At 43.7% G+C, this 72089-nt stretch overlaps 1 protein-coding gene across 1 annotated transcript; it reads left to right on the top strand.

Annotated features, from left to right (window-relative positions):
* The first annotated feature begins 27432 nt into the window (after positions 1-27432).
* Positions 27433-61896, top strand: LOC124550793 (glycine-rich cell wall structural protein 1.8-like). Its single transcript, XM_047125517.1, has 4 exons — positions 27433-27479; positions 41526-41849; positions 41898-42355; positions 61887-61896. The coding sequence occupies exons 1-4, from the start codon at positions 27465-27467 to the stop codon at positions 61894-61896; spliced, it is 807 nt and encodes a 268-aa protein (XP_046981473.1). The 5' UTR covers positions 27433-27464.
* The last annotated feature ends 10193 nt before the right edge of the window (positions 61897-72089 follow it).

The following is a 72089-nucleotide window of genomic DNA, read 5'->3' as shown; positions in this document are numbered from 1 at the left end:
AGGCCCTTACTATAACTTTGCACTCGGCACAGGTGGATATGGCGAACAATCGATTGTGACGTGTTGAGAGAGCGAGTGTGGAGATGCGCCAGTGTGGTTGGCGGGAATGGTGTGTGTGTGAAGGCCATTGTTGGAATACAGGGTTTTTAACGGAGAAGGGTGTCACCATCGCCGAGGTTAGACCCCTAAATAATAAATTAATACCGGGAAAGTGATGAAGTATCATTATGAAAGTGATCAGTGACGTCACAAGTGCCGATATTTGGTTTCGCGTCTACCGCGCCGGCCTAACCTTGGATTGCAGTGTTGGATGCAGTGATGGATTAGCGTGTGATGATAATGGAAAATGAAGAAAGCCTGTGCTGAGATTAGCCGTAATTAGATATGTATGACGAAGGCAGTGGCTGTCCCCCTTTTTGTGCTTTGAGAAGAATATAAGTTCGTAATTAGTAAAACTGTGTTGGTGTTCCTCATTACGAGACATTCAGTATTATAGTATTGAACAGGACGAACTGGAAAGTAACAACTTCCGTAGCAGTCAATTTCGATTACCAGCTCCATTAGGTTCACGGTCATGTTAATAATAATAAGTATTGGACTGCTATTCGATCAGATCAGGTCGGGATAAAACCGGAGGTGTTACAACTTGTGTGTGCAGATGTGGTGCCAGCTCCACCAGCGATCTAGCAAGGCCTCATTCAATGCCACACCGCGTCGCTGCTGCTATCCGTGGCAAAGGTGGACATACCGGGTATTAGGCGGATGGTCATAATGTTATGGCTGATCAGTCTATATAACGATTAGGAGTGGAACCAAAATTGATCCTTATCACCCTATTCACTAAAATTTTCTCTTCTTCCTATATTGTTTGAATTTTGCAATGTAAGTCTTCATGGCCGATATTTTCAATGTTGCTGATACTTGATTATTAGGTATAGGGTCGTGGTCCAAGGCTTAATATTCTCTGTGTAGCTTTTCGTCTTCCACTTCTGGAGACGTCATCAGAGACTTCAATGACTCAGAAAGCTCTTACAAATGAAGCTCAGAAAGCTGAACATTTTGGTATCAATTGCATCGAAGTTTTCATGAGAGGGTCACAAGATCTGCCCAACCAAACGCCAATGAAACGGCTGGTTAAGTAAGCAGGACAAGTCAGGTAGTCGGAATTGTGGAAAGGGGCCAGAAATGAGCGGCTGTCAGTTACACTCGAACACATCAGTTTATTTAGTTGCCCAAACATCACAGCGCAAATTTCCGAGCTTAACTATCGACTGAGTATGTCACACAATCTTTTGCCTTAAGGGCATTTTTAAAACAGCAGAAGGCCCATGATTTAAAAACACAACTACAATAAATTTTCAAAGACAGAAGGCCCAAAGCTTTATCCAAAATATTTTAAATGAGGCTGAAGGCCTAAACAATGTAAGACTTAACAAGTAAGGAATTTTAACTTTAAGACGGCTGAAAGCCTATGATTGAAAAACACAACTACAATGAATTTTGAAAAGGCAGAAAGCCCAAATCTTTATCCAAAAGAAATATTTTAAAAGCGGCTGAAGGCTCATTATTTAAAACCCAACTAAAAGCACCCAAATTCAAACCATCGGCTGTGAGCCATTAAAATACACAATCAAACACCGATAAGGAAAGGCGGTGCACCTGAAATGTTAACGTTCGCTCAGGGAGACAGGTAGTCGGCCCAGCTATATCCGATCCACCGGCAAGAGGCAGCCAACGGACCCACCGACAAGACGACTTGCTTTCCACCCGACAATACACAAGGAACTCCATAGCCAAAACTTTAAACGCGTAGCGACCCACAACCAAGTATGCATAAGCTGTCAAAACTACAGACACGTGTTGGACAGTGACAACACGGTGAGCAAAGGACACTTCCTGAAGTTTACATGAGTGGCCAGGGAAGGTAACCCGAACGGTAACGGCGACAAGGCAGAAAATTCCGCTGGTGCACTTGGACTTCAAATAATCAAAATACAGTTAAACTCCACCGGATGGTGGCCAAACTTTCGCCAACTCGAACACTCGCTGTTGCTGACGGGAATACCCCCAACAGTCAACCATGAAAACCAGCGGCACAATGTGAACAGACTGGCTTCGGTAATTAAATCAGCAATCAACAGTACACGTAGTGAACATCGATACACACCGCTGCTGCTACACGTAGAAAGAGGAAGAACCAAGGCATAACCGCAATAACCGCGGGAAACCAAACGCAGAGTAACAGTCAAGGTTTAAACCAACGCATAGCCCGGGGCCAGCACGGCTCAGCCAAAGAAAGAAAGTTAGTCGAAGATAAACCTTCGAGCTTCTAACAATGAAACACAGCAACCGCTCGGTCAGCAAACCCACAGTGTTTACGAATTATTTGGTTAATTATTAGAAGGGATGGCGTGTGTTGGAATGCCAGACGGCTGACACTTAGAGCACTCGTAGCGGTGATACGAGGTGGAAGTGCTAGGGGTTCCGAAAAGCGTGGGAGTGTTGTTGTTACACGTTGGCAAGCAGTTCAAAAATGGTTCAAATGGCTCTGAGCACTATGGGGCTTCACTTCTGAGGTCATCAGTCCCCTAGAACTTAGAACTAGTTAAACCTAACTAACCTAAGACATCACACACATCGATTCCCGAGGCAGGATTCGAACCTGCGACCGTAGCTGTAGCTCGGTTCGAGACTGTAGCGCCTAGAACCGCTCGGCCACCCCGTGGCAAGCAGTGCTACGTCGCTATATCAACACACGTTCTGTCCTGCAATGGCGTTACCTTACATCCATCAGGGTCTGAAGATCATTTTTCAAGCGGAACATGCAGGACCTCGGGCGGACGAAGTGGACCCTTAAGATGTTGTAGGAATTCACTTCCCCATCTCGAGCAGCGTCGTCTGCATCAAACTTTCGACACAAGAAATTTGCACTGATGTTGTGCGACGTTTCATCTAGGAACTAAAATTTAAACACCCTTGCGGCCACGTCGGAGCTCTTTCGGTTGACTATGCAGGTTTCACCCTCAACAGCCTGCGTGTTTTCGAACCTCCTTTTGAAGCACTGCAAGAGGTGGTCGCAATTGCCTCAAGGAAAAGTCATCAGTCACACCGCAGGAAAGTGGCGGACCTTCGAGAGTTACCACGTCTTAAATGGCGTGAGTCAGGTCAAACTGACAGAGCACGTGCCATGTATTTGATGATTGACGGCGTGAGGGCGATCGTTTAATATGACAGTCAGCTGCCAACTTTAACGGCCTCTGGATAGGATAGCATATCCACTCGGGTAGGCTCCGTAGACGCCTAATTCAGACGCCGCTAGGAGATGCGATTGCGAAGGTGTCAAGTGCACCGGCCCAGATTCCCTCCAATCTCCCATCGTTGCCGGACGCTGACAAGGTCCGGCAGAAACGACGCCCTCGGATGCCTGTCGGAACTCGAGAAGGGCTGTTACAATAGCGATAGACCTCGATTCGGGCGTCGTACCAACTTCTGCCTGCCTTCCGGTTGGGGCGATGTCCGATGACGGCCGATCCCACATTCTGAAATAGAAATCACTGAGGAAACGCAAGAGACATAGTCGTACGCCATCTGACGATCTTCTACCGGCATCTGAATTGGAAGTCTACGGAGGCTACCCGACCGGACATGGTATCCTAGCCACAGCCGGCTTAAGTTGGCAGCGGACTGTCGTACATAACGATCTCCCGCACGCCGTCAATCATCAGATGGATGGCACGTGCTGTGTCAGTTCAAGTTTGATCTGACGCACGCCATTCTTTAGGTAGGCCGCACCGGATGGGGAACCGGAGTCAGACGACGCATCAACCTCTGAAGGCCTGCTGCTCAGCTTGCCTCTTCACCCACCTACATCAGCCTGTTACAACTTCTCTTCCGCCGTCTGCGCCTACTGTTAGCATGCCGACTCTGCAAAACCCCAACATTCACCGGCGATCCGACGATTCTACTTCTGGACGACGCAGACGTGCTGCTTATGTTTCTTGGGCGGACGACGTAGCGGAGGAATCCAAAAGACCTATCAATACCGTGGGTTGGTGCGTTCCACTTGTTATGACCCCCGCCACCTCTTCATAGTGAACGCCGCGGCTTCGACCGCCTTGTGCGGTCCATCCCGGCCGGATGCCACTGGCGGGACCCCATGTTTTGACAGCAGAAATGCGAGAACAGACGTATCGCCTAGCTACGATTACTGTCAACACTATCAGTCCGCCACATAAACTGCGGAGGCTCCACGATACACTTCGCAAGGCGGACTTAGACATGGCTCTCGTACAAGAAGCGCAAGTTGATGGTTTTCTTAATTCATCTGGATATCGTCTCCCGGACGTTGGATAGCGATATCGGTGTGGCAATCCTCGTCTGTGAAGGGTTACCTGTTGACGACGTCCAATATCTAGGGGTATGGCTCTCACATTCTTCGGCGTCCTAATTATTAACGTCTACGCTCCTTCACAATCAGGGAGGCGAAGGGGCCACTTTGCCTCCTTTTCAGAGACGGTCTTACCCTTTTTCGTGGGCAGACGAGGTGCATTGGTCCTGGGTGGTGATTTTCTACATCTACATCTACATCTACATCCGTACTCCGCAAGGCACCTGACGGTGTGTGGCGGAGGGTACCTTGAGTACCTCTATCGGTTCTCCCTTCTATTCCAGTCTCGTATTGTTCGTGGAAAGAAGGATTGTCGGTATGCTTCTGTGTGGGCTCTAATCTCTCTGATTTTATCCTCATGGTCTCTTCGCGAGATATACGTAGGAGGGAGCAATATACTGCTTGACTCCTCGGTGAAGCTATGTTCTCGAAACTTTAACAAAAGCCCGTACCGAGCTACTGAGCGTCTCTCCTGCATAGTCTTCCACTGGAGTTTATCTATCATCTCCGTAACGCTTTCGCGATTACTAAATGATCCTGTAACGAAGCGCGCTGCTCTCCGTTGGATCTTCTCTATCTCTTCTGTCAACCCTATCTGGTACCGATACCACACTGCTGAGCAGTATTCAAGCAGTGGGCGAATATGCGTACTGTAACCTACTTCCTTTGTTTTCGGAATTTCATTTCCTTAGGATTCTTCCAATGAATCTCAGTCTGGCATCTGCTTTACCGACGATCAACTTTATATGATCATTCCATTTTAAATCATTCCTAAAGCGTACTCCCAGATAACTTATGGAATTAACTGCTTCCAGTTGCTGATCTGCTATATTGTAGCTAAATGATAAGGGATCTATCTTTCTATGTATTCTCAGCATATTACACTTGTCTACATTGAGATTCAATTGCCATTCCCTCCACCATGCGTCAATTCGCTGCAGATCTTCCTGCATTTCAGTACAATTTTCCATTCTTGCAATCTCTCGATATACCACAGCATCATCCGCAAAAAACCTCAGTGAATTTACGATGTCATCCACAAGGTCATTTATGTATATTGTGAATAGCAACGGTCCTACGACACTCCCCTGCGGAACACCTGAAATCACTCTTACTTCGGAAGACTTCTCTCCATTGAGAATGACATGCTGCGTTCTGTCATCTAGGAACTCTTCAATCCAATCAGACAATTGGTCTGATAGTCCATATGCTCTTACTTTGTTCATTAAACGACTGTGGGGAACTGTATCGAACGCCTTGCGGAAGTCAAGAAACACGGGATCTACCTTGGAACCCGTGTCTATGGCCCTCTGAGTCTCGTGGACGAATAGCGCGAGCTGGGATTCACACGATCGTCTTTTTCGAAACCCATGCTGATTCCTACAGAGTAGATTTCTTGTCTCCAGAAAAGTCATTATACTCGAACATAATACGCGTTCCAAAATTCTACAACTGATCGACGTTAGAGATACAGGTCTATAGTTCTGCACATCTGTTCGACGTCCCTTCTTGAAAACGGGGATTACCTGTGCCCTTTTCCAATCCTTTGGAACGCTACGCTCTTCTAGAGACCTACTGTACACCGATGCAAGAAGGGGGGCAGGTTCCTTCGCGTACTCTGTGTAAAATGGAACTGGTATCCCATTAGGTCCAGCGGTCTTCCCTCTTTTGAGCGATTTTAATTGTTTCTCTATCCCTCTGTCGTCTATTTCGATATCTACCATTCTGTCATCTGTGCGACAATCTAGAGAAGGAACTACAGTGCAGTCTTCCTCTGTGAAACAGCTTTGGAAAAAGACATTTAGTATTTCGGTCTTTAGTCTGTCATCCTCTGTTTCAGTACCATTTTGGTCACAGGGTGTCTGGACATTTTGTTTTGATCCACCTACCGCTTTGACATAAGACCAAAATTTCTTAGGATTTTCTGCCAAGTCAGTACATAGAACTTTACTTTTAATTCCACCGTCCACTAGAAAGGTCAGCTGCCGCGTCAATGTGGAGAGCTTGCCATGATGGGATAGTCTCCACCTTGTGGACACGTGGGAACACATTCACGGTGACTGCCCTGGTTTCACGTACTACAAGTCGCCTTGATCGCTTTTATATCTCGAGTTTACTGGTGGACATAACCTGACTGTCAGAGATTTGGCCTGCCGCTTTTTCCAACCACTCAGCGTACGTCTGCGCGGTCACCCGCGATCGCCAGAGGGTGTAGCATGGAAGGGATGTTTGGGGGCTGAAGGCGCCGCTACTGGAGTCTCCAAACTGTCGGCACCTTATCGAGATGGCTTGGGATGTATGTCGCACCGCCATGCTGCTTACCTATGAACTTTGTCATGGTCACTGTCTTGCGCAAAACGTACCCTCCGCATATAGATGAGACTCGGCAGTTTGAAGGAGGCACCACTCCTGAGACTTACTACAGAATATTGAGTGACTGCTCTACGATGCCTTTATCGCTTGATAAATAAGGCAGAAGGGATAGATAACATTCCATCAGAATTTCTAAAATCATTGGGGGAAGTGGCAACAAAACGACTATTCACGTTGGTGTGTAGAATATATGAGTCTGGCGATATACCATCTGACTTTCGGAAAAGCATCATCCACACAATTCCGAAGACGGCAAGAGCTGACAAGTGCGAGAATTATCGCACAATCAGCTTAACAGCTCATGCATCGAAGCTGCTTACGAGAATAATATACAGAAGAATGGAAAAGGAAATTGAGAATGCGCTAGGTGACGATAAGTTTGGCTTTAGGAAAAGTAAAGGGACGAAAGAGGCAATTCTGACGTTACGGCTAATAATGGAAGCAAGGCTAAAGAAAAATCAAGACACTTTCATAGGATTTGTAGACCTGGAAAAAGCGTTCGACAATATAAAATGGTGCAAGCTGTTCGAGATTCTGAAAAAAAGTAGGGGTAGGCTATAGGGAGAGACGGGTCATATACAATATGTACAACAACCAAGAGGGAATAATAAGAGTGGACGATCAAGAACGAAGTGCTCGTATTAAGAAGGGTGTAAGACAAGGCTGTAGCCTTTCGCCCCTACTCTTCAATCTGTACATCGAGGAAGCAATGATGGAAATAAAAGAAAGGTTCAGGATGGAATTAAAATACAAGGTGAAAGGATATCAATGATACGATTCGCTGATGACATTGCTATCCTGGGTGAAAGTGAAGAAAAATTAAATGATCTGCTGAACGGAATGAACAGTCTAATGAGTACACAGTATGGTTAGAGATTAAATCGGAGAAAGACGAAGGAAGTAGTAGAAATGAGAACAGCGAGATTGATGGTAACGAAGTCAATGAAGTTAAGGAATTCTGCTACCTAGGCAGTAAAATAACCAATGACGGACGGAGCAAGGAGGACATCAAAAGCAGACTCGCTATGGCAAAAAGGCATTTCTGGCCAAGAGAAGTCTACTAATATCAAATACCGGCCTTAATTTGAGGAAGAAATTTCTGAGGATGTACGTCTGGAGTACAGCATTGTATGGTAGTGAAACATGGACTGTGGGAAAACCGGAACAAAAGAGAATCGAAGCATTTGAGATGTGGTGCTATAGACGAATGTTGAAAATTAGGTGGACTGATAAGGTAAGGAATGAGGAGGTTCTACGCAGAATCGGAGAGGAAAGGAATATGTGGAAAAACTGATAAGGAGAAGGGACAGGATGATAGGACATCTGCTAAGACATGAGGGAATGACTTCTATGGTACTAGAGGGAGCTGTAGAGGGCAAAAACTGTAGAGGAAGACAGAGATTGGAATACGTCAAGCAAATAGTTGAGGACGTATGTTGCAAGTGCTACTCTGAGATGAAGAGGTTAGCACAGGAAAGGAATTCGTGGCGGGCCGCATCAAACCAGCCAGTAGACTGATGACCAAAAAAAAGAAGCGCCAAAGCACATATCACTGCGCTCAAGAGCGGTGGAGCCCGCACTTGTGACTCTATGGCTTTGGAAGCTCAGTCGATGTACTATTTTCTAGGCAACAGACGACGATAGCGCCGGGTCCTGATTCGTACTATCACTGCTGATGAAGGCAGACAACACGACACCCAGTGAGGCACTGGACGCGCCTTTCCCGCTCATCATATTACGCTGTACACTTACCACGCTCATTCACTAGGCTGTTGTTGGGGAAGTCTCCCAGCTCACGTTCGGCACGATACCAGAGGACTTGGCAGTGGGAAGCACCAGTCACAGAAGACGAAGCAGGAGCTGCTAGCAAGTCACCTGGTCCTGACAGCATCACCGTACAATCTTATGGTGCTTCCTGAGGTCTCTTAGCGCCCATGTGGAATATTGCCTGTGATGTCCGCTGCAGTGGGGGTCCGGGATGTCTTTCAGCAGGGCCCCATTGTACCCCATGAGGATCCACACGTTAGCGATTATCGCTCCTTGACCGTACCAAATAGCGACATGACGGTCTACACTAGACTTTTGGCAACGCGACTTAAGAATATGGCGCATCATGGCGTGCCATATGATCAGGCGTACAACTTTGGGACAGCGCTCTGCTGCTACAGAGGTCTGACAGCCCTTGCTCGAGCTCAATATTTGCCCACGGCCAGACATTTGATCAGGTTGATCATTCTTTTCTTTCGGCTGTCATACATCATGTGGGATACCCCAAACGTATTGTCGATGTGGTCATATATCTCGTGCGTGGAGCGACATCCAAGGTGCTGTATAATGGGGTAGGTTCACACAGCCAATCCTGATCCGGTAGTCAGTGGGCAGGGGTTTCCATTGGTTTAAATGATCTAACACACCGTCAATTTTCTTTTCCATTACTCTATATATTTTTCCGGTCAGGAATTGGGTGCATGAGCTGTTAAGCTGATTGTGCACTAATTCTCGCACTTTTCGGCTCTTGCAGTCTTCAGAAGTCAGATGGTATATTGCCAGACTCATACACTCTGTAAACCAACATGATTAGTCGTTTTGTTGCCATTTCCCCCAATAATTTTAGACATTGTGATCGAATGTTGTCTATCACCTGTGCCTTATTCGACTGTGTGTCTTGCAAGAAATTCTGTTTCTAATACTGCGTCCCCTATCTCTCTTATATGAACTGTTTCTTCTCCTCTTATATCAGATGTCTTCCCTCTCATAGAGGCCTTCAGTGTACTCCTTCCACCAATATGCACTCTCCTCTGCGTTTATCAGTGGAATTCCCATGCTCTCCTAATGTTACCACCTTTGCTTTTAATCTCCCGAAGGTTCATTTGACTTTTGATATTCTGAGTCGGTCCTTCAGGCAGTCATTTCATTTTCGATTTTTTCACATTTTTCCTGCAGGCATTTCGCCTTCGCTACCCTGCACTCCCTGATAATTTCATTTCTAAGTGACTTGTATTTCTGTATTACTGAAGTTCCGTGAATATTTTTTGTAATGCCTTCTTACATCAGTCCACTGAAGTATTACTTGTCTTTCTTCACAGTTACGTTCTTTGCACCTATGTTTTTCTCTCCTACTTCTGTGATGGCCCTATTTAGAGTCGTCCATTCATCTTGAAGTGAATCGCGTACTGAGCTGCTCCTTATCGCAGTATCTGTAGCCTCAGAGAACTTCAAGCTTAGCTCCTCATTCCTTAGTACGTCCGTATCCACTTCTTTCCACATTGATTTCTCCTGACTAATCTCTTCAGTTTCAGGCTACTTTTCGTCCCCACTACATCATGATCTGAGTCTATATCTGCGATCTTCACTGAAGTGCAACTAGCCCGCACTCCTAATGTGAAAGAGCAGAAATACCCGCATTTCAGGTTGCGCCATATATTGCGGGCAGTGAATGTCCCTTTTCTTGACACTACTGCATGGTACAAGTGAGCCTTTTTGGTCAGCTTACAGCCGACGATGTGGCGGCGTTGCGTCACGAGTTTTACAAGATTACTGCGTGAGGCATATGCTCTGGCCTCGTTGGCCACTCCAGTGACAATGTAGGACATCTCCGCGCCCCTCTGTCACATCGGACTCTATTTTTCTCGAGTAATCTTTCTGCTTCTTTGCTACCTGTGTACTTGTTGTCGACGAAGGCGATCTACACTGAAACGCAACCAGCCCGCGCCCTCAGTGTGTCTGCAGGTGGCGCCACACATGGCGGGATGTGAACGTACCTTTTCTTGACACTGATGGACGCTGTGTGTGGTACGTCACCACCAGCGTGAAACAGATCAATCCTTGTTGTCTCCATCATGTTCACCTCGGCAACTCTCCGCCTTGCGTCTCATGTGGGGTGCCCGACACAGACGATTATCGCTCTTTTTGTGGCCCTCTGGCCTTCCTCAGATGTGCCACTCCTGACTGAATTACACCACACATGACGTTGTTCCTGGATGATGTGTACTACCCACACACGAAGACTGAGAGAATTGGTTCCGTGGCCTTGCAGTTCGAAGCCTTTTGAAGCTGGCGAGAAGAGTATTCTCTGTTTTTGGGCTTACGCGAACAAACGACATTCAAAATACAGCTCATACTGCCCCATATTCCTTTTGAGTGTTTTCTACGACCTGCCACTAGTTGGAAGTGTCGCTGGAATGAGCAGTTGATGTGATCTGATGCACTATTTTTGGATTTTTAATACTATGACCCCAACGGTATTCCCCTTTATTTTCAAGAAGACGTGCATGGATTTTTCCATGGCAACGGGTAGATTCAAGGACTCCACTCTACAGGTAAAAAAAAAAGTAAAGCACAACATGATCACTCGAAGTAAAAGAACGAGAATAAAGAACTTCTTCTGTGTTACATAAGTATGATACCCTCACCCACTATCCATTCCACCTTCGTTTAGGTAGAACTACTGAGACAGGCGTAGTTAGGGGCCAATTCCTGAAGTGGCATTGATATTTTTTTTAGTGTCAAAGTGACGGTGGTAAATAAACAGTTTTTGTGTAGCTTCCTCTATCAATAGGAAAGTGAGGAAGAAAAAAAAAAAGGGGTATTATCTTTGACTAGTAATCAAAACGGTCTCGGTGCCGAGTTCGAATGTCTATCGAGCTCTGGTTCAACCCGTATACAGGGTGTTAACAATGGATGTTTACATCGTACCATAGTCGTGTAGGGTAAATTTGATGTAGGCATTTGCAGTCAACAAAGCTGGGAAACAGCGTCAGATTGGCTTACAAAAATCACCTAAGTTAAAACGCATGAGCACCGTGGAAGATTTTAAGTATTCTTATACTATTATCCTCTTACGATACCTACTTAGACGCACAAATTTTTGAAATTTTTTAGTTCGTTAACATTAGCAATGTCAACTGTCCTATGATGGTAATGAAAAAAAATGTTATGCCAAAACTAATTACGTTTACAATGGGATGTAAGGTTTACAGTTTGTAAGAGCACGAGTAATGTGTGTTTAATATTCAAGGACTGTTATACATATAAACAGAAATGAGCTTCGAAAGGCTAAGACCGACAAAGCCAGTGGCGTAAGAGGGTGGGAGGTTTTTCAAAAGCTCAGGTAGCATTCACGGTGCACTGCAGCTTAGGTGGGTTTTGTAGGCCAGTTTGAGGCTGATTCCCAATTGTATGGACCACAAGAGTGCTGCATCAACCTGCTCGTCTTGATTTAATCTCAACAGCTGTGGTACGTTTTAAATAATTACTGTCTGTTACACCATAAAGACCATCCCTCCACCCATGAACCATGGACCTTGCCATTGGTAGGTGCAACCACAACGGAGGGGTATCTGTTGAGAGACCAGACAAACGTGTGGTTCCTGAAGAGAGGCAGCAGCCTTTTCAGTAGTTGCAGGCGAAACAGTCTGGATGATTGACTGATCTGGCCTTGTAACATTAACCAAAACCGCCTTGCTGTGCTGGTACTGCGACCGTCTGAAACCAACGGGAAACTACAGCCGCAATTCTTCCCGAGGGCATCCAGCTTTACTGTATGGTTAAATGATGATGGCGTCCTCGTGGGTAAAATATTCTGGAGGTAAAATAGTCCCCCATTCGGATCTCCGGGCGGGGACTACTCAAGAGGACGTCGTTATCAGGAGAAAGAAAACTGGCGTTCTACGGATCGGAGCGTGGAATATCAGATCCCTTAATCGGGCAGGTAGGTTGGAAAATTTAAAAAAGGAAATGGATACATTAAGGTTAGATATACTGGGAATTAGTAAAGTTCGGTGGCAGGAGGAACAAGACTTCTGGTCAGGTGAATACAGGATTATAAATACAAAATCAAATAGGGGTAATGCAGGAGTAGGTTTAGTAATGAATAAAAAATAGGAGCAGGGGTAAACTACTACGAACAGCATAGTGAACGCATTGTTGTAGCCAAGACAGGCACGAAGCCCACGCCTACTACAGTAGTACCAGATTATATGCCAACTAGCTCTGCAGATGATAAAGAAATTGAAGAAATGTAGGATGAAATAAAAGAAATTATTCAGATAGTGAAGGGAGACGAAAATTTAATAGTTAAGGGTGACTGGAATTCGGTAGTAGGAAAGGAAGAGAAGAAAACGTAGTAGGTGAATATGGAATGGGGAAAAGAAATGAAAGAGAAAACCGCCTGGTAGAATTTTGGACAGAGCATAACTTAATCATAGCTGACACTTGGTTCAAGAATCATGAAAGAAGGTTGTATACATGGAAGAAGCCTGGAGACACTGGACTGGTTCAGATACGTTATATAATGGTAAGACAGAGATTTAGGAGCCATGTTTTAAATTGTAATACGTTTCCAGTGGCAGTGTGGACTCTGACCACAATCTATTGGTTACGAACTGTAGATTAAAACTGAAGAAACTGCAAAAAGTTGGGGATTTAAGGAGATGGTATCTGCATAAATTGAAAGAAACAGACGTTGAAGAGGGTTTCAGAGAGAGTATTAGGGAACGATTGACAAGACCGGGGGATAAAATACAGTAGAAGAAGAATGGGTAGCTTTGAGAGATGAAATAGTGAAGGCAGCAGAGCATCAAGTAGGTAAAAGGCGAGGGCTAGTAGAAATCCTTGGGTAACAGAAGAGGTATTAAATTTAATTGATGAAAGGAGAAAATAAAAAAATGCAGTAAATGAAGCAGGCAAAAAGGAATACAAACGTCTCAAAAATGAGATCGACAAGAAGTGCAAAATGGCTAAGCAGCGATGGGTAGAGGACAAATGTAAGGATGTAGAGGCGCAGATCACTCGGGGTAAGATAGATACTGCCTACAGGAAAATTAAAGAGACCTCTGGAGAAAAGAGAACCACCTGACGGAAACCCAGTTCTAAGCAAAGAAGAGAAAGCAGAAAGGTGGCAGGGGTATACAGAGAGTCTATACAAGGGCGATGTACTTGAGGACAATATTATGGAAATAGAAGAGGACGTAGATGAAGACGAAATGGGAGGTATGATACTGCGAGAAGAATTTGACAGAGCACTGAGAGACCTAACTCGAAACAAGGCCCCGGGAGTAGACAACATTCCATTGGAACTACTGACGGCCTTGGGAGAGCCAGTTCTGACAAAACTCTATCATCTAGTGAGCACGACGTTTGAGATAGGTGAAATACCCTCAGACTTCAAGAAGGATATAATAATTTCAACCCTAAAGAACGCAGGTGTTGACAGATGTGAGACTTACCTAACTATCAGTTTAATAAGTCACGGCTGCAAAATATTAACATGAACTCTTTATAGACGAATGGAAAAATTGGTAGAAGCCGACATCAGGGAAGATCTGTTTGGATTCGGTAGAAATGTTGAAACACGTGAGGCAATACTGACCCTATGAATTATCTGAGAAGATAGATTAAGGAAACGCAAAGCTAAGTTTCTAGCATTTGTAGACTTAGAGCAAGCTTTTGACAATGTTGACTGGAATACTCTCTTTCAAATTCTGAAAGTGGCAGGGGTAAAACATAGGGACGAAAGGCTATTTACAATTTGTACAGAAACCAGATGGCAGTTATAAGAGTCGAAGGGCATGAAAGGGAAGCAGTGGTTGAGGAGGATGTTATTCAATCTGTATATTGAGCAAACAGTAAGAAAAATTTGGAGTAGGAATTAAAATCCACAGAGAAGAAATAAAAAGTTCGAGATTTGCTGATGACATTCTAATTCTATGGGAGACAAGAAAGGACCTGGAAGAACACTTGAACGGAATGGGCAGTGTCTTGAAAGGAGGATATAAGGTGAATATCAACAAAAGTAAAACGAGGATAATGGAATGTAGTCAAATGAAATCAGGTGATGCCGAGGGAATTAGATTAGGAAATGAGACACTTGCAGTAGTAAATGAGTTTTGCTATTGGAGAAGCAAAATAACTGATGATGGTCGAAGTAGAGAGGATATAAAATGTAGACTGGCAATGGAAATTAAAGCGTTTCTGAAGAAGAGAAATTTGTTAACATCGAGTATAGATTGAAGTGTCAGGAAGTTGTTTCTGAAAGTATTTGTTTGGAGTGTAGCCATGTATGGGAGTGAAACATGGGTAATAAATAGTTTAGAGAAGAAGGGAATAGGAGCTTTCGAAATGTGGTGCTACGGAAGAATGCTGAAGATTAGATGGGTAGCTCACATAACTAATGAGGAGGTACTGAACCGAATTGGAGAGAAGAGGAATTTCTGGCATAACTAGACTAGAAGAAGGGATCGGTGGGTGAGGCACCAAGGGGTCACCAATTTAGTACTGGAGGGCAGCGTGGAGGGTAAAAATCGTAGAGGGAGACCAAGAGATGAATACACTGAGGAGATTCAGAAGGATGTAGGTTGCTGTAGTTAATTGGAGATCAAGAAGCTTGGACAGGATAAAGTAGCATGGGGAGCTGCATCAAGCCAGTCTTTGGGCTGAAGACCACAACAAGAACAACAACACCATGAAGACGTACAGAATGATGTAGTGTGGAAGTGTGAGTTGCAAATGGATTCGCAAAGCGGACAGAAGTAGACTATTATAAGAATAGCACTACCTGGCTACCATATTTCATGTAGAAACAGTTGCTTTATTGTTAAGTAACAAACAGTATGATAACTGTGCAGAACAAAAATGTTCCATAGGTTATGTGGCCCTTTATATATCTTCACTCAGTTTCTGGTGGGTTCACTGCTTCATTTTCTAGGAGAATCAAGTAAGACACTGATCCCATACGTGAAGAAAGCGATCGAAATGAGGTAACGCCTGATACGTAGGTATGCTAGACTCCTGATGTATAGGTAACGTGGTTTCGAACTGACGAAGACTATTAGGAAAACTACCGTAGTTTCCGATTACTTGCTATAGTCTACAGTAGCCTACAGTAGTTTTAGAACAAGGCCTTTATCAGTTTACTGTTCTCAAATTCAGCTCAGCTACAGTGGTGCGTTGTAATCAATTACTGGTTACGCCCTGTAGATGTACAGGAAGACGTGTGTAAGCGTGCATTGAAACAGGGTTAGGAAAGCGGACAGAAGTAGCACTTTCTGGCTACCAAATTTTATATTGCAACGAGTAGGATTTCTGCATTGACAGCGCATTGAACAAAGACCTAACTTTTGAAACATGGTGCTGATTTTGTGAACAGTTCTTCACATGTGTTTAGCTGCATGTAGCATGCGCATCTACACTTTTGCAAGTAACTAAATTGTATATTGCACGGCGAGAAAGCTTCCAGTTCTACCGCATGTTAGGTCTCTTCCTATTTCCATTAGCTTTAGAATCGTAGCAAGATTATGGGAGCGACATATATATATTCCTGACTTGCTCGCTTGATACATCTTCTTACGGTGTAAGTAGACTTTTGCAAGATAGTTGACATCTGTCTTCAACTTTCATCCAGTTGTAGTTTTTCCTGTATCTTGGGGACGCTCACCGGTGAGTCGAGTAAAAGTTTAACTATTAGCAACAAATGATCCTGAGTAAATAGGAAGCATCATGGCGGATACAAGGATTAGAGACAAAAAAGTCGTTGTAGGGAGACTGAGTACCGTAACAGCCAAACCCACCAAAAATAAACGCAAAATACATCTATTTAAAAATGCAAAAAAAAGACAGCTCTACACTTTCCAATCTGGCTATGTAAGCGTAGACCAGATGTGGTTTAAATTCGAAGAAATAGTATCGACGGCAATTGAGAGATATATACCAAACAAATTAATAATTGATTGTACTGATCCCGCATGGTACGCAAAACATGTCAGAACTCTGTTGCAGAAGCAACGAGGAAACCACGCTAAATTTGAAAGGACGCAAAATCCCAAGATTGGCGAAGTCTGACAGAAGCTCGAAATTTAGTGTGGTCTTCAGTGCGAGATCATTTTAATAGTTTTCGCGTCACCACTGATGGAAGTGCCACTAAAGCAGAGTTACTAAATACAGTTTTCCGGAATTCCTCCTGTAAATGTTACAGTAGTTAAGCAAGAACAGCTGCCACATGAATAACTTAGAAGTAAATATGCTCGGTGTAGTGAAGCACCTTAAATCACTTAACAAAGACACTGCTTCTGGTCCATATTGTACACCAGTCAGGTTCGTTTCAGTATGCTGATAGAATAGCTCTATACTTACCAATCATATACAACTGCTCGCTTGTTGAGAGATCAGTACCTAAAGACTAGCAAGTTTCACAAGCCACACCAACACCCAGAAAAGGAAATAGGAGTAATGCACTGAATTAGCCATATAACTAACGTCGACTTGGAGTAGGATTTTGGTACATATATGGTGTTCGAACATTATGAATTACCTCGAACAAAACGGTTTATTGACAAAAAGCCAACAGGAATTGAGAAAATCTCGCCCTTGTCAAACAAAGGCTGTAAATTCAACCAAATAGTAAGGGGTTACAATTACGAATAACTTAAACAGATTGCATGGGGAAAGCAAAAAGGCAAACCAAAGACTGCGATCTGCTGGAAGGACATTTAGAAAACGCAACAGGTCTACTAAACAGACCGCTTAAACTAAGCTTTCCTGCCTTCTTCTGGAGTATTGCAGCACAGTATGGGATCCGCATCAGATAGGACTGACGGAGGACAATGAAAAACTTTGAAGAGAGGTAGCTCGTTTCGTATTGTTGCGAGACAGGGGAGTGAGTGTCACGGGTATAATACGCGAATTGAGGTGGCAATCATGAAAACAAAGGCGTTTTTCGTAGCGGTGTGATCTTGCACGTAATTCCAATTACTAGCTTTCTCCTCAGAGTGTTTAAGTATTTTGTTGGCGCCCAACTACATAGGGAGAAACGATCATTGTAATAAAATAAGAGAAATCAGAGCTTTCACGGAAAGATTTAAGTGGTTGTTTTTCTCGTGCGCTGTTCGAGAGTGGAACGGTAGAGCAATAGCTTGAAGTTGGTTAGATGAACTCTCTGCCAGGCACTTAATCGAGAATTGCAGAGTAATGAAGTAGGTGTAGATGTAGATAGAAGGTGTCCTACTTCGTAGGATGTACGTTCAAAATCTGTTAGTTCCATTTGGTATGGGTCCTTTACAATTGTGCAGTATCTTACTCTTTTGGAAGGAACCGTCCGCAGCTCGTGGTCGTGCGGTAGCGTTCTCGCCTCCCGCGCCCGGGTTCCCGGGTTCGATTCCCGGCGGGGTCAGGGATTTTCTCTGCCTCGTGATGACTCGGTGTTTTGTGATGTCCTTAGGTTGGTTAGGTTTAAGTAGTTCTAAGTTCTAGGGGACTGATGACCATAGATGTTAAGTCCCATAGTGCTCAGAGCCATTTGAACCATTTTTGTAAGGAATTGGCTTTGTAGCCTGATCAGATTTTCCTACTATCCTCCGAATGAACAGCAGTCTGCCACCTGCTTTACCTACGATTGAATGTGTGTGATCTTGCGTTTTTATACGTGTACAAATTGTTGCACACAGGCAGTTCTATGAGTTATGCGGATCCCATTGTGACACGCTGAAATCGAAGTCACAGGATTCTTCGTTTTGTGAATCACACAATTTAAATTACTGCTGATTTCTCATGGGTGTTCCCATATTGTCCGTAGCTGCGAAGGTATTATTTTAATTCTTTTTTCGCCTCTACAAGGCAATGCTTTTTTTTACGTCACCAAATGCGTTTCGTTCCATTGAAATAAAACATCATCATCTGTCTGTAATGAGAGAGATTTTTAAACTGGCTTTCTTCCTAGATCGGAAAACAGTTAATTACAAAAGCTCTTGAGTTAACTTGCGATATTTCATGACTGAATTTCGCTCACGTCAGGAAACGCCGTCTGATTGCACGTTTATGAGCTATTCCTGTTTTTGGCATTGCTGATTCTCGCCTAATGCCTTGCTGTCTTGCGGAACTATGCAGTATAGCATACAAGTGAAACGCACCAGAATATAGCTAACTAGTGTTTTTTTCATATCTTTCCGGCTACGTGGGCCTCGTGTGACGTGCATACTAGTATCAAATTTACGGCTAATTTTTTCTTTGATCTTGTTCTCTTTCTCTGTTATGCGTCGTACGTGTGTTGCTGTGTTTAATTAAAGGATTTAAATGGTGAGTAGGTGACGGGGCGGGAGAGGTGGAGAGGAAGAGGTGAGTGACTGAGCTGTGAATTTAAGGGGAGGTTTAGTATCATTTGGTTCAAAAACTCGATTTATTAAAAACTGAACTTTTGGATCATTAAAGTGTTTAGAATCCACCCCTGAAACGGTTTTTCCGAATACGAAACGGAGATGTTTGATGTTCGCGGTCGAACAAAAAAAAAAAAACAGCTACTTGCCTGAAATCGGCTTTTTTCAGGGACCAGTTTTTTTCTTCCGGAGGACGAGTTATTGTACCAATGCTTGGGAGGAAACACACAAAATTCAAATGAAATTTTGAACGCATGTGCTTGGAAGTTAGCCCCGAAGCATTTGCATTCTGGTGCGAAGACTGTGGAGATTGCGACTTTCCTGGCAGTGAGCAGCTTCAACGAAGGGTATTCAGCAATTCTGAAGACCATGAGAACGATGGACGTCACCATGGGACTCTATTCGACGCAGTTCGCCAAGCATTCGGACGACCACCGGATTCTGGCGGCCGAAAACCGCTTGTTACCGGCCGTACGAGCGGCTCTGGAGCAGCGCAGGATGGCCCAGATCGAGCAGGACTCCCTCTATGAGGAAGAGGAAGGACTAGTTTGTAGACCCGGAATAGCAGATTGAACGTGTTGCATAATATTGCATTTATATGTAGTCAAAACGCTTTTTTCTCGAAATGACATTTTTTATTCGCGCGGTGTGGTACCTTCAAATTGAATGAACCGATTGGCATGATTCTGTGTTTCCGAAGAATTTAACTAAATTGTCTAGGATTTGTACCACTTTTATTCCAATCCATCAACTGTAAATATTTTTACTTGGCCGACGAAGTCGAAAAATCGATGAAAAAACCCTATTTTTTTCAATTGCCCGCCATTTTGTTTCCTATGGTCCAAATAACATAAGCTAGGTACAACTCCTAAAGAATCTTATATACTTCGCTAACGTCAATTTTGATTTCAGACAAGCCGGCTGACCTGTGACAAACCGCACGTGTAGGTCTACATCGAAATTTTGTTTCGTTCCGACGACTCTTCCGCCTTTGCTCTTCGACATTTCCGGTCGAAAAAAATCCAGTTTCTAGGGGAAATATCAGTAAACATTTTTACCAAATTTGACATTGATATGTGTAACACATCCCGAGAAAAAAATTCTCAAAGAACTTGCTTTTTTCGGGCCAAAGATAGTAAACCCCTTAAAGCAGTGGAATGAGAAATGTGTTGGACGAGGGTTAGGAGCACATTTTTTTCAATTGTGTGTGTATGCAGACTGAAGCGACGAATGAAACTTTGTACCAACGCCGGGACTGGAACCCAGGTCTTCTGCTTACTAGGTAAATGCGCTAACCACTATGCCACCCTGGCAAAGTGGCTTTGCATAACTGCTTCGACTACCCTAGCACGCTTCCCACCTCCATCCAGATTCCCATTCATGCCTCAGACCACTTGATATTTCACCTAAACTCGAACAGCATTTTGGGGAATATCAAGTGGTTTGAGGCATCGATGGCAATTCGGATTGAGGAGGGAGGCATACTAATGTAGTCCCCACCTGTGCAAAGCCACTTTCCCAGGGTGGCGTAGTGCTTAGCGCATTTACTTAGTAAGCAGAAGACCTAGGTTCCAGTCTCGGGCCGGCCGGGACGGTTCTAGGCGCTACACTCTGGAACCGCGCGATCGCTACGGTCGAAGTTTCGAATCCTGCATAGGGCATGGATGTGTGTGATGTCCTTACGTTAGTTACGTTTAAGTAGTTCTTTTGTGGCGGCGTTCGTAGCGACAAGCAATTCGCTGTAGAAACGGCTTACGAAGTCACCGCCACACTTTTAATAGCGGGCCGACCGGTCCGCTGGAACAGTGAACAGAAAGATGAAAACCCAAACACTCTGATTAAATAAAAGTCGGTACTTATCTTTATTAACGAAGATACAGAAACACAGTAGTGAACTCCGTGTCTACAGAGATCTGTCTAGTTCGAGTCGGAACGGCTAGGTCAGCGTCGGCTGACGACAAACAACAACTCTGCTGCGATGAACACACAACTGACTAGCAAGTACACAATTCGGTGCCGAGTATTCAACTGAGCGGCGAATACAGAACTGTCCTAGCGCTCGCGACTCCAGCGCTTAAGAAACCAGAAGCCAGCGGTGGCGCGCGCAGACTTGCGGCGATTTCCTGTCTCGCTGGCGCTGCTTATGCGGACGGCGTCCGGACTTTGATGCTGCCAACCTTTTGGCAGCGGGCTCGGGTGGCATTACTGGCTAGGATATAACAAGTTCTAAGTTCTAGGGGCTGATGACCTCAGAAGTTAAGTCCCATAGTGCTCAGAGCTATTTGAACCATTCCAGTCCCGGCGTTGGTACAAAGTTTCATTCATCACTTCACTCTGCATATAAACATAGCAGATGTTTGAGACATGGAAATGTCCCTGGAACCATATAGCTTCATATGAGTGATTTGTAGTTTATTTCCAGGCTCTGAAATGCTGTTTACGTCTTGTGTGAAATGTCCTACTAGTCACCCCTGCGTAGATTTTTTCACAGTCCCTGAAATCGAGCTGGTAGGTTCAGGTTGTAGATACCAGCTAAATACATAATATCATTAAACGAAATAAGACATGAATGACGAATAACAAAGGCAGTGAACAAATTTAGATCAAAGAAACAACTAGCGGTAAAGTTAGTAACACTAAACTCAACATACGAAGCCCATATACCGAGAAACATACAAAGAATAGTGACGCTATGTTGTTGTGTGTTATGTTGTTGTGTGTTATGTTACACATAAGGAAGTGCACAGTTGCGCAAAGCAATACGGACTAGTCCAGACTCAATAGCGCCAAAAGAAAGACTAATTCAAAAACGTTCAAACAGACGACGTTACTCGATGTGAGCAAAAGCCGGACATGAAATGCCACAAGTAAAATCAACATCTTTTACAACGAACTGTTTTTAGATCTAGAAATAAAGGCAATTTGTAGATATCTTTCATTGCATACCTTCATTAAATTTCGGTACATTTATAGGAATAAATCTTTGCATCACTTTGAAACATTGGCGAACAGTACTTCGTTACAGTAAGTTCACCGCCTGCGAGAAGTCTGAGGTTGCTGCTACTATTGTCTCCGAGGTCATTTATATATTATTTGCTACGTGCGAGTAGGAGTCCCGCACTGAGGATTCCGTACAAACCTAGGTATGTACCGGATGATCAAAAAGTCAGTATAAATTTGAAAACTTAATAAACCACGGAATAATGTAGATAGAGAGGTAAAAATTGACATACATGCTTGGAATGACATGGGGTTTTATTAGAACCAAAAAGAAGTATTGCTGGATGCGTGAAAGATCTCTTGCTCGCGTCGTTTGGTGATGATCGTATGCTCAGCCGCCACTTTCGTCATGCTTGGCCTCCCAGGTCCCCAGACCTCAGTCCGTGCGATTATTGGCTTTGGGGTTACCTGACGTCGCAAGTGTATCGTGATCGATCGACATCTCTACGGATGCTGAAAGACAACATCCGACCCCAATGCCTCACCATAACTCCGGACATGCTTTACAGTGCTGTTCACAATATTATTCCTCGACTACAGCTATTGTTGAGGAATGATGATGGACATATTGAGCATTTCATGTAAAGAAGATCATCTTTGTTTTGTCTTACTTCGTTATGCTAATTATTGCTATTCAGATAAAGCGCCATCTGTCGGACATTTTTTGAACGTTAGTATTTTTTTGGTTCTAATGAAACCCCATGTCATTCCAAGCATGTATGTCAATTTGTACCTCTCTATCTGCATTATTCTGTGATTTATTCAGTTTTCAAATTCATACTGACTTTTTGATCACCCGGTATGTTGACCATCCATCCTGAAAATTGAGAATCTCGACAATTTTTGTCCCGATATCAAAAAATGGTTCAAATGGCTCTAAGCACTGCGGGACTAAACATCTCAGGTCATCAGTCGCCTAGACTTAGAACTACTTAAACCTAACTAACCTAAGGACATCACACACATCCATGCCCGAGGCAGGATTCGAACCTGCGACCGTAGCAGCAGCGCGGTTCCGGACTGCAGTGCCTAGAACCGGTCGACCACAGCGGCCGGTGTCCCGGCGTCTACATTGATATTTTAAAGATATCGGTTCCAGGGGTACCAAGATTCTCAATATTTAATTTCAACGAGAAAGTCATCCCGGAGGCAGGCGACGATTATTATAATTGTCTGTAGTTCTGCATTCAGCCTAACTGCGACGCAATGGTAAAAGTCAGACATCAGACAAGGAATTACTTTATTGCTCAGACAACGTATTTCGATAATGTATACATGATCAGAATCTATCTGCAGCAGTCGCTACTGGGTATCTGATGATGGATAAATTCTAAATCGCGTCTTGTGAGCAATGAGGTCATCTCTTGCCTAATGTTTGACTTTTACCATTGCACCCCATCAGCCTGAATGCACAACTATTGGAAGTTTTAATTTCAAGTTCGACATATGATAACTAATGCCGAAAGAAATATTTTTTTCCTGTGCTATAATAACGAATTAACAATTTTCGGACTTTTTCCTTTCTCGTACTTTGGGACCTTGCTTCTTGCCACATTTCATTTTTCTAGGTCAACAGGAAGTACCTTGATGAGTGAGGTCAAAAAAATGGTTCAAATGGCTCTGAGCACTATCGGACAGCTTCCGAGGTCATCAGTCCCCTAGAACTTAGAACTACTTAAACCTAACTAACCTAAGGACATCACACACATCCATGCCCGAGGCAGGATTCGAACCTGCGTCCGTAGCGCTCGTGTGATTCCAGACTGTAGCGCCTAGAACCGCTCGGCCACTATGGCCGGCGGTGAGTGAGTTAGCGAATATTAAAATATGGGGCATAAATGGCCGTACCCTTTAACTGCATTGACCTCGAAGCCTGAGTTTCTCACACCGCCAAGGGACCGTAGGCTTTAGTATGCGAAATAAATTTCAAATTGATATGTCTACCCGTTCCTGAGAAAAAAGGTTTTTAACAGTCGGACATACAGACACTTAGATAGACGACTGTGTGGTCACATAACGCTGGCGTTTTTACCGATTGATGTACAGAACCTTAACAATAGCAACAGTAATGTGCGATATTACAGTGCCTGTGTTATTCCGAATTACGATTCAATGTTCCTTCGTTCATGCATACATCTCCGAAGGAACATTGACTCGTACTAGGAATAACAAAGGCACTCCTATATGGTATTTATCCGGCGACACCGGGCAAGCTATTTCAAGTTAAATGTCTCCCCTGTACCGAAATATATACAGGTTGGTCCATTGATCGTGACCGGGCCAAATATCTCACGAAGCGTCAAACGAAAAAACTACAAAGAACGAAACTTGTCTAGCTTGAAGGGGAAATCAGATAGCGCTATGGTTTGCTCACTAGATGGCGCTGCCATAGGTCAAACGGATATCAACTGCGTTTTTAAAAATGGAAACCCCCATTTTTTATTACATATTCGCGTAGTATGTAAAGAAATATGAATGTTTTAGTTGGACCACTTTTTTCGCTTTGTCATAGATGGCGCTGTAATTTTCACAAACACATGGCTCACATATTTAGACGAACAGTTGGTAACAGGTAGGTTTTCTAATTAAAATACAGAACGTAGGTACGTTTGAACATTTTATTTGGGTTGTGCCAATGTGATACATGTACCTTTGTGAACTTATCATTTCTGAGAACGCTTGCTCTTACAACGTGATTACCTGTAAGTACCACATTAATGCAATAAATGCTGAAAATGATGTCCGTCAACCTCAATGCGTGTAACGACATTCCGGCTAGTAGTTCCCCTTCCGTAATGTTCGCACATGTACTGACAATGCGCTGACGCATGTTGTCAGGCGTTGTCGGTGGATCACGATAGCAGATATCCTTCAACATTCCCCACAGAAAGAAATATGGGTACGCCAGATCCGTTGAACGTGCGGGCCGCGGTATGGTGCTTCGACGACCAATCCACCTGTCATGAAATATGCTGTTCAATACCGCTTCACCCACACGCGAGCTATGCGCCGGACGTCCGTCATATTCGAAGTACATCGCCATTCTGTCATGCAGTGAAACATCTTGTAGTAACATCGGTAGAACATTACGTAGGAAATCAGCATACATTGCACCATTTAGATTGCCAATTATCCTTCCTCCCATAATGCCGCAACATACATTCATCCGCCATGGTCGCTGATGTTCCACTTGTCGCAGCCATCGTGGATTTTCCATTACCGAATAGTGCATATTATGCCGGTTTACGTTACCGCTGTTGGTGAATAACGCTTCGTCGCTAAATAGAACGCTTGCTAAAAAATCTGTCACCGTCCCGTAATTTCTCTTGAGCCCAGTGGCAGAACTGTACACGACGTTCGAAGTCGTCGCCATGCAATTCCTGGTGCATAGAAATATGGTACGGGTGCAATCGATGTTGCGGTAACATTCTCAACAGCGACGTTTTTGAGATTCCCGATTCTCGCGCAATTTGTCTGCTACTGATGTGCGGATTAGCCGCGACAGCAGCTAAAACACCTACTTGGGCATCATCATTTGTTGCAGGTCGTGGTTGACGTTTCACATGTGGCTGAACACTTCCTGTTTCCTTAAATAACGTAACTATCCGGCGAACGGTCCAGACACTTGGATGATGTCGTCCAGGATACCGAGCAGCATACATAGCACACGCCCGTTGGGCATTTTGATCACAATAGCCATACATCAACACGATACCGACCTTTTCCGCAATTGGTAAACGGTCCATTTTAACACGGGTGATATATTACGAAGCAAATACCGTCCGCACTGGCGGAATGTTAGTTGATACCACGTACTTATACGTTTGTGACTATTACAGCGCCCTCTATCACAAAGCGAAAAAAGTGGTCCAACGAAAACATCCATATTTCTTTACGTACTACACGAATATGTGATAAAAATGGGGGCTTCTATTTAAGAAAACGCAGTTGATATCCGTTTGACCTATGGCTGGTGTGGCCGAGCGGTTCTAGGCGCTACAGTCTGGAACTGCGCGACCGTTACGGTGGCAGGTTCGAATCCTGCATCGGGCATGGATGTGTGTGATGTCCTTAGGTTAGTTAGGTTTAAGTAGTTGTAGAGGACCACAGAAGTTAAGTCCCATAGTGCTCAGAGGCATTTGAACCATTTTTGAACCTATGACAGCGCCATCTAGCGGTCCAACAGTAGCGCCATGTGGTTTCCCCCTTCAAGCTAGACAAGTTTCGTTCTTTGTAGTTTTCTCGTTTGACGCTTATTTCGTGAGATATTTGGCCCGGTCACTATCAATGGACCACCCTGTATACAATGGATGTAGTAGTGAAGGTTGTGGACACGTGTTTGACGACATATGGAAGTTTGGGACGACCACTCGCGAATAGCGGCGTACCAGGGTTCAAGTCCTGGTCCGACACAAATGTTCATTCTCGTCACTCCATTAGATTTTTTATACTAGTCCACATTCACAACGAATACATTTAATGTGAACAGCAAAGGCATCGGCGCACTCCGCCAGAGCACGCCACAAGTGATGTCAAAATCCATCCAAGATAACGTTTTGCGTCTTCGTCTGTAATGAGCCATTGGTCTGTCGTAGCTACACAAGAGGCAGTGACCAGCAGAACACCTCGTCTCGCCGCTGCCTCGCGACCCATCCCCACGTCTCGGCTCAAAATCCCCTCGTCACGCCAGCTAAAGCGGCTAACATAACTTCACTGTGGCACGTCTGAAGTTAACTTCTACACCCGCCTTTAAATCTCCTCCTAAGACAAGTCCCAAGGGCAAAATGTAGACTATAACTCTCTCGCAGCAGAACATCGAACACGTAGCAGCCCAGCACTGCTCGGCGAAACACCTTGTGTGGCAGCAGCTGCCGCGCGACTGATTCGCAAGTTTCGACACAGAATCTCGCCGTCAGGCCACCGAAATCGGCGAATGTAGTCCGGAGTGGGACGGGCCAGTATCCGGTGTCCGGCGTCTGGACACCAGTGAAAGTGGTCCCACCGGAGGCGCGACACCACACACACACACACACACACACACACATACACACACATCAGGACGGCAACCAGGCTGGACGCCCGCCTGACAGACTTGCCGACAAAGAGAAAGTCCACTGCGACCAAAGGACGGCCGATCGCTAACACACGTACATACAGGTGGTCAGCGGATGTATAGTGGGGTAGTCGCCGGCAGGAAGAGATTCGGTGGACAGCCCCACCACCAATCAAATTACCCACACACACACACACACACACACACACACACTCACACACGTCACCTGTCTATCTTATTTTCACCGCGAGGACGAGTTTTGTCGCGCGCGTGGTAACTAGTTTCCAGCTGCAGGGAAAGGGATGGTGTGACTGAGGACTTGGGCAAGGGACTGGTGTTAGGTGAAGGGGAGAGGGGGGGAAAGGGGGGCGGGTGGAGTAGCCAGGGGCGAAGGGAAGTGTGTGGCTGTTCCCTTGTCGCAGCTGGGAGTATAAAAGGCTGAGTGCCACGGCATAGAGGCATCAGTGAACCGACAGTTCTCGTGGGATCAACCAGCTTAAGCGCCAACATGAGGACTGTCTTGGTGAGTGTTACGGACACGCTACACGAAGCATCAGTCACCATCCGAGTCATCAAACTAATTATCCTACATAGTCGTATCGGTAGTACAGCAGAGCAATACGGACAATTCTGACAGGCATATTGTAGGGCCACAATACTGAGCAGTTTATTAGTACAGTCTAAAAACTAAATAAGAAATTACATTATTGACAGATATTTCGTCAATAGGTTGTCGATGGCTGTAACTTACAGGCGATCTACAGGTTTAAAACATTAATAATAATGTTCTTATACGTTTCTTCACAAGTTAGTCCCGGTAACGATGTTTTAACATGGAAAGCAGACAACGTGTACACATTTGGGATTAGGACAACAACAAAAATACTGAAAATTAAAATCGCATGTTCCGCAAATGTAATGATGTGGAATCTTACAAAATTATACCTGATCGTTATTTTTTTTGCTGTTAATATGTCACTCTCAGTCACAATGTAGGGTGTAAATGGTGCCCAGTTGGAATATGCTACAGTTGTGTAGGGCAAAGTCGATTTGATATGAGACTTGTGGCCTTTCAAACCGCGAAACAAGCACAGAATGGTTTCTGTTGATCCGGGACAGCGGCCGGTCAGATGTTTACCAAGGAAACTATCACCAAGCAGCCGCACGTTCTCAGAAGTTGTTAATTTATTGCCACGACCAGTTTCGACATCTAATTAATAGCATCCTTAGGCCCCTGTAGAGAGTCAGATACATCGACGTATGCATAACCGGAGCCATCAATACCTGGATACCGGCAGTTTCTTGTGGAGCGTGTCTTTCGAAGATTCAGTTGTTGTCATGTTTTCGAAGTACACACGGCACAAAAAAATTCACAGTACGCAGGTATCGATGGCTGCAGTTATGCTTGTATCGATGTACCTGATTCGCTATAGATGGAGCGCATAAGAATCCGAAAATGACGTTAATAAGCTGCCGAAACGGGGTTGGTAATTAAGAAACAACTTCTGAAAACATAGGGCTGTTCGGTCATTTTTATTTGGTAAACAAAGTGACATTTCCTTCGTTGGGAACCACAGCCATGCAGATTTTTCAAAATGAAATTTCCACCATTTGACTGTAAAATACTATAGACTTATTTTACACAATCGTGGTTTCGGATTTCAGAGCCATTTTAAAGGGCAAGGTCAAATATATTTTATGACATTTCACCTCGCGCTTGAAAATGGCGGAAAATCCGTTTATAAACCTTAAATTGGCCTACAAAAGCCCCCTATATCATAGCGCATGCGCGAGGCGTGAGATTTTGTAATATCCTTTTGTCCTTTTGTGCCACAGGCTTCGTGGAGCACCTACAAACTGTAAAAGCGGAATTTGTATAAATTTTACTTCACAGTTTTTTGGATTTTTACAGCATAAAATTAACAATAATATCAGTTTGTTTCTCTGCCCTTCTTTCTGCTAGACTACTGTGCTTGTAAGGGTTAGACTTACATCGGATCTTAAATATAATTTGTTATGTGTAATATGTTCGCAAGTACTTTGAAATGAATTACAAACAGTATCGACCGCAAAAACATTTCGATGGTAACACCGCCCGCTTCATTCACCGCCACCGTCTACCATAGTGGTATGAGCGTCTGAGGATGGTCAAATACTGACCGGAACAGATTATCAGCGAAATAAATGTTTTTGCGGTCGAGACTGTTTGTAATCCATTTTTAAAATACTTTTAGCCAGACCGCTGTTCCTCCACGAAAAGGATTTTGTCTTCCGTTACTCCCATGTCAAAGGTTAAATTGGTAATGTTAACGAAAGTTGGACACATACGAGGTAATCAATATTTTCCGCAGTGCGCGTGCGCCGTAGCTTTAAATAGCTTTTTTTTGGCCGATGTTATACTGTTTCCCGTCTTGATAGACAGCATGTGTGCTGATCTAACTGTTCGTCTCCATTTGCCCTACACCGTTGTGGTACTTTGGAAACAGTAAAAGTTAACACTCTGTATTTTTCTGTTTAAGTCCGAAGGGGTTTCTAGAACTGTACAGACGTTTACGAACAATTTTGGTGCATATATTTTGTGACAGCACAATATTAAGGATTTCTTAAATTTAATTTTTTTAATTTTTTGATTCACGAGTCTTCAGAATGGTTTGATGCTAGCCACCATGACTCTGTCAACCTCATCATATTAGCACATCCATCCTACGTCTTCAATTACCTGTTGAACATGTTCCAATCGGTCTCTTTCCCTACAGTGTTTCCCCTCAAGAGCTCCGTCCAACACCACGGAAGTTTTTCACTGAACAGATGCTCTATCATTCTGTAACATCTTCTTGTCAGTGTAATGCACATATTCCTTTCCTAGTCGATTCTCCGGAGATCTTTCTCAATTCTTGTCGAATCAATCCACCTGATTATCAACATGGTTTCATAGCACTACATCTTTCTATTCTTTACCGGTTTTTCCACAGTCCATGATTTTATTACTACAGTCTAGGAGCAGAAAATCAGACATTTCGTCATGGACTGACCGAGATTGTAGCTTACAAATTGGGGATATTTTTCCTAGTAATACTTGCACTTTCTGTGTAAGCGATGCGTGGTTTCGGACATACAATTCCGTTTCCAAGGACTAGAGGGACTTTTTGAGCCTTTCATCCGACATAATATTCATTGTATCATCTTCGTTTGGCCGAAAAACTCTCATCTTCTGCACTGATGAGATGCTTTCACATGTGGATTGGTACTTTGTATTTATTAGAAGTATAAGGATTACCTTGTGGTGGCCACAGATCTGAAGATGCCTGTGTAGGTGGAAGCCGATTAGCTTTTAATTTACAAGCAACCGTGATGAGGAATAAACTGTTATGGAACAGACGAAGTGGACAATCCCTCTGGACGTCTGTTCTGCAATTAAAATTCTGACGTCCCACATGATCTGCCAGAGTTTCATGAAACTTATTTTTTCTTGATTATCCATGCGATTCCCGCACTCTCAGTTATTCATCAAATACTTGTGTCATGTATGTAAATGTAAAAGTGAAAGATTTTCACCAATACAGCAGATCCACGTTTCGTGAGGAAACGAAGCAGAGGTAATGCTCAATGCAGTCTGTTCATTCAGAGGAAACGCTCCTGCCATTCGCTTTAGTAAGTTAATGAAAACCGAGACGACTCCTAAATCTGGATGGCCAGAAGGGTGTTTGAATCCAGGTTCTCTAAAACGGGAATCCAGTTTTTCAAAACCACTGCTCTCTCTCCCTTCGGTACTGTTCAGTTATTGCATTCATTTTATTTAGATCTGTAATTCACCTCTGAACCTATAGATTAGCAGTTCTGCACTTTCCCGCTTAGTCGCCAGCGATATCATTCCAGCAAAGACAATTTATTTGCCAAGATATCTCGACAGAAGAATCGTGTATCTATGCGATGGCCTCACGTTTGATACAAAGTGAATAACTACTAACCGTTATTGTCATCATTGTGAAATTTTCGGTCCTGGTGGTGCAGTGTGTTAAAGCGCGTACCTGAAAACGAAAGGTCGCGGAATCGAATCCGGGTCGTATCACGGAAGTTCTCAGACTGCCTTTAGTATAGCCTTCACCTCTCAACGATATAAGGAGTAAACCGGAACGAGACTTCGTTCAGCTTCCATGTTAAACTACAGGTCCCCTGTCCCGGTTGGATAACTGGGATGGACTAGGAACACGCAAGTCGCCGATGTGGATTCCAATTGAAAGACTTGCGCTATCGCTCACTGAGCCATACGCTGTTTCTTGAGAAATTCGTCACCATCCAATGGCGGCTTTTGCAGTGCGGGGAACCAAACCTAGAGTGAAATCTGACACCGTGAGCTAGTACTGTCTGTGTCAGATAAGTTGCTACTCATGAACGGAGCGTAGTTCCGTTTTATATCTCGTACGAGTAACACAGCTAAGACAACGCAGATGTGGACATTGTTTTTGCTAAACCCTGTTGGGTTGGTTGGCACAAATAGAAAAGCCCATTGGGTAAATTTCGTGACCACATATTCGAGGAAGGGCGGGCGATAATTTTTGTTGCTATCATTTTATGTTTCACGTAGAGATCATGAAAACAAGAAAGACTGGAGTGCGTACAGGGGATTATACACAAGCATTTTACTGTCGCTCCCTATGCGAACGAAATAGCCCAATAAGTGGCTCGTATTGGTACGAAATACTCTCTGCCACGCAGTGATCTGAAGGCTTCATATTTGAATGTAGACGCAGAAACGGTACTGCGATAACAGACACGTTCCATTGAATTACAGAGTTCTGCTAAACCAGGTCTCTGTCTACGAAAATATCCTTCGTGTAATCTACATGTGTAGCTATAAAGCGCTGCAATTTTTCGTGTTCACGGATCCGACGAAACAATCGATATTCCGCATCTACATCTATATTCCACAAGCCACCTTATAGTGTGTGGTGGTGGGTACTTCGTGCACCACTGTTACTCCCCCATTTACTGATTCGCGAGAAGATCGGTTGTTGGTAAGCCTGAGTGTGAACTTCAATCTCTCTAATTTTACCTTGACGGTCCTTCCGGGAGATATACGTTGGACCAAGCAATAATATTGGTTGACTCCTCCAGAAAAGCAAAGTCTCGAAACTTTAACAGGAAACCACACCGTGCTGCAGAACGACTCTCCTACGTCGTCGGCAACTGGGGTTTGCTGGGTACTTCCATGACGCTTTCGCGCTTGCTAAATGGACCTGTAACGGAATGCGCTGCTCTTCTTTGTATCTTCTCTGTTTATTGATCCTAAGCCGCGCGGGATTAGCCGAGCGGTCTCAGGCGCTGCAGTCATGGACTGTGCGGCTGGTCCCAGAGGAGGTTCGAGTCCTCACTCGGGCATGGGTGTGTGTGTGTTTGTCCTTAGGATAATTTAGGTTAAGTATTGTGTAAGGTTAGGGACTGATGACCTTAGCAGTTAAGTCCCGTAAGATTTCACACACATTTGAAAATTTTGATTCTATCTGATAGCCCAGATCGTTCCTGAAGACACAATAGTACAGATCACTCGCTTCACAGCTTAACGAACGAAGTTGATTCACATGTTTATCTTCGATCATGTAAATCAAAATTGTATAAACTTTGTGAATGAACGCTTCACTTCTGTCGTTTAGGTCAGATACGGTCATCAATTCGTATTCATAGAACCGTCAATTTTACTTCTCTTCCAAGAACATTGGATTTTAAAAATTGCAAATACATACACCAGCTAATAAGCAAACCTAGAAATAAGGAGATGCGGAGTTTATGACTCACCGCGTTAACACGTCAAACTGACTAAGGAAAAAAAAAAAAAATACTTCGTCTACTTTCTTCATTTACTTAAGGATTTGAGTCAAGAAATATTGTGACTCTTATATGGACCACTTACTACGCGAATCGAATTTTAAGTAAATATTCAGCAATATAATAAAATATATGCGCCTCCTTAGCTGAGTGGTCATAGTAGATGACTGCCATGTGTAGGGTTTCTCCTTCAGTGAGATGGCTGGAAAGGAGTTCACTCAGACTCGTTATGTCGATTAAACATATAGTTGAATGAGAAGTAGCGGTACCAAGAGTCAGATAGCCGACAATGGGCGGGAGAGCGTAGAGCGTTTTGCTAACGGCACTTCCATCCAAACGAAACCATTCGCCAAGGGTGACACGGCGCTCTGTCGGTCCTGATCAAGCTACTGCTGTGCAGGGCGACAGACCTTAAGAATAATATGTGGGTAGATTATAATCAGAATAAGTCTTTGACGCTGCGGTGGGGTGTGTGAATTGTTTTGAATCTTGCTTGCACCTTTAAAGCTGTGAGAGCAGATTGTAAATTGTGCCCCGATAGCTCAGTTGGTAAGAGAATAGTCCGTGAAAAGCTGGCTATAGCCAGTTCCAGTACAACATCCGTTACTTCCGTGCTGCGGTTGCGAAGTGGGGCCGAGGCTGTTTCCCAGATAAGTTATTGCGATATGACGATGTATTACTGTATTATAGTTTTTAGTTTTCGACGTTGTCCATTATGGACAAACCGTTGCTCCTTTTATTCTGAAGAAGGTTTGGGCTATCCCAACTGAAACCTAGCTAAATCTAAATATATATATATATATATATATATATATATATATATATATATATATTGCATTTACAGCGCCAGATTTGGGCTGGTGGCCAAATTTAGAACTAATTTGTTGTAGTGTAAATTCATTCCGCACTAACGCATTAGAATCAGTTTCGGTGCCATACTATAATTACAGTCCACACTGGATCTCTGTGAATAGTCCCACACCGTAACCACCCGGTATATATACAGGGCGTCCAATGAAGAATTGTCAGTATTCACAGAAATGAGAAATGGAAATGAGCGTACAGCATTGTGAGCCGGTAGTCCCCCATTCGGGAAAGTTCGGCCGACGAGGACAAGTACTTGATGCATTCGACGCCACATTGGGTGACTTGCGCGTCCGAGATGGGGATGAAACGATGCTGAGGACAACAGAACACCCAGTCCCTGAGCGGAGAAAAATCTCCTGCCCCAGCCGGGAATCGAACACGGGCCCCTTGGTGTGGCATCCCGCCGCGCTGACCTCTCAGCTAACGGGGACGGACACAGAAATGGGAGGTATACTCACTTCAAGCCAAAACTCCAAATTCCGAATGGTTTCTGAGCTAGGATAGAGTTAATATACGTTGTTGAAACTTCCTGGCAGATTAAAACTGTGTGCCGGATCGAAACTCGAACTCGGGACCTTTGCCTTTCGCGGGTAAGTGCTCTACCAACTGAGCTACCTAAGCACGACACACGCCCCGTCCTCACAGCTTTACTTCCGTCAGTACGTCGTCTCACATCTTCCAAACTTTACAGAAGCTCTCCTACGAGCCGGCCGCTGTGGCCGAGCGGTTCTAGACGCTTCAGTCTGGAACCGCGCGACCGCTACGGTCGCAGGTTCGAATCCTGCCTCGGGCATGGATATGTGTATGTCCTTAGGTTAGTTAGGTTAAGTAGTTTTAAGTTCTAGGGGACTGATGACCTCAGATGTTGAGTCCCATAGTGCTCAGAGCCGTTTTTGCCTCTCCTGCGAACCTCGCACGACTAGCACTCCTGAAAGAAAGGATATTGCGGAGACAAGGCTTAGCCACAGCCTGGGGTATGTTTCCAGAATGAGATTTTCACTCTGCAGCGCAGTGTACGCTGATATGAAACTTCCTGGCAGATTAAAATGGAGTGCCAGACTAAGATTCAAACTCGGGAGCTTTGACTTTCGCGGGCAAGTGCTCTACCAAGTTCGAGTCTCGGTCCGGCACACAGTTTGAATCTGCCAGGAAGTTTCATATCAGCGCACACTCCGCTGCAGAGTGAAAATCTCATTCTGGAATATACGTTGTTATTTATGGAACAGATGACTTTGCACCCAACTGATTTGAGTTATACTTAACGAACAGCATGTAAAAATTTGTGCAGAATTATTCAAAAAAAGTTGGGAGGGTAGAAAAAGTGAGTGAGGAGAAATCAGAAAGGTAGTTCCACAGGGTTTAGTGCTGTGTCCACTCCTATACCTATGGCAGAAAGACATTCCAAGCAAAGAGGTTTAAAGCAACGAGGTGGGTCGGACTAGAATAAAATATCAAAGAGGTTGAGTCGGTAAGACATGTAGGACACATAGAGCATGCGACTATCCTTAAAACAATGTACATTAAATGTACTCTACCTCCTAAACCACTAAGATTAGGAATTTTATTCGTATAAACACATGAAAGACAGAGAGAGGTACGTAACAGACACGGCTGTAGCTCCGGTGGAAGGTTCAAGGAAGTGCCCGCACCCAGGCACTAGAGAAGAATCTGAGAGGAAGGAGGTTAGCGGCGCGTGTTCCGTGTTCCGAGCTGCCCCGGAACCTGTTTGAGCGGCCGGCGCGGCTCGTAGAATGCAGACAGCAGGCGGCTTACACCGGCCGCCGCCTTCCTGTGATTAACACGCTCTGAGCTGGTCCCCAGACCCGCATCTGGTGCGGAACGCAGGGCCGCTTTCGCTGCGACCACGCCCGCTCCGGAGAAAGCTCTCTACCCTGCTCCGTATTATTCTCTTTGTCTTCTCCCAAGTTTCGTTCGTTTCAACTATACTCGGCGCGCCGCTAGTTTCAGGAAACACCCCCCATATAACTGTCACACACATACCGTCCACCTTTCACCTTCCGGTCTTTTCCTTACCCGTCAACACGCCGTCCATGAACGCGTTTCTGTCTTTTCAGTTCAAGATATTTGCTAGCTGCTACTCTGCAACTTAGTTCCACCCGCGAGAGTCAGAAGGTAGTGTACCAAAAAATGGCTCTGAACACTATGGGACTTAACTTCTGAGGTCATGAGTCCCCTAGAACTACTTAAACCTAACTAACCTAAGGACATCACACACATCCATGCCCGAGGCAGGATTCGAACCTACGACCGTAGCGGTGTCGCGGTTCCAGACTGTAGCGCCTAGGACCGCTCGGTCACTCCGGCTGGCAGGTAGCGTGTATCAGAAGGTGTGGCGTGGCGGTTGGCAGATGGCTACCGTGAGAGTGTACTGTGCCAACAAACGTATGAAAATGCGTGTCCAGGTACTCAGCTTCAGACCCTGTCAACATCAAACAAATCGTAGGATAGTAAGGTTCCAATGTAAGTGGTATACAAATAAGGGAACCACTGATGACAGGTTTGTTGGACGGATGTGAGAGCGATAGGGAAATTGTGAAGAAACTGAACAGATCGACATTTGGAGACAGATTATCCCCCGTAAGTTTGCTTACGAAATTTCAAGAACAATTAGTAAGTGAGAAATCTTGGAGTACTGTGCTGTCTCCAGATTACCGCAAAGACAATGCTGGACTAAGTAGGACGCACGCAGCATCATTTCAGCACTCATTCTGCAATAGTTCCATACGCATCGTTTCTTCACAAGGAACATCGTCCACACAGACATTGAGAGTGCTGTTTCATTAGCATCGTTGCACGTGTGCATACTTCGTATCGTGCAGACCTTCTGTTTGTGGACCTATGTTCCTTAGGGTTATTTGCTTTCTGTAGGGCTAGTAGTTTGCATGTAACGAGTTAGAGAATATGAAAGTTTTGCGCGTGGTATTTGAAGACGTTGCGGGTCGCATAAAACCAATTGACAGGGGCAGCTGAACCACCTATATATATATAGTGAACAAGAGAATTCATCCAAAATTCACGAAAGTCGTATAAGTAAAAACGGTTTCTATATAGACTGTGTAGCTTCACCTACGGTAGACACTGGAGCTTTATACGCTTGGTTTCCGACAGAAGTCAGTCAGAAAACCGAAAACTTTCCAGATATTCAAAAAGAAAGTATCACTTTATTAGGCACTCTTTCTAGAACGAATAATTTTTTGGACCAGCGATTTCAATTCTGCACAGCTCAACTTTTGTACTGAACGTATCTCGATGTTGCCATCATATATAGATTTCTGACTGCTTTGTTTGAAGTTTTAGATAAAAAAAACAACAGCTGAGTAGCATATGAGAAGGAGGAGTGGCATTTTTCAATGCAACTGAAAATAATGAAATGATGTATGCCATTGTTAGCCGGGAGGCCCCATTAGGGGAAGTTCGGTCGCCGTATTGCAAGTCCTTCTTAGTAGACGCCACTTCGGCGACTTGCGAGTCAATGATGATGAAATGATGATGAAGAACACACAACACCCAGTCATCAATGCAACTATTTCCCCCTAACATGCACACACATGAAATAAAAATCTTGTATTAATTCCTGTAACTAGCAGTCTAAGTGAATTAGCACCAGTCTTAATTTGTTGTTAGTATTTTAGGCAGAGGTATAACCCGACGACGATATTATGGCACTTGGTCTCCCGTGGCAGTTATCGGTAACACACAGTGATGTAACAGCAACCATGTACAGTGGTGACGAGGAAAAATGCATCGCAACTTGAATGCTTTCAGGTCAGTTGTGCATATACTATCAATTGGTTCGGCACGTCGTCGTACAATATGACGACAATAAGTCGACCAAAGCGCCCTTACTCACAGGCTCATTAAGACTGTGGTCGACTAATAGCTAGTGGGGTTTCTTCTGCCTGTTGATGCATAACTCGACTTCTTCCACATCCCCGACGGCTCTCCTTGATGATGGGATTTACAGAACGCAGTGTGCGAATGATTAACGAATGAATGAATGGACAGGTTATCAGGCTGCTGTAGTTGGATACATTAAAATAACACATTATTTTGTTTTCATTACTGCGTAATTTCGCCAGTGGAGCCACGCTCTAGTTATTGTGTATTATAACTCACTGAAATGGACGTACTTGAGTTAGAGTACAAGCATTCATGAAATTCGCACTGCCAAATGCGTAGATCGGGACCAGTTCTCAATTGTAAATGTGTATCTACAACGCTTAGGACTGTACGATTGTGCTGGACTACGGTCATCGACATTTCGGTGCCACTGTGGTAGATCGTTATGGTGCCATTGGACACTGCTGCAACAAAAATTTCGTACTGAGTTCCTTCCAGAAATTGTGGAGATCATCTACCGCAGTGCTATTAGTAATGTCAAGTGAAGTCCTATGGCTGTGAAACCCGGAAGGACAGCTCCAGCCACCCAATTTGAAAGATTTTTCCTATGCTCCATTCCGTGGGCACCTTTCCTTCGCAAAGCATGACACCTGTAAGCTGTGTCAATGCTGCTATGAACGGTGTACCAAAAGCTGTGTTAGAAGGCGTGGAGTTTGGTAGACAGATACCATGTGAGCTTATTTTGCTAATAAACGTATCTTCGTAAACTCTTCGTCTGCACGCTAGCGTCTCTGAAATGTGGAGGAGGACGTATGCAGTTTGCAGCACACGAGCTAGAAAAGGACTAAAAGACCTGAGGTACATTACTTGTCGTAAGGGCAAAGCGGTATCACGATGTCAACAGAAAAATTTGAACAAACTCAGGATAAAAATCGATTTATCTCTCAGAATGGTCATTGTGCACCACAGGCTATGTTATTAACACAGAAGAAAACCATTTTTTTCGCGGTTAGTGCAAACAGTATATGACTGTCCAAAGAACATCGCTCAACATAAGAACATAGACGAGACTTACGTCTGGATAAAGGACATTAACCAAACATGAAGGAAAATGTAGTTAACTTTTTGAATATTTAGATACCATCAAAAAGGGACAGAGGTGAAGAGAATTTCTGGACGTACGTGACTTCGCAACACTACAAACTACAATAAATTAACAGTTGTTATGAGAAATACGCGCCTTTCTTGAAAAAAACGGTAATGTTGTTTCCATCACAAAAGAAACTTCAACAAAAAAAAACCTTCTAGAAAAAAGTGCCTAACGTGGAAATCTTCTGATCGTAGAGCCGCTCATTTGAGTCTCGCTACCAGCAAAGAAAGTTTCTAGTTTAAATTCTTTACTTTTATAATGCACAAATGTTAATTAACAAATATTGAATCATAATATTTTCGTAAAAGTAACATCGATAAGGACCCTCTTTAGACTTATTCGATATGAATGCCACACATTTAGGATTGGCTGAACGAGTGTTTAGCAAGCCAGCTTTTTAATTTCACAGGTGATGGAAAATATTCTTGTCAAGCGTGTTCTCCTAAAACACCGGGTGAAGAAGCAAACAACGCCGTTTGTCTCTGTGGACAGAACACTGCGTCACGAAACACGACACTGGGGGCCCTGTTAGGGACTGCCGTCCGACAAACAGGGCCCACCGCTGTGGTGAGAAGTCGACTTTCAAAGCAAGCGTCTAGTTTCTCCCCCGGCGCCTTGAGTGTTCGAACCAGTTCACTGACAGCGCCTGGGAAGTATGTAAACGCGGACCTCAAAAGAATCCCTCGCCGCGGCTTTTCACTACGCGAGCGGTTTGGAGCGCGCACTTGACTCAGTAATGGCGCAGACGGGAAAACGTGGCAAAGTTACGCGTCGCGTGTCTGCAGAACAGATTATTGTAATTGCACCTCTGGCTCACCGTCAGGGACTTACCTCATAGACAGTGTCTCGCTGGGTCTCAGCTGGCAGAAAGCGTTCCTATCTTACGAGCAACTACAGTCGGGAGATTTTCATAGTCGAGTTGTCAAATCGATGATGGGCGGTAAAGAGAGGTGAAAGTTCAGCGTTCTGCATAAAGTAATGGAGGTAAAGGACATGTTCATTGGGAAAACTCTGTTCTGTAGTTGCGGTATCCGATTCCAGCTGCCTTACCTTCCAGTCTTAGCAGATTTCTCGAATAATTTGTCGAAATGTTTCAACGCAAACATTGACGAACATTACATAACGTTACATGTCTTTCCAACACCGTTAATAATGTGTATCGCTCAATTAAAAAAAAGAAAGTCAAAACTTGCTTCAGTATTTCGGTTTCTACACTACTGGCCACTAAAATTACTACACCAAGAAGAAATGCAGATGATAAACGGGTATTCATTGGACAAATATATTATACTAGAACTAACATGTGATTACATTTTCACTCAATTTGCGTGCATATATCCTGAGGAATCAGTACGCAAAACAACCACCTCTCGCCGTAATAACAGCCTTGATACGCCTGGGCATTCAGTCCAACAGAGCTTGGATGGCGTGTACAGGTACAGCTGCCCATGCAGCTTCAGCACGATACCACAGTTTATCAAGAGTAGTGGCTGGCGTATTGCGACGAGCCAGTTGCTCGACCACCATTGACCAGACGTTTTCAATTGGTGAGAGATCTGGAGAATGTGCTGGCCAGGGCAGCAGTCGAACATTTTCTGTATTCAGAAAGGCCCGTACAGGACCTGCAACATGCGGTCGTGCATTATCCTGCTGAAATGTAGGGTTTCGCAGGGATCGAATGAGGGGTAGAGCCACGGGTCGTAACACATCTGAAATGTAACGTCCACTGTTCAAAGTGCCGTAATGCGAATAAGAGGTGACCGAGACCTCGTCGTCGAACTGTTCGTGCAGATGGTTGTTGTCTTGCAAACGTCCCCATCTGTTGACTCAGGGATCGAGACGTGGCTGCACGATCCGTTACAGCCATGCGGATAAGATGCCTGTCATCTCGACTGCTAGTGATACGAGGCCGTTGGGATCCAGCACTGCGTTCCATATTACCCTCCTGAACCCACCAATTCGATATTCTGCTAACAGTCATTGGATATCGGCGCGAGCAGCAATGTCGCGATACGATAAACCGCAATCGCGATAGGCTACAATCCAACCTTTACCAAAGTCGGAAACGTGATGGTACGCATTTCTGGTCCTTAGACGAGGCATCACAACAATGTTTCACCAGGCAACGCCGGTCAACTGCTGTTTGTGTATGTGAAATCGGTTGGAAACTTTACTCATGTCAGCACGTTGTAAGTGTCGCCACCGGCGCCAACCTTGTGTGAATGCTCTGAGAAACTAATCATTTGCATATCACAGCATCTTCTTCCTGTCGGTTATATTTCACGTCTGTAGCACGTGATCTTCGCGGTGTAGCTATTTTAATGGCCAGTAGGGTACATTAAACAAGATTACATGCAACAAAATCTCGTGTCCCTGGGCGTCCTACCAGTTGCCGAATACGTCCATACCGTGAAACTCGGTATATGGAATATTATGGTCCTCACAGTGAGTATACGTGTATGTGTTACGTGAAGTTTACATCCTCATGTCCAAATATCCTGATACATTATTATATGGCTAATAAGGTGGTCTTTTATTTTGCATTCGAACATGTGAGTGTTTCTAATTTTCTGCCTGACGTCTGCCAGCATCTTGTTAAGAGTCATTAGCGCCAATATATGAAGCTCCATTGCAGACCATGGTGCACTGTCTATACGGAAATTACATTTACTTTCGGTATTGTGCGTACGGTCTCACAGTTCCTGTAGATCAGTCGTTGACTCGTTCAAATTGCAAATGTAACAGGCCCAAATGCTTTCACACACAGATACAGGTACTTGTTTAATGATGTATATCAGTACGACAGAAAAGAGAGCAGGCGAAAATGGGACCACGTATACCTGACCCGGATGACCTCTGTCTCCACAGGTGTGCCTGCTGGCGGTGGTGGCGCTGGTGGCAGCGGAGACCCAGCAACCTACCGCTGACAGTGCCGCGCAGTCGTCGACGACCAAAGAGAAGCGCGGCATCCTGGGATTGGGTGGCTACGGGGGCTACGGCCTCGGCAGCTACGGAGGCTACGGCGGCAGCTACGGAGGCTACGGCGGCGGGTACGGCTACGGAGGTGGTCTGGGTTACGGAGGCGGTATCGGCTACGGAGGCGGTCTCGGTGGCCTGGGAGGCGGTCTCGGAGGCTTCGGAGGAGGCCTGGGAGGAGGTCTGGGAGGAGGCATCGGCGGCGGTGCCGTCGCGGTGACCACCGTCAACCAGGCGGTCCCCGTGCCCGTCCCCGTGCCCCAGCCGGTCACCGTCACGCGTCCGGTGCCCGTGCCCGTGCCCCAGCCGTACCCCGTCTCGGTGCCCCGACCTGTCCCGGTGCCCCACCCCGTGCCCGTTCCCGTCTCCGTGCCCCGCCCCTACCCGGTAGCCGTCCCGCGTCCCGTGCCCGTCAAGGTCCCCCACCCCGTGCCCGTCTCGGTGCCCCAGCCCGTGCCCGTCACTGTGCCCCAGCCCGTCCCCGTGCCCGTCCCCCAGCCCGTCCCGGTCAGTGTGCCTCAGCCCGTTGCCGTCCCGGTCGCCACCCCTGTCGTCGCTGTAGGTAGCGGCCTGGGAGGAGGATACGGTGGCGGCCTCGGAGGAGGCTACGGCGGTGGACTGGGAGGCGGTTACGGTGGCGGCCTGTCCCTCGGCGGAGGATACGGAGGCGGTCTCTACGGCGGGAGGTACGGGGGCTCCATCGGATACGGCGGAGGCTACGGGTACGGCGGCAGCTACGGCAGCAGCTACGGTGGCAGCTACGGTGGTCTCAGTTCTGGATACGGATACGGCCACGGCATCCACTAGAGTATCCGGTCCGGCGTAGTCATCGAGCAGTACCAGCACCATCATTCGCCAGCACATCGCTTCACTCCTTCAGTAAAGGCACACCATTTATCACTGCAAATCTAAACATCTCCTTCACCTCTTGCACCTGTACATACTCAGACACCAATTCTTCCTACATCAAAGTCTGTGTTTTCTTACGATAGATTAGCACAGTAAAACTTGCTCAATTGTTTTGAGAGATGTTTTATTGTTTTGTGTAATAAACAATTTTTAGAAATATGTTGTCCGTTTTATTTTTCCATGTTCCCCTGCACCTCTTGCATCTAGAAAAATCAAGTGGTCTGTCAGTGTAAGGTTTTTCAAGACAGTGTCTTGACAAAGAGTAGCTAGCAGAAAGCAATTGCGTTGTTTCCATACAGCATTAGAATTTCAGTGATAACCAAAATACTGTTTGTCAGAATGTTGTTATACAGTACAAGGAACATTTATTTATTTATTTATTTATTGCAAAATTATAGACCTGTTACCTGATGTTTAAAACAGGTCGTACATCTTACAATTTTCGTTTTTCATCTTTTTACAGTTTTCTTTCCTTTTGTTTTATCTACAACATTTACAAAGAATGATTCAAAATAACAATAATTTGAGGTTGAAATATAAATAAAATTTTATTGTTTTTAAGAAGAATATAAAAAGAAGATAGGATAGATGAGAGATATGTTAATACCATCACCGAGTGTGATTGACGGTGAATACCTCGGAATGGTTTCTTCGAGCCATTGACCGCCAGTCACACACACACACAAATGGTTATTAGTAGAGAAATAATGTTTCTTATCCTATTTGTTACTAATCCTATGTATTAACTATATTAGGTGCGCATCATTGCACAGCATTTGGTGTTTTCTTGGCTAGATGCCAGCAATTTGCTTATTTACTGTCACATCTCAGCTTCCTCCTCCTGTTCCTCTTCATTTTCGCTATTTTCGCTGTCACTGTGGGTATCGCTGTCCATTCTCTGGAGATTTCTGTTACGCTGCACATAGGCATGTCTGTGATGTCGTGTCCGCATATACTCTTCATGTGTTGTTTTTGAAATACTGTTTGTCAGTGCGTTTAATTGTGCCCATTGTTCTTCGTCTCTTATTGCTGTGTATATATCTATGTCTGTATCTGTGTAATCTAAGTGTAGTGAATGTCTATTGTTCGCGTATTGCCCGCAGAAAAAGACAGTGTGTTCTGGGGAACCTTTTCCCCGCATGTGCATGTAGGTGTCTGCCTCAGACTCACGTGGTTTAAGTGCGTGGGATAAGGTTCGTGCCCGGTTAAGAAATGTACCATACCGCGGCTGGGATCGATATGTCTCATTCTCAACCGCTCCCTTATGTCAGGGAGGAAGTCGTGCAGCCTACGTCCCTTATCACTTACATCCCACTCACCTTGCCATGTATCCAAACGCCAACTTTTAAGGTGACGTATCGTCTCTTTGGGCACACCGGTTATTGTGTGTACCTTATCTAGTCTCCCCACCTTTAACCAGTACCTTGCAGCTCTGTATTTGATCGTGATATCTATGGGGTATATTCCGAGCACCACACACAGTGCATCCGCTGAGGTGGTACCGAAGGCTCCAGATAGCCTAAGTAGGTCACTTCTCTGCCCTCGTCTGGCGGATGCTTTGTTGGTGACCACGTTCAGTCCATGTGCCCACGTGCTAGCTGCAAAGCTGAGTACTGATTCGAAGAGGGCACAGTGGTATGTACGTATGACTGGTAGAGGTAGCCTGTACTGTTTTGAATTTAGCCTCACCAGTTTGTGGAGTATTTTTTCTGCTTTGTCTGTTGGCAGCCTTATGTGTTCGTGGAAATCCAATTTTTCATCTATGTGTACCCCAAGATAGCGCGTAATGCGTGCTCGTTTGATGATAAGGATCCTAGAATAGGCTGCACATGTCGTTACAATGAAAAGAGCAATGGTCAAGGGTGCTATGGTACCAAAATACAAAATGGCCACGTAGAGGCCTTGGAAGACATGGATAGACAGAGTAAAACCATGTACAACGAATTTGGGACAACTGCTGAAGGGCAAAACAAGATGGAGTGGTGAGCCTTACTCGTGCTGTCACGTGGTTTGCTTCGACAGATCACATTCAAGAAGGAGGGGCAACATCAGTAGGCTACAAAGTTGATTGTGGACATAATGGTCATTGTAAAGGTCAACATACCAATAAAAGCCAAGCATAAAGGATACAAAAGTCAGGATAGTAATTATAAGACCATCATACAACTGCACATGTTTCGCTTTCTGCAACGATGAGGGACCGCCATAAATCATCTGAACACACACACTCATTCGAGATTACAGTGTAAAACAATTTTTACTTCGAGAAACTCCCAAATATCTACCTCTTCTTTATAACCACAACTTACATGTCACTGTTCTCATTTGTACTGAGAGTACACATGAGGTGCCTACCTCCTTTCACTGCTCTGAGTCAAATGCATAAGGTTTCTGGTTAAGTTTGCCAACCTCCAGGCTTCTATAGATGATCCCTGCCAGAAAACATCACGTAGATCCATTGTCTCGAGGGTATAATGAACTCTTAGTGAGGACTAATACTACTTCAGTGACTGTTTATTACTTCTTCCTTTTCTTCTTCTTCTTCTGCTTTCGTCATGGTCTAAGCTATAGGCCTGTTCCGTGTTCTAAGCGTCCAGCCATCTTTTCCTTGGTCTTCCTATGGATCTTGTTTTGGTAGTCTTGAACGTGGCATTTTTTGAGAAGTTCTGGCCAGTTTTGTCGATTAGACTTTATCTTCCATTTGTGGCACACATCCCCAGCTCTGCCCTTATGTCTTGGTTTCTTAATCCCTCTAACCTTGTACGGCCCCTAATTCTTCTTCATTTCTGCCTCTTGTATTCTACTCTCTTGCTTTTTAGTACTTGTCCACGTTTCACTTCCGGACTTGATTTCTGTATCTTTTCTCTCACTTTATTTCCCATTTTTTGGGATGCCACTCGTATTTATTCCAGCATAACACGAGAATCTGCGAATTACAACCTTCATCCACCGCCACATCACTAACATTTCCACAAGTTCCCTCTCTAAACACCGGTAATTTACCACACATTTACTTATTCTTTTGACTGTTCTTTATAAATCTGAACCACAACTGACCGTACCAGACAACGCGTCTGTACCTTATGACTGGTCGTTTCGGAGTGATTAGGTAGAGTAAAACACATTACTTGGGAGCCCAATTTAGACGGGAGACTGAGATACTAGAAGTGCTTCGTATGACTTTTCGTTTAACTTTTGTTCGTAGCTTTGCTTATTACTATGACTTTTGAAATTAGTGGACGATACCCTGCCATTTTCAGCAGCCTAAATTTGAATGTCAATGACATTTACCGCGTAGTTTTTGTAATATTAATGATACAAATTAGTGTTTCGGCGCCCCGCCTCCGAACACAGCAGCCAGTCACAGTGATGGACTACAATTCGGGAGATCTTTCCTACGCGGTCAAGACATTCTACTGGTACCTCACACTACTTATTACGTCAGATGCTTAATGCTGCAATTTGAACTGTCTGAGGTGAGAATTTTGAACCTAGATGTGAAGGCAGCTAAAGCCAGAAATATTACAAGCTTCTTCTAGTTTGTATACCCAAACATTACAGCTCTTACACCAGTTCCATTGTTTCCTTATAATAAATTAACGCAACAAAATGTGATTTTTAGAAGTGTTTCATTCATTTGGAAAAGAAAATGCACATTAAATAAAATATAGCTCATATTACACTGGCTGTAATCAACTGAAAATGAGTGTACAAAGTCAAGCGAACATCCTTCCAGAGTCTATTTTTCAAAAACGTCGATAATTTTGACGTAAACGTCTGTGAAAGTAGCACTCATTATTCGCCTGCATTGCATGTTTATAAGCATCTGATTCGAAACAACTGACACACCGTGTTTGGTTAACTTTGGTTTATGAGCATTAATCCGGGGTCAACAGCATATTTCTGTGACTAACGTTTCGTCTCCTAATGCTGGAGACATCATCAGAGGCTCTAAAGGCTGAAGTAGCAAATCTTACACAAGAAAGTTCAGCAAGCCCAACTGTTTATACGTATCCGCGCAGGTGACAGGTACTGAAGCCATCAGATCGCTGCCTAGGCTACCAGATTCACGCTGGTGTGTGTTGTAGAGTTTGTACTGAAAAAGACTTATAAATGTTTGATTTATTTGGCACTAAGGCCTACAACTTGCCAACTTTCAATGCTTCTCCTTCTCTGGGAACGTTTTCATGTGGTTCTTAATTTCTTTGGCCTCTCTGTACAGCGCAGAACAATAGTTATTAGATCTTGATAAACCTCAAGTAACGGAGAAGTGGATTTAATGGTTCCACTGTTCCAGTGCATGATCTGCTACTGCCGATTTATCCGTGCTTCGCAGACGACAATTGGTCTTGTGTTCCTTAAGTCGAGCGTCAATGCTTCCTTTTTGTATATTCTTTGAACACTTGACCGCACGTCAAGGATTTTATATACACCTCCTGTAGCAACCGGTGAACCTCGTAGGTCCAATATCAACGCTCCCATATTGTCTGTTGAATACTGCGGTAGCACCGTGTCTCCGTAACATTCGGCTGATGCAATTTCTGGCTGTTTCTTTTTTTAATAGAAGCTCAAAATTTAGCCGCACGGGGTGGCCGCGCGGTCTGGGGCGTCTTGTCTTGCCACAGTTCGCGCAGCTTCCCCCGTCGGAGGTTCGAGTCCTCCCCCGGGCATGTGTGTGTGTGTGTGTGTGTGTGTGTGTGTGTGTGTGTGTGTGTGTGTGTGTTGTCCTTGGCGTAAGTTAAAGTTAGATTAAGTAGTGTGTAAGCCTAGGGACCGATGGACTCAGCAGTTTGGTCCCATAGGAACTTAACACGAAAAATTTTAAAGTTCTCAACCTTATTGGAACACTACGTTGCCTTTAATATAGTTGGCAGTACGCTAACGTCCTGTAGCATCATAATGCGTTACACGGAGTTTGACTAATTGTACCAAGCAAATGCTCTGTGTGTCTGTGTGTGTGTGTTTATGTACATATGTTAGTGTAAGGTGCTATGTTTTATTGCTGTCAGTAAATATCCGACACAGAAAGCTGGAAAGGATAAGAACCTACATCTGCAATTAGGGAAACAAACCACATAATCATGAATTGCCAGTCTACCTTTATATCGTCTCTGCTTTGGCCATCGCCAACTATTTTGCTTCCCAAATAGCAAAACTGATTTACAGCCTTCAGTGTCTCGTTTCCTAATCTAATTCCCTCAGTATCGCCTGATTTAATTGGACTATACAACATTACCCTTGTTTGACTTCTGTTAATCTTCATCTTATATCGTCCTTCAAAAAAAATTATCTGCTCTTTCAACTCCTTTGCTGTCTCTGGCTGAATTACAATGTCATCGGCAAACCTGTAAGTTTTCATTTCTTCCTTATGAAATTTAATTCCTACTCTAAACTTTTCTTTAGTTTCCTTTACTGCCTGCTCACTGTAACGTTAGCGATAGGTTTCAACCACTTATCATTCTGTTCAAGACCATTACTTCCCTTTCTTACCCCTCGACGCTTATAACTGCCGTCTGCTTTCTGTACATGTTATAAGTAACCATATATATGAAGACAGTAACTGTTCTCGAAAGAACAGATTACTGTTGTTGACCGTGCAGCTTTTCCCTGGAATAAATGATGACTAACTGAAACCTTCAGCTGCCGACAGGTGTTGTTGATATACCACGATGTGGACAGCTGAAAATGTGTGTCCCGACCGGGACTCCAACCCGGGATCTCTTGCTTACATGGCAGACACTCTATCCATCTGAGCCACCGAGGACACAGATGAATAGCGCGACTGCAGGGACTTCTCCCTTGCACGTCTCCCGTGAGACTCACATTCCCAGTTGTCCACAATTCTACATATGTGATGTACCTTATAGACATTTGCCCATTCACTCATTACTCGCGCACGCTTTGGCGATTCCCGTAAGAGTTTGGGCAACCTGTGCGCATTCGCACAGACGAAGGTCAATGGCTGGTAACCTTTCGATCACTGTACTTTATTTTTGTTTTGATTATCACACCGAAAAAGTCCCCGGGAATCCCCTCACCGTCATTCTGAAACTGTAGGCCACTAAATGGTTTCTTCATCCAAAGAAAAATGAACAAGTCACCGGGTGCCACCTCAGGAGAATACAGCGGTGAGGTAAACTTTGATAGCCGAAAGAACCAACATGTGTGGCCGTGTGCCATGCAGAATGAGTTGAGCATTATCGTGGGGCAGAAAGAAACCCCCGGACAGCTTGAAACTACGCTTTGTCTTGGCAGCTTCCAGTAACCTCGTCAGGATATTTTACTAACAGATTCCTGTGACGCTTTATCCATTACGAACATAAACAACACGACGCCATGACAGTCCTAAAAGCACCACCACCTTCCCTGATGGTTGAGCCTTCCTTTTTCGGCGGTGGTAAATGCAAATATTTCCACTGCTTAATTTGCTCTTTTTTCCCGGCGGCCTGTTGATACTGGTTGCATTCAAGTTACGACATCTTCGATGTTATGGTAATTTCCAAGAACGCTTGTAATAGGCATAAGGGTGCCCAAAAAAATACGTACAAAATTTAGGAACAGGTTCCTTACACCAAAACAAGTAAAAAATGTCTAATAAACAAGGACTCTAAAATGCACACCGTAAGAGCTATGATTACTTGTTCATCTTCATTGCTATGAACATCAGATCTCTTCTACCGCAAGGACTTTGCTTTTCATATTTTTGAGGACGTAGTAAGGACCAAAGCCAAAAAAAAGTGTTGCTAGTGTAAAACACCTCTTCTACTGAATAACTCAATAACTGCACATAGTTGTTAACGTAAGAATTTTAGTGTCCATGTTCACTAGATACTGTTTTCTTGTTTTGGTCCACACCACATTATCCTGAAATATGGAAAGCAAAGAGCTTGAAGTAGAAGTGATATATTTCATAGTATACAAGATGAAAAACTGCTCATGACTCTTAAAGTATGCATTTTAGAGTTCTTGTTTACTAGTTTTTGTTTTGGTGTGAGGCACCAGTCCCTAAATCTTACCGGTGCTGTGTATGGAAAGCGCGACTGTCACGGAGCCAGATATCGATTTTGTTTGCAGCGATGTCACAATTTTCGAGCGACTCTTCCAATAATAAATTAATGTCTGGTGTCGTTTTAATGTGAAAATAAAACAATAAAACGCCAATGTAATGTAATTGAGTCGATTGTAAATCGTTTGAGAAGTTTCTTTGCGGATTAAATACATTCTGACGTGTTGAGAAGTCAACTCAACTTCTCCAATCTTGGAGGTATATTTTCTTTTGCTCCTACAAATTACAGCGGCATAATTAACTGCGAAAGATGACTTCATTAACGTTTTTAATGTGCTGCCAAACTCCACATATACACTAAAGAATCGTTTCGCGCTGTGTTACACATGCCAGACATTTACAAAATAGTTGCCAGAGTTTTGCTCTTGTTTCTGATTGACTTTCGTTGGCAACATGTAATTTCACTTATCTTACAGAGGTGACTGGAGCCAGTACAGTTTCGAGTAATATTACTCTCACGTGGCGTTATTTGACTCCTAAATTTAGTACTGTGCAAAACCCTTTAGGTTTCTGTTGGGAGTACCATCTGCTGCCGACTCATTGACACTAGAAATTGCCAGTATTGTAATGGGCAGACGAGTGTCAAACTAGGTTAAAAAACGAACGCTTTTGAGTTCTCATTACAGTTATGTTGTAGCAAATGTCGGAAAAGAGCATGTATAACAAGAAACGCGTGACAGAATGAGATTTTCACTATGCAGCGGAGTGTGCGCTGATATGAAACTTACTGGCAGATTAAAACTGTGTGCCGGTCCGAGACTCGAACTCGGGAACTTTGCCTTTCGCGGGCAAGTGCTCTACCAACACAGTTTTAATCTGCCAGGAAGTTTCATACCAGCGCACACTCCGCTGCACAGTGAAAATCTCATTCTGGAAACATCCCCCAGGCTGTGGCTAAGCCATGTCTCCGCAGTATCCTTTCTTTCAGGAGTGCTAGTTCTGCAAGGTTCGCAGGAGAGCTTCTGTATAGTTTGGAAGGTAGGAGACGAGGTACTGGCAGAAGTAAAGCTGTGAGGAAGGGGCGTGAGTCGTGCTTGGGTAACTCAGTTGGTAGAGCACTTGCCCGCGAAAGGCAAAGGTCCCGAGTTTGAGTCTCGGTCCGGCACACAGTTTTAATCTGCCAGGAAGTTGCAAGAAACACGTGGTTCGATGCTTGGAAATTAACAATACAGCATAAAATCCTCATGGTTTCCTGCTGGATTTCGGAATACACATTGGAAAACGCAGCTTCAAAAACTGTATTATCAGTTGACACTGTCTGAGATTACCACCGTTAATTGTGATTAACGACAGTTCTCCTACAGGTGGTAACAACACGACTGTAGAAATAGATGATTCCTACAAAACAACTCGAAAATACGGCAAAGAACGACTTCTCAAGAACGAAACTATGCGGATTTAGGTGTTTGGAGGTACACAAAGAGAATGTAGGAAATGTTTCATTGATAAAGTGTATTGCAGGAGTAAACGAACTTATTAAGAACTTACTAAGAACTTTATCTTGTCCGGAACCAAAGTAACTGCAGACGCCTGAGAGTCGTACAATACTTTGAAGAAACAAGGATTTGAACACTAATTTGTGAAACATTGAGGGGAATTCGTGTGTTGTGAGGATCCAACTGTTCACTCGCAGAACATCGAGCGATTATGGAAATACAGTATATGAAATATTGTGTCAAAAGAGAAGGTTGAGAAGGAGACCGAGGCGAACTGTATACGTTTCAATACCTGCACTTCCACAATTTGCGCTTGCGTGTTACAAAACTTACTTGCGAATTTTTGTCAATTTTTTATAGAGATATTGCTATGACGACTATGGCAAGAAAAGATTCTTGCCGGCAACAGAAACATCACACGGAATTGTGCATGACGAAGCATCTATGACGAGTGAGATAGGCGAAATTACATTTAATGTCATCATTGGACGACATTCATGTATGGTCGTTGTTGTTGGCAACGCTATAAACAAAATCCATATTGTTCACCTTTTGTCGTTTTAGTGAATGGGAATATTGAGAAACCTCAAGTGTCAAAAAAAAAAAAATAATAATAATAATAAATAAAAACCTTTCCAGGAAACACAAAAGACTTTCCAGATCTTAAAAATTATTCCGAAATTGCGCTAAAATAGAGGGAACAATGCCAATGCACTCCAGACAATCTTGATACATTTTCTTGACGCTAAGTTAAAATTTCTGTAGTAAACATGTGGGCTTTCTCAATATTTTTTAATAAATAAATATCAACCATAACTCACACTTTCTTGCTAATAAGGACAAAAATCAAACAGACTGTGCCTGTTTTCCATTCTCTTTGGCATTATACTCCATACATGATTCTTTCATTAACACATGTTGACCAGTTGCATATGTCAAAATAGAAGTTATGGATGATTTCTTCTTTCGGTGGGAATGACAGTAATATCCGCAGGTTATGTATGTTCATTTCTAGACACACGACCTTCATAAGCCGGACTTACAGGGCTTGATGGAATTACAAACGGATCAGCCAGGTGGAGTGTGTGCTCTTATGCTCTATCAGAGAAACACCCAACTTTAACGATATCAAGGCTCTCATATGAATAACAGGACTGCATTAATTGTGTTACATGAAAGGCCTGTCTGCTATTTCTCTGTGTAGCATTTACTTGAGTTTTAACGGAAATAACATTCTTTCGGTACAACTTCTGTCAACATTCCTTACCATTTAGACCTCTTCTGTTTTTGGTATTTTCGCTTGATATTTCATCTTTGTCGTGGACTCTTTTATTAATATTGTTTCAGGTACCCTGTCCACCTTTCTAATTTTTCTTTTCATCATGATGAAATCTCTACCATTTCGAAGCCAAGAGTGGCGTCTTACTTGAAAATAATGGGTAATAAAACTGAAATCTTCCCTGTGCCACAAGCATTAAACAAAATCTCGCTATTATAGGGTTTTATTTTGGCCTCGATAAAAGCTGGAGAACAAGTGCAAGTGTTTGACATGTTGTCCAGCATTTTTATTTATATAACCAAAAGGAAATAGACTTCATTGTGCTCCTTCGTGCTATTCCTTCATGACAGAGATAAAACCCTGAGATTGCATTCTGTACGTAATGCCCATTGAAGACATTTACTGAAAGCTCACCTAAGTACGAGGGTTGGAACTTAGATAGTGGCAACTATTTATTCACAACCGATACAAATGAGTTACATGTTTGCACCTGTTACTGTCCTTCAGAGTAGTCACCAGCGTTGTGTAGAACCCGTTGCCAGCGATGTGGAAGGAGTAGTATACCGTTAGCAGAGCCTGTTCTGTTGATTCTGCGAGTGGAGCGGTCTGCTGCCTGTCGAATCTCTGAAACAGTTCTGAAGCGAATGCCACGAAGTGGTTCCTTCATCTTCGGAATCAAATCAAAGTCACGAGGACTTAAGTCCAGGGAGTATGGTGGATGGTACAGTACTTCCCAGTCCCATCGACCGAACAGAGCAGCCACAGATTGCGCTGTATGCGCCCGCGCATTGTCGTGCAAAACGATAGGTGGGTTGGGCAGAAAGTGTAGCCGCTTCTTTTGCATAGCTAGTCGCAGGTGATGCTCCACAAACGAACAGTAATATTGTGCATTGATGGTCAGTCGTGGAGGAACGTAATGCATTTGGATAACACCATTGAACCGTGGATTTACACTTTCAAAATCCTTTCTTAAAGAATTTACTTTATTTACTAGCGATTCACCAAGAACATTAACACATTTAATCACACTAGTTAGCGTGGAAGCAGTTGCCAGGAAGTAACTGATTGAAAATAAAATTACCTTTAAGAAATGTGAATTTTATTCCTAAAAGCCTTTTCAAAACGGATTTAAAATTACAATCAGAAAGCACCCTCTAAATATCAAGTTACAACTATTCAGAGGCAGAATAACAATTTCTTTCTTTTATTTTCTTTTTACAGTAGGAGCCTTCGGGCTGAGAAGCTTCGGCCCCTTTCAACACTGCCGCAGTCACGACAGCTCAGAACGACCTGTGAGAAAGTACACTGGTGCAAATCTGCAACACACTAGACTTCTTTAAACTAAAAATTTTTAACAGCTCACACAAACACATTAACTATGCACCCCGTAAGAGGGATGGAAATGGTACAAACACTGACACTAAGAAATTATTTGCCACCGAAAGTGCAATTTGTTTTTAAAAGGACTCTTACGGTGGAAGGGTGGCAACTTTACAAAAATTACTATTTAAATAAAATCCATGAAATTCAGACTTACATAAAGTGTACAACATCCTCTACATTACAGATATACCACCTCTCAAGATGATAGGCAAGATAAAAACATACTTCAGGAATTCGGCCTTTACACTTTAAGTTTATAAATTCGTTAACACCGAATCCGACAAACATGACAGAGGCAGGTATTAACGTATGGCAGACAGACAGACAGACACTAACTGCCTAACAAATGCGGACGAGAGACAGACGAGCAAGCTGGGGACGAGATTGACCAAGAACACAAGTAAAATTTAGCAAGTAAGTGAAACAACATATCACTAATCACTTAACGTCTAATAACTGCGATGTCTGGCGAAGACCTGACGCAGTACCCCCAAAACGCTCTCCCGAACCGTCCGCTGCCAGCCGCTTCAACGGACGCAGGAAGGCGCGCCGATCTCCCGTCTCACGGCGTCGCAGCTCGCACCGGCCAGCCCGATGTCGTGGATTGACTCCTGTTACTCTCGTGTGGCTTCACTACGCCTCGCTATACGCCGCGGCCCACTGGACTCACGCGGCGACCTCACATGCGCCGACGCTCCAGGCGGACAAGTCATCTTGTGTCTCAGTGCGCTACCGACCAACAGATCGATCCAACCGCCAATAACCATTGCCTGAGCAAACTCGAGCAGACTGGCGGCCTAACACATACTAGCACTCCGGACGACAGACAGACACGAACCGCCTCACGAATGCGGACGAGAGACAGACCCCAGACTCACTTGGCTGACCAACTGTCTCCGACTGACTGACTCCCCCTGGCGAGCTCATAGCGCCCCTTAAATGCACGTGAACAGGCAATCTTTCCCCTTTCCCACCAGAGGGAGACGCCAAAGCTGCGATTGCCACAGCGGCGCCACCGCCAGAAACGGAGGGCGACTACATCACACTACGCGCTGCGGCGCATTCTTAGCAATTTTTACCACGGCTCAACCATCACAGTTGTACACGAGAATCACCGTAACTTTCGACTGATCCATTCGCACCGTCAACAGAACAGGCTCTGCTAACGGTATACTACGCCTTCCACATCTCTGGCAACGGGTTCTACACAACGCTGGTGACTACTCTGAAGCACAGTAGCAGTTGCAAACATGTAACTCATTTGTATCGGTTGTGAATAAATAGTTGCCACTATCAAGTTCCAACCCTTGTAAAACGTGTCTTGTGTTGGTATCTGACACAATTGCTGGTTCTGCATAAAATCAAACTAGAGACCTGCAGTAATAAAAGCAATTTCAGTTTGCGCTTTATCTGTATGTAATTTCTTGAAGACTATCAGCACGCCTCTTACACACTATTACCTCAACTGTAACTGCCTTTGTACCAGTGATAACTGGACCTCGATCTTGGAGCAATACTAAGTTTCAGGTTAGAGCTCATCTGCATTCGTATCCAGGTTGTCTGGATTGCACTCTACTTGCTTTCCGATTTATATATGCTTCCTTCTTTATTCTTCCAAGTTTTATGGCTGTATATTTCGGAGACTCCACTGCGTTCGTCTTGTTCTTCCTTATTTACTGACAATTGTCACCAGCATCACCAATGTCCGACATTTTACCACCAATAACGATAAAGATCGATTAAACCAATGAGCAGGAGGCAATATAGATTATTCCCTCCGCTTAAAACCGTGGTGACACATTAACATCTTGAGAAAGTTCTTATCTTGTGCACCTGTGGGGTTCCTCGTCAGATTAGGTGCTACAATGCCTACATAAAAGCACGGAAAATCACAAATAATAAAACTATGCCGCCGTTGAATGGACTTCACCTTAAAACCCCACGTTTCGGCCCCATCTGTGGAGTTCATTTTCAAGGGGGATCATAGTAATTGTAAAATGTAAACTTTCACGGCAGGAAATGTCACAGTTAATAAAATACTCCTACCTACTATGCCGTGGTCGACACGGCTTCACCTAAAAACCCGACATTTCGTCCCCATCGAGTTTTAAATTTAAAGCCATTCAGCCACGCAGAATAACCCGGAACATTTTATTAATTGTGACATTTCCGGCCGTGAAAGTATAGATTTTACAACACAAAAATTCCAGAACATATGGGATTCCTCTATATTATGATCGGCTTATATGGTCAATATTGAGGAGCTACTCGACCGAATAGTAAGGGCTCCGGTCAAAGAAAACCATCATAACGACCGGGAGAGCGGTGTGCTGACCCCACCCCCCCTCCTATCCGCATCCTCAACTGAGGATGGTACGGCTGTCGGATGGTCCCGATGGGCCACTTGTGGCCTGAAGACGGAGTGCCTTTTTTTTATATGTTTATTGTGCGAAACCATTGGTAACTCCATTTTAGCAAAAAATGGGCATGAGAGGTTTCTTAATATTCTCATTATATTGTAAACAAAATAGCAGTCCGGCTACGTGACAATCGCGCATTCGACATATATCGCTTGCCAACGTTCTTGGAAATTGTTGTCTTGTTCTCACTACCTAATGACACGGAGACTGTGAAACTTCGCGATGTAATCTCCCTGCAGTGTTACATACTTTTTACAACGTCAGCGCCATCACTCTATCGCCTCTGCGCTTCATCACTGGAGAATCGCTGATGCAATAGCGACACGGCGACACACAGTGTTCAAATGGTTCAAATGGCTCTGAGCACTATGGGACTTAACATCTATGGTCATCAGTCCCCTAGAACTTAGAACTACTTAAACCTAACTAACCTAAGGACATCACACAACACCCAGTCATCACGAGGCAGAGAAAATCCCTGATCCCGCCGGGAATCGAACACGGGAACCCGTGCGCGGGAAGCGAGAACGCTACCGCACGACCACGAGCTGCGGACGACACACAGTGTGTCTTTCGTCGCTGGGAGTAACCTAAAACTGTTAGGAGTCAGTTCGAGTGAGTAGGTAGCATGAGAAACTAGCTCAAAGTTTCCGTCACGCAGAAATGGCAGCGTCTCGTTCGCCTGACGCACTGGTGCGTTGTCGTGGTGAAAGAGCACATGCAGAGACTTTTCCGACCGTTTTCCAAGATAGACTGGAGTGAGCTTGTTCTTCAAAACATCTTGGAAGGATGTACCTGTCTCTGTAGTGCACTTAGAAACGCAAAGGAGCAAGGATTGCGCCATAGTAGTCCCAGAACATGGCCACAATCATTCCCTCACTAGTGGGGTTCACCCGAAATTTTTTGCTGACGGTGAGTGTGTGGGCTTCCGTGGAGGTGACTGGCTCTTCGTTTGAGTCTTGCAAAATGACATTCACGTCTAAATGTTTGCTACAGTGGATGAAAAGGTAGTCCCATTCAGGAAGCCCCATTCATACTGTAAGTAGGCTGTTTAGGTTTTTACGTTGGTAACGCCATGTAGCGCTCTATATGAAAATGACTGTGCTGTGTGAAGGCTGTGGTTAGTTTGCATTGTTGGAGTAATATTCGCTATTGTAGTGTTGGGCAGTTGGCTGTTAACAGCGCTTAGCGTTGCGTAGCTGGAGGTGAGCCACCAGCAGTGGTGGATGTGGGGAGAGAGATGGCGGAGTTTTGAGAGCGGGTGATCTGGACGTGTGTGCATCAGAGACAGTAAATTTGTAAGACTGGATGTCATGAACTGGTATATATATATTATGACTTTTGAACGCTATTAAGGTAAATACATTGTTTGTTCTCTATCAAAATCTTTCATTTGCTAAGTATGCCTATCAGTAGTTAGTGCCTTCAGTAGTTAGAATCTTTTATTTAGCTGGCAGTATTGGGGCTCGCTGTATTGCAGTAGTTCGAGTAACGAAGATTTTTGTGAGGTAAGTGATTTGTGAAAGGTATAGGTTATTGCTAGTCAGGGCCATTCTTTTGTAGGGATTTTTGAAAGTCAGATTGCGTTGAGCTAAAAATATTGTGCGTCAGTTTAGTGTTGATCAGAAAGAGCGAAATGTCTGAGTACGTTCAGTTCTGCTCAGCTGTTTGAAAATCAAATGATGTAAGAGGTTTATCTGCACAGTAATTCATTAAGTTTTCTAAGGGGACGTTACAATGCCGTCATCGCACGTGAACATTGCCGGGCAACAAGCCACTCACACAGGCTTGTGGTCATCCGTCAGCATTCGTGGCACCCATGTGGAGGTCGTCCGGTCTTCAGGGTCGTGTGTACAGATCCTACGGAAATGCCAACTTTGGACGCGATGTGTACCACACTCATTCTGCGGTTCTCCAAAACAACAATGAAAGCAGCTGTCAAAAGGTCAATGAGAGATTCTTTTAACGAATTTGAAAGCAATATTTTATCTGCAGATTCTAAAACTCATCTCCAAAAATTTTGGTCGTACTTAAAATCTATGGACGCTACAAACAATTCAATACCTTCTCATACTGACAGTACGGGTAATGTAATGGACGATGATAAAGAGAAGGCCGAAATTTTAAACCTAGCTTTCAAAAGCTCGTTTACGGTAGAGGATGGCTGACATAGTGTTTAGTGTATCTGGGATTGTAAAACAGTTAAGATCGTTAGACGCCAGGAAGGCGTCTGGCCCAGACGGTATCCGCCTATTTTATGACTATGCTGCAAATACAGCACCATCATTATTCATCATCTATCAGAGATCGTTGAAACAGAGGAAACTTCCACGGGACTGGAAGAAGTCCCAGGTCATAGCAGTCTATAAAAAGGGCAGAAAATCGGATGCACATAATTACCGGCCAATTTCACTGACATCGATTTGTTGTAGAATCATCGAACATATTTTGTGTTCAGACATAATGACTTTTATAGACACTGAGAAGCTCATCTGCAGAAACCAGCATACTTTTTGGAAACAGCGGTCATGCGAGACACAGCTGGCCCTCTTTGTGCATGACTTACAATATGCTCTAGATACCGGCTCCCAGGTTGATGCCATATTTCTCGACTTTCGAAAGCCGTTCGACTCAGTTCCGCACTGTCGCTTGCTCCAAAAAGAGCGCTCTTACGGTCTGTCCGATGACATATGCCGTTGGATAGAAAGCTTTCTAACAGACAGGGAGCAGTATGTCGTCCTGAATGGGGAGACTTTAACAGAAAGAAGAGTAACAACAGGTGTGCCCCAGGACCGCTGCTTTTTACGATTTGCATAAACGATCTGGTGCTGACAGCGGCATTAGACTGTTTGCCGATGTTGCTGTAGTCTACAGGAAAGCAGTATCAGATGAAAGTTGTGATCAAATCAACGAGGATTTGCAGGAAATAAATGCATGGTGTAATGACTGGAAGTTATGTAACCTACTGCGTATAACAAGGCGAAAATCCTCATTAATGTACGAGTACAAAATAAATGTCCAGTCTTTGGAAGCGGTAACATCCGTCAAGTATCTGGGTGTGACTATTCGAAATTTTCTCAAATGGAACTATCAGATTACACAAGTAACAGGTAAGGCGGTTTATTGGTAGAATCCTGAAGCGATGCAGTCCTTCAACGAAGGGTTCAAAGAAGAGCGGCAAGATTCGTGACTGGTACATTTAGCCATCGCGAGAGCGTTACAAATCTCATAGGAAGTTTGAAGTGGGGCACACTTGCAGATAGACGACGCGCTAAACGGAAGGGGCTGCTCACTAAATTCCAGAATCTGATCTTCGCCGAGGATGTAGAGCATATATTGTTAGCACCAACTTTCAAATCGCGCAATGATCACCATTCAAAGATAAGGGAAATCAGAGCTCGTTCTGAGGCCTTCAGACAGTCGTTTTTCCCTCGCGCGATTCGCGAGAGGAACAGTGGGTGGGGTGGAGGGGGGGGGGGGGGAATATGACTTTGGCGCCTCCGCCACACACCGCTTGGTGGCCAACGGAGTATATATATAGATGTAGATGTAGATAAACAACCTCCTCCAATCGACGGTTGTGTTGTCAGACCGCCTGGTGAAAGTCCGGAATTATGTTGGTTTGTTGCCACATGGCGTTGTACTTTTTCTGAACTGTTGCACCCACGAACTCCCCTTAGAGACTTCCATGACACACACCATCACGTTTGTCACTCAGCTGCCGTTGTACATGGTGTTTCAAAATGAATATATGGGTTTTCTGGTTTTACTGCATTTTTTACATTGACCTTACAATTATAAATAATTCATCAAATGAAAGAGCAACACATACAGTTTTCCGAACAAGTGATTAATTTGAGCACTATTCGTCACACATCGAGTCCATAGGCGAGGTCTTCCCAAATGCTGATTAATGTGACTGCAGTAATTGTTGGAACAATGCCGTTTCTAAAGTCTGGTAGATGAGATTCAATGAGGGCATACACACACGATCCTTTATGAACCTCCACAGGTAAAAAGGTGTGTGAATGTAGAAGTCATGCAAAAGAAGGTCTATCATCTGGATCCTTGCGGCCAATCCAGAGATCAAATGGCTCTGAGCACTATGGGACTTAGCATCTGAGGTCATCGGTCCCCTAGACTTACAACTACTTAAACCTAACTAACTTAAGGACATCACACACATCCATGCCCGAGGCAGGGTTCGAACCTGCTACCGTAGCAGCCGCGTGGTTCCGGACTGAAGCGCCTAGAACCGCTCGGCCACCACGGTCGGCTCCAGCCGTCAGATACAGCGCCCTTTAGCCAATAGGGTACTGAATTATTACAGCGATGCGGCGCACGATCTTGCTGCCCAATGAAGTTCTGTGATGCAGCTTCTTCCAGTTGCGAGAACCATAGTTCTAAAGCATCAGTATAACAAACGCCAGCTATAGTTGCTTCACCGAAAAAGAAAGGCTCACAAAGTTTCCACCGGGATATGCCAGAAAAGGACATTCAATTTTGTGGAGTCTCGTTGCAACTGTACCATCTCATGGGGAGTTTCTGACCCCGAGATGCGAACACTATGCGTGTCCACATGACAGCTTGGATGAAATGTCGATTCATCACTTAAGAAGACACTATCCAGAAAATCATCATCGTCACGCAGCAATATTTCGTTTGCAAAGTTGGTACGTAAAACACAGTCTGTAGGATTCAGACCTTGTAGCAACTGCAAACATAAGGACGTCGATGTAAGCGTCCCTTTAAGTCTCCACATAGACATCACTAGAATTGCGAAATCACGACCTCCCTTCCGAACTGATTTCTTTGGCTTACGCAAGAAGGACTCTCACATGTTCATTTGGTCTTCAGTCACGCTTGGTCGTTCCACACTGTTCCCTTTGCCCACGGGTACGGAAACAATACTGTTTGAGTTGCTATTTTGTAAATGAAAGTTGAGCGCTAGAAATGATACATACCCTTGAAACCTGTATATACATTGTGAAACACCCTTTATTTCAATCGCTGTCAAACCACGCACATAAAAAAAAATGAAAACAAGAAAACGGATTATACGCTGTTCTAATAATGAAAATGTGGCCATATTAAGTATCAAAATCAGTCCTTACACTCGTCGCTGCCACTAGAATTCTGTGTGCCGTATAGTGCTGCCCACTCTCTCTCAGGCATTCACAACAAGAGCACGCGTATTTCAAGCCAAACCGCGTATACCATATTTTTTCAGGATTGCGAAAAAATCGGATGTGTTATAACTTGAATGCACCTCGTACATCCAAAACTCGTCGATGGTGTTCAGAATACCAAAAAGGCAGTTGGACTAGCCTCGGTTCGGCGGGTTTCTTTGAACAAAACATCATCCGAAATTGTGCTAAACGCATTCTCTGAAAATTATTTCGAGCACTTAGTTCATGATCCCATGCGAGTAGTAAACGTTTGTTAAAATACACTTGAACTCTTAGCAACAAATAATCCTGAGTTAATAACGCGCGTCAAAACGGAAACAGGGATTACTAAACACAGTGTTGTCGTAGAGAGATTGAATATTGTAAGCCGCAAATCATCCAAAAATAAACGAAAAATATAGCTATTCAAAAAAGCACAAAAAATTTACATGACGCCATCCTGGGAAAACTAGAAAGTTCGCACGGAGGATTGTAGAGATAGAGGAGAGAAGTTTATTGAGGGCGATAGTGACTAAATATGTATGTTTTCTAATGTTTAATGTTTTATAACAACAGTCCTGTTACTTTCTAGCCACTCTTGAGTTACTCCCGAAGTTATACTTACAGTTGATGGTACTGTCACATTGAGAAAGACATGTTATTATCTGTCGCTCTTGTGCAAAAAGAGGTGTGCAGTGTACTGCTGCATCGATTTTCAATAAGCTACCACTCGAATTCAAAAATTAGCCAACACACACACACACACACACACACACACACACACACACACACACACACACACACACACCTTCTTCCCATGCAACGTAGATCATCCTAATATGTTCAAAAGAGTTGAACATCTCGACTCATTGTTTCATTTGTTTCATTACGGCAGTGTCGTACGTCTTAGAACTCCTAGAAACAAACAGACCTGAACTTACCGAATGAGATAATGTACAGGAAGATAAGGCTGTTATAGCAACTATGACTACGGGTTTTACAACGAGTGTTAAGAAAGGCAGGAAAATAATTTTGTTTATCAACGGTGGCAGAGTACAAACTGCAAATTTCTGAGTAGCCAACGTCAAATATTAAGTGTTGAGGACGAAGATGTCGAGCACACATGAACAAAAATTTAAAAGCGTCGTTGAACATGCCTTAGAGAGTATGTTCCGAGCAAGGTCTTAAGGAATGGGAAAGGCGCACCTTGGTTTAATTCTGCTTAAACAAAGGGAATTTCATCACGCATTCAAGAGAAGTCGAAACCTAGCTGACAAGTAAAAGCTGAACGAAGCGAAAACGAACGAAAGGAGAGCAACGAGAGAAGCGTCCAAAGACTTTGAAAGTAAATTTTTTGTCAACCAAACCACATTGCCGTAGAAAATAGCGCTCAGGTTCATGCCGTGACTTCAGGAAGGCATTTGACACAGCCCCGCATCGCGGATCAGTGAAAAGAAAATACAAGCTTATAGACTATGTGACCCGATTAGCAACTTGATTCAAGACTTCCTTACAGATAGAACTCAACTCGTCGCTCTTAACGGAATAAAATCGACAGATGTAAATGTAATTTCTAGAGAATCCCAAGAGAGTGTGATAGGGCCCTTACTGTTTACAATACATATAAATGATCTACTGCGAAGATTTGGATGCTCTATAAGACTGTTCGCAAAAGATTTGGTTGTCTATCACAACTTAACAAGGCCAGAAGATAGTAACGATTTGCAGAATGACCGCCAGGGAACTGATGGATGGTGCAGGCTCTGGCAACTCACGCTAAATGTAAATAAATGTAACATATTGCGGGTACATAGGAAAATAAATACGCTAGTACACAACTGTAATATTGATGACAAATTGCTGGAAACAGTATCTACCGTAAAAAAATGTAGGAGTAAATACCCAATGCGACCGTAAGTGTAATGACCACGTAAAACAAATACTGTAATAGGAAAAGCAGACACCAGACTGTGAATCACAGGAAGAATCTTAAGGAAATGTAACTCATTCACGAACCTAGTTGTGTGAAAGGCGCTTGTTCGACTGAGTTTTGAGTGTTATTCATCCATGTAGGGTCCTTACCAGGTAGGACTGTCAGAAAAGAGAGAGAGAGAGAGAGAGAGAGAGAGAGAGAGAGAGAGAGATAGAGAGAGAGAGAGATTGAGAGATTGAGAGATTGAGAGATAGAGAGATAGATTGAGAGATAGAGATAGGGAGAGATAGAGATAAAGAGAGACAGAGAGAGATATAGAGAGAGAATACAGAGAGAGAGAGAGATAGATACGTAGAGAGAGAGAGAGAGAAAGAGAGAGAGAGATAGAGAGAGAAAGAGAGAGAGAGAAAGAGAGGGATAGAGAGAGAAACAGAGAGAGAGAGAGACAGAGAGAGAGAAACAGAGAGAGATAGAGAGAGAGAGACAAAGACCCAACGAAGAGCGGTGCGTTTCGTTACGTGATCGTTCAGGCGGAGCGAGAGCGTTAAAGAGGTGTGTAAAAACTTCAATGGCACAATGGCAGACACTACCAAAGAGGCGTTGTGTATCACGGAAACGTTTACTACTGAAATTTCGAGAGAGAACTTTTCGGGAAGAGTGGGGCAACATTTTACTTCCTTCCACATACGTCTCACAAAATGTCCACAGTGAGAACGAGAAATTAGAGCAAATACAGAGGTTTACCAACAGCCATTCTTCCCACCAACCATTTGCGAGTGAAACAGAGAAGGGACCATCAGTTATTGGTACCAGATTACCCTCCGCCACACACCGTTAGATGGCTTGCAGTGTATAGTACAGATGTAGATTTCATGTTTGAGTTTTTTAAGTCATACTGAAAGGACCATCTTCGCAAGTGGAAGGAGATCTTTTACAGACTGCCTTAGGGAAACACAATGATCACGTTTTAAATCTGTCTCACTATAAATTTCAGTCTCAGGCCACAGAAATATCATAATCATGATTTAAATATGGAGAACTGCAGCAATTACTTATGTTTTAAATTTTAGCAGAACGTACTTCGAGAATTTATTTTTATTTTCAATTGAATTTGGGCATTTCTTTACAGGAATATGTTTGGTGAAGGTTGCATGTCTTGCGTTTTTTTGCGGTTAGAAGGTACTGTTCCTCCTCCATTATACAGAACATTACATACATGCAAATGATCACTTACACTGATTGTTGTTTTGTAAACAAACACTGATTGTTTATTTGCAAACAAACAGTGTAAGTGATTTTTTGCGTGTGTGTGATGTTCTGTATAATGGAGGAGGAACAAAAGCTTCTAACCGCAAAAAATACGCAAGAGAGGCAGAAAATCATAAACACAGACATCACCAAACACAGTCATGTAAACAAATGCACAAATACACTCTAAAAAGAGAATAAATCTCGAAGCGCGTTGTGTTAACCATCAAAACAGAAGTAACTGGTGGAGTTTTCATTATTTAAAGCTTGAATGACGCAGTTGCAGACTTTCCTGAGTCATCTAATATGAGGAACCAAAATTAAAATATCATAATCGACTTTGACTCCAAGCCATCGTCGGATTATCAGCTTAAAAAGGAAGAAAATAATGTGTAGTAAAACATTAAGAAACTAAATTGTAAAATCAAACTACCACACACACACACAGCTGTCTGTACTTGAGTACATAGCTTACTAACTCGTCAACAGAACAAACCACGAGGGGTGCTCAAGCATAAGCAGATTTGTGATGTGATTGTTGGAACTGAACAGTACAGCTAACTATGTAATCGTATAAAGTTGGTAACACTAAGCTGAAATCATAAAATTAAAACCGATAACAACATAAAATAGCTTGTTGAGAGAAAGGTTTATAATGATAAAATTGGTAAAAATTTGCTTAACCACTAGTGTGGGTAATGTAAGCATACAGGAGAAACAGTGCAGATGACACACGCCTGCAGACGCGATCCGCAAGTAGGAAACTGACACCTGGCGGTCGCCATTGTAGCTGCGACAGACAGAATGAAGCCCTTTGTGGCCACGTCGTAACCCCTGTGTTGTAGCTTACCCGATAGTCACTGGTGGTTGTTGTGCTGCATATACACCAGGCGGAGTAAGCACGACACTACTACGATGCCCATCCACCGAACTACGAGGCCTGTTCAGAAAGTAAGCTCCGATTGATTGCCAAATTGAAACCACAGTGAACATCAGAAATGTTTTACTTGTAACAATTAGCTACACCTTTCAGCTACTTCTCTACGTAGTCGCCGTTCTGACTTAGACTTTTGTCATAGCGTTGTACCAACTTTTCATTAGCCTCATCATAGAAGGCAGCCGCCAATGCTTTCCGCCAATTCTCCACGCTGGCCTACACCTCGTTGTCTGTGTCAAAATGTTGTCTTCAAAGACAGCGGTTCATGTGACCAGAGATGAAACTCAGGGGGAGACAATTGCGGACTGTATTGTGGGTAATCTAACATTTCCATTTGAAAACGATGCAGGAGCATCTTCATTGCCCCTGCAGAATGCGGCTGAGAATTGTCGTGAAGACGAAACAGCACGACAGTTACGTAATGTTAGCTGCATAGCTTCAGGCGAAATTTCTCACCAGGCCCTCGTACTTGGCGGCAGACACTATTTTCTAGACAACTTTACGCACTCACTGCGAGCTCAGAAATGAGAAGAGCGACGTGATGCTAACTGGGGTTATACTAGAGACACTACCCAACACATCTGTGCAAAGCTTTATCGGATTTTCATAGTCGTTTCCATTTCGCGACCGATCGGAGCTTACTTTCTGAACGCCCCTCGTATTTTCCACGTCTATCGTCACGTACAGCCAATACTTCAGGGATGCGGTATCATTCCGCACTAGCAACTCGTAGTACAGATCCGCAGTACCATTCCAAGCTACTGTAAGTCGCACCTTGTGACTTAGCTAGGAGTTCAGCAGTTCGAGTGTTCATCGGGAATTCACCGAGAGTGTTATCCATCACGAGTCTTCGAGTGCGTCTGCAGCTGTAGCCGCCATAACTCCACCCACATCCGACATCAGACCGAGGAGGGAGTGACACTCTTCCACAGCGTTTAGAACAGGACAGAGACTTCACTGTGGAATTGGTCTCTGATAGGATTATTACGGACATGCTTGTCAAAATCGCTGTGTTATGCTAGTAAAGCGTGTCCTTAAAACTTTGCACTGTAATCATTTCGGTACTTATGTTTTTACAAGGTGTGCCCGATATGAATTCGGAATATGGCTCCAGTGATACATCAGTGGCATCTCCAGACGAGTTTCAAAAGATGTTTTTATTTATTTACTTTTTTCTTTAACCTCATTTAATTAGGGCCATGGTTTCACATATACAGTACCTTTCCTACACCATAGTTACCTAAGAAATAACAATTTTAATATGACAAATAGTATTAAAATGGTCTGACAGTCTGAAGTGGCAGTGTGAGTAAATAATACTGACTGTAAATAAATAATGTTGATACTGGCAGTCCTTGTACACTGCAACTGCTGCCGACAGTAGTGATAACAGTAATATTATTTATGATAATAATAATAATAATAATAATAATAGTAATAACAATAACAATAATAGCGGACATTAATAATGACAATAATAACCATAATGACAGTGGCATATACATAAAGAATTTTATAAGTTTACGAAATAGACCGTCTTTGACACAGCGAGTACCGGAGAAAGGAAATTTAAGGAGACTACGCTGCTAAGGAAACTGAAAATGAGGAAAATCTGGTTCGAAAGAAGGATGTACAAGGATACAGGGACAATAGTAATCCTTTTTGTTACTTTAGTGGGCATATCATTAAATGTCTTCTGAAGGTGGCTGAGAAGTTATTCAGTTCCCTAATATAGTGGAGAAGGTTATTCTGGAGTCGGTTTCTTGCTGGTGAGAAGGACTTCGAAAAAGTCGCTCAACGGCAGCTACGCCCTTCAGTAGCAACTGTTAAATTAAGACATAATCAGGTGCTGGCTGGCGGAAAAAGAAACCGCAACAAAGGAGAAGAGAAAATCATGGAGGAGAAACATCATAACAAATCAAAAAATACTTCAAAAATACTTCTTTACGGAAATCACAGCTTTCATATATAAACAGTATAGTATCCTTATGGACAGAGAAACATTAAGAGTTCCTGGAATGTTTAGGCTATTTCCTTCCTAAATATAAAATTCATGAAGGGAATTCAAATCTTGTTAAAGCAGTTATGGTATAACGCAACAGAGCAGTGTTACCCTCTGAGAGGAATTTTGTTATGTTGACCGTTTTGTACCTAACGGAGGTGGCTTATCGGAAGTGAAAGTCAGAATTACGTAAATATTTGAACGGTAACAAACAAAATTTTTGCCTATCTGCACTGTTTAACGGAAAAAGGAAACGGTCGCCAGCCTAATTAGGCAAGAGAATGATTAACATTCTCGTTTAAGAAAGTAGGTATGCGTAACTTTAACGGACAAACACAATCTAGACTTGGCCACACGCGAGTGCAAAGAACTCTGACACCTGCATATGTTAACGTTAAGGTTGGAACGAACAGCTAGAGCAGTACAAACTATTTGCATAAATATAAGATATAACGAAACACACTATTACCTTCAGTGCTTATTCATACTGAATGGTCTTTATAACGTTATTATTACTATTCACTGCAGAATCATTAATTGCACATAGGTTAAGTCTCTCTCAGTTAAATACTTTACTATTTAAAATGAGAGTTAATTGGAATCCACTAACAGGTTGCTTCTCACTATCTTTTGAATAAAGGAATTACCGTTTTCATAAATAGTGGTCTTCCCGTTACTTGTTACCTAGCATTAGCACAATAACAAACTGTGGATCCTGTTATACTATTAATATGCACTTCCAATACATAAGAGAGCCAAACACTTAGCAATCATGAACACATAATTTTTTACTATTGCAGTTTTTCACTTTTACTGCAGTGAGACACAAAATTAACATATTTGTAAGATACTGACTCACTTTTTGCGATTTACAACGAGCAGCAATGTGATCATTTACAAAGGAAAGTTTTATAAGCCTCAGTCTAATGAACTTTTAATTTTGAAGTAGGCAGCGACATATTAATAAGCAGTTTTAGTAGGAAAATTATTTTCAGCAAGCGTCATTAACTTTAACTCACTCTCTTGCCACATTAACTTTAACTTTCTCTTTACTATGTTCAAGAGGCATCAATTAGCAAAACACTGGGCTTTAAGGTTCTTTCAGTAGGGACACTCGGTAATCACTTTAGTTCAAACGGAGAGGAACCTGAGAGGTGTTATGATAAGGAAAAAATTAAGGTAGGTACATAAATCCAGTTATAAGTTACCTCATATTTGTGCACACTAAAACATCCAATGAGCTGATCCTTCACTGTACATTATTATAGTGCTCCATTATAGTGATTGCGCAATGTGGTGGCAGCTGCATATTGATAGTTGGATTTGCAGGCAGAACTGCTGGACTCTGTCCCTTCTTGGTGGCGACGATAAATACCAATTCCAGAATAGTTCCAGCTATTTATCCATCCATCCGAGGCATTGGTAAGCGGCAGGAAAAGCCTCTCTCGGAACCAGCACAATATACAACCTTTACATGGGAGTGCACATCTTGGTAGCTCGTCCCCGACTGACTCTTGTTCCACCTTTTCTACTTAGGCCAACCACAATTTGCGCGCGCTACACAGTTCCGTTCCCGAGGGGAACCACTACACCTTTTACATACAAACTAACTAAGAACCCTAAGTGAGGATCAGCAGTTTACATAACAGCAAACAGTCATTTTAAACAAAATAGAACATTTTCACATATTGACATTTCTACAAATAATTTATTCATACAGAAATTACTATTATATATAGTAAGTTTTGTTCCCTCCAAATGGGACAAAGAATTAAAATGACAGGTATACTACATTGCATAGAATCAAACCACGACATTAAAGTTTTAACAAAGAAAGGAGTATACAATTTTATGTTATCGATTCTATCAAACACATTTACAGAAGCTCAACGATGTAATATTAAATAAAACAAAAGCAAAATAAATCAGTAGAGTATTAGAGGCATCGTGTTACAACAATACCCCAGCAGCTGCTCGACCACCTGATCCAGAGTATGCCAACCCGTTGTGCGGCCTGTGTACGTGTGCATGGCGATCATATCCCATACTGATTCGGTGTACATGCGCAGGAAACAGTGGCGTTTTGTAGCACATGTGTTTCGGGACGGTTTTCTCAACTTATCACCAATGCAGTGGACTTACATATCTCTGTAGTGCGTGTTCCCTCTGTGATTATGCTATTAGCGCCAGTTTTGTGCAGTGCCACGTCGTGTGGCACCACAATCTGCAATTATCCTTTATTATGAGCACGAGTGTATTTACAGTGACCGCCGATATTTCGGCGGGAGTACAGCCCGCCAATTTTCAAGGCACAAATACCTGTAAGTTGTTTGAAAATTGTGTACATCTACATCTACATCTACATCCATACTCCGCAAGCCACCTGACGGTGTGTGGAGGAGGGTACCTCGAGTACCTCTATCGGTTCTCTCTTCTATTCCAGTCTCGTATTGTTCGTGGAAAGAAGGATTGTCGATATGGTTCTGTGTGGGCTCTAATCTCTCTGATTTTATCCTCATGGTCTCTTCGCGAGATATACGTAGGAGGGAGCAATATACTGCTTGACTCCTCGGTAAAGGTATGTTCTCGAAACTTCAACAAAAGCCCGTACCGAGCTACTGAGCGTCTCTCCTGCAGAGTCTTCCACTGGAGTTTATCCATAATCTCCATAACGCTTCCGCCATTACTAAATGATCCTGTAACGAAGCGCGCTGCTCTCCGTTGGATCTTCTCTATCTCTTCTATCAACCCTATCTGGTACGGATCCCACACCGCTGAGCAGTATTCAAGCAGTGGGCGAACAAGCGTACTGTAACCTACTTCCTTTGTTTTCGGATTGCATTTCCTGATTCTTCCAATGAACTTCAGTCTGGCATCTGCTTTACCGACGATCAACTTTATATGATCATTCCATTTTAAATCATTCCTAAAGCGTACTCCCAGATAATTTGTGGAATTAACTGCTTCCAGTTGCTGAATGATAAGGCTAAATGATAAGGGATCTTTATTTCTATGTATTCGCAGCACATTACACTTGTCTACATTGAGATTCAATTGCCATTCCCTGCACCATGCGTCAATTCGCTGCAGATCCTCCTGCATTTCAGTACAATTTGCCATTGTTACAACCTCTCGATATACCACAGCATCATCCGCAAAAAGCATCAGTGAACTTCCGATGTCATCCACAAGGTCATTTATGTATATTGTGAATAGCAACGGTCCTACGACACTCCCCTGCGGCACACCTGAAATCACTCTTACTTCGGAAGACTTGTCTCCATTGAGAATGACATGCCGGGAGAAATTCAGGTCTCACAGGATCTATCTGTGTTTGACTGAGGGCAGATTGTGGTGACCCAGAGGCTTCGCGCGAGCGTTTCGGTCGAAAACTGCACCACTTGTCGGGTGTTCGAGGCGCGCTGTGGTGAGTGTATTCTGCCAAGGTGAAACTACATCCAGGTGAATGTGGGGTTGGGCGGCCCCTCCTCATTACAGCTGACGGACATCATAGGCTGATCAGACCAGTAAAGCATCAGACGTTAATGCTGGTCAGAGTACAAGTGTGTCGGAATACACAGTGCACCGAACGCTCCTGAAGTTGGGCCTCCGTAGCCGACGACCCATGCGTGTGCCAATGTTAACACCACGACATCGGCAACTGCGACTAAAATTGGCACCTGACCATCGGTACTGGACGTTGGTGGTGTGACAGAGAGTTGTATGGTGTGATGAATCCCGATACCTTCTTCATCATACCGACGGAAGGGCGTGAATCGGTCGTCTTCCAGGCTAACAGCTCCTTGACGCCTATACTGCGGGACGGAGATAAGCTGGCGGGGGCTCCATTATGCTCAGGGGAACAATCACGTGGGCTTTGATGGGTCCAGTGGACGCACCGTGACGACCAAGTGAAGCTTCTTAGTTTGTACTGAAACTGCTGAATGCAACTGAACCTGTACTGTCTCGTTACTCATTTTTTTATCATTTCTACACTGATATAAGGGATTTTCCCTGATAAGGACGCCTCAGACTTAACCTATCCATCTGTTACCCCCCAGTATGCAAGTGTAACCCAATCTGACTGCTTTAAAATGACAACCTGACTTCAAATAATTAGCACAAAAGAATGACCCTGAATTGTAAGAGATCCTAACAATAACCCAAACTTTTTCAGAAGTCACTTACCTCACAGAAAATCATAACACGAACTACAGCAGTTACAGCTAGCAGCAACTAAGGCCAGCTGAATAAAAAGAGTCTAACTACTACAGGCTCTAACTACTAGTAGCCGTATGGTTAGCAAAAGGAAGATTTTGTTGAGGAGCAAACAATGTATGTACCAGACTTTACCTTAATCATGTGACACCCAGTTGCAAAAATTATATAGTCGTTACTAATTCCACTACCCAAACATTACCAACTACATTAATCATCATTTTACATTACATGTCATATCAATACTGAGTCTCCATGAAGGACGCATGTCCAAGCCGACCGCTCGCTAACTGCTAACCGCCAACTGCCAGTCCGTTCAACCAAAGAGTCTCTTAGCGAGGACGCAGAGCGCTGTCAGTGATATTAATGCAGTCCATAGTGCTGCCAACATACAAACATATAAACAGGCTACTTACACATGGAGTATCGTAGACTGGTTACAGACCATGTACACCCT

This window comes from Schistocerca americana, chromosome 9 (genome assembly GCF_021461395.2).
Source record: "Schistocerca americana isolate TAMUIC-IGC-003095 chromosome 9, iqSchAmer2.1, whole genome shotgun sequence".
Classification (NCBI taxonomy): Eukaryota; Metazoa; Arthropoda; class Insecta; order Orthoptera; family Acrididae; genus Schistocerca; species Schistocerca americana.
This window is presented reverse-complemented; position numbering and strand designations above follow the sequence as displayed.

What these genes read in the sequence shown, in the direction of transcription:
- LOC124550793 (XM_047125517.1), top strand. An exon ending in TCGGCGGCGGTGCCGTCGCG is followed by an intron (nt 41,850 to 41,897) that starts GTGACCACCGTC and finishes CCCGTGCCCCAG; the next exon opens with CCGGTCACCGTCACGCGTCC.